Source organism: Myotis lucifugus, unplaced genomic scaffold, assembly GCF_000147115.1.
Source record: "Myotis lucifugus unplaced genomic scaffold, Myoluc2.0 scaffold_1116, whole genome shotgun sequence".
Classification (NCBI taxonomy): domain Eukaryota; kingdom Metazoa; phylum Chordata; class Mammalia; order Chiroptera; family Vespertilionidae; genus Myotis; species Myotis lucifugus.
The window spans coordinates 29,763-92,590 of NW_005872164.1; the positions used below are offsets into that span (position 1 = coordinate 29,763).

At 50.0% G+C, this 62,828-nt stretch overlaps 2 protein-coding genes and 4 pseudogenes across 2 annotated transcripts; 3 read left to right on the forward strand and 3 right to left on the reverse strand.

Moving 5' to 3' along the window:
- The first annotated feature begins 5,713 nt into the window (after window positions 1-5,713).
- On the forward strand, window positions 5,714-8,715 carry LOC102443183 (annotated as a pseudogene).
- Window positions 8,716-9,338: 623 nt separating this feature from the next.
- Window positions 9,339-10,753, forward strand: LOC102416957 (annotated as a pseudogene).
- A 6,603-nt stretch (window positions 10,754-17,356) lies between these two features.
- Window positions 17,357-21,265, reverse strand: LOC102442545 (annotated as a pseudogene).
- Window positions 21,266-39,172: 17,907 nt separating this feature from the next.
- Window positions 39,173-50,240, reverse strand: LOC102417586 (snRNA-activating protein complex subunit 2-like). The gene is made up of 4 exons (XM_014449317.1): window positions 49,486-50,240; window positions 40,683-40,815; window positions 39,471-39,529; window positions 39,173-39,251 (listed from the first exon to the last, which is right to left on the reverse strand). The coding sequence occupies exons 1-4, from the start codon at window positions 50,238-50,240 to the stop codon at window positions 39,173-39,175; spliced, it is 1,026 nt and encodes a 341-aa protein (XP_014304803.1).
- A 1,498-nt stretch (window positions 50,241-51,738) lies between these two features.
- Window positions 51,739-53,901, reverse strand: LOC102442858 (annotated as a pseudogene).
- Window positions 53,902-56,597: 2,696 nt separating this feature from the next.
- On the forward strand, window positions 56,598-60,369 carry LOC102417902 (THO complex subunit 2-like; the record flags this gene model as incomplete). Its single annotated transcript, XM_014449318.2, is given in 3 exon segments — window positions 56,598-57,629; window positions 57,631-59,460; window positions 59,462-60,369. Coding segments are annotated over 3 exon segments (3,691 nt in total), but the record flags the coding sequence as incomplete, so codon positions are not given.
- Window positions 60,370-62,828: the final 2,459 nt, after the last annotated feature.

Here is a 62,828-nt window from a genome sequence, read left to right on the forward strand (position 1 = left end):
GGTGACCGTGCCCTGGGCGCCTTCCGCAGGCTCGCAGCAGGCCTGGCTGTGGCTGGAGGCGCTGGGATCTGCTGCTCGGAAGACTTGCAAGGGTCTGTGCGGAGGGAGGTTGCCGAAACCAAGGCCCCAGTGGTGTACGGGGGCTGCAGGGAGCGCAGGGCTAGTGGGGAGCACAGGGCCAGCGAAGACCCCAAAGCCAGCCGGGAGCACAGGACCCGCCGCCAGCACAGGACCGGCCGAGAACACAGGGCCAGCGGAGAGCCCAAGGCCTGCGGGGAGCACAGAGCCGGCTGGGAACACAGGACCCACTGGGAGCACAGGACTGGCCGGCAACACAGGGCCAGCGGGGAGCCCAGGGTCAGCGGGGAGCCCAGGGCCTGCGGGGAGCACAGAGCCGGCTGGGAACACAGGACCTGCCCGCAGCACAGGACCAGGGCCTATTGGGAGCACAGAGCCGGCTGGGAACACAGGACCCACTGGGAGCACAGGACTGGCCGGGAACACAGGGCCAGCGGGGAGCCCAGGGCCTGCAGGGAACACTGGCTCCTCGGGGCGCACAGGAATGGTTGGCAGCACAGGGCTGGCAGGGAGCAAAGGGTCCTCCTGGGACGCAGGGCCTGCAGGCGAGGGCACAGGCGCAGGCTGAGGGGCGCAGACTGCCAGTTCCTGGGGCGCAGCCTGGGCTCCCTGGCCTTGCTGCTTGCGCAGTCGCTGCAACCTTTGCTCTTTGGCCCTGCGGTTCTTGAGCCACACCCTCACTTGGTCCTCCTGCAGGTTCAGCCTGGCCGCCAGGGTCTCGCGTTCCTCAAAGGTCCCATAGGGTTTCCCCTCAAAGAATTCCTCCAGGACCCGCAGCTGTTGTGCACTGAACACCGGGCAAGGCCGCAGCCGCCGCCACAGCCGCGTCCTCTTCCTTGGGGGGCTTGGGGACAACAGGGAGCCAGTGTGAAACCCGGGGTCTTGCATCCTGGATGCTCCTGGGCCCTCTATGCTTGAGGCTCTGGCCAACAGCGCTGCGAGTGCCGCCTTAAATACCTGGTAGGCACTCGCCACCCAGCGGTCCCAACCAAAGGGGCTCGAGGCAGCGCTGCCCTCAGGCCCCGCCCCTTGTGCAGGTGTGTGTGTGTGCGCGCGCGCGCGTGCCTGGGCGCCTGCGTGCTTTTTCTCGCGCTTGTGCGTAGGGGTGGGGTGGGGGGGGGCGGGCGGGGCCCTCGGGGAGGCACAATCATTGATTAGTCCTTTGACCGAGAAGCTGCCCGTGCCTGTCCTAGGGCCTGGAAGACATAGTTGGCCAGACAGCCGTGGCCCTGCCCTCAAGAGGACTCAGGAGTGTGCTGTTCCCGAGGGGGCTTTTATTAGAATCCACCTGAGAGACGATGACCTGCATGATGGAATGCCAAGGGATACCACACTGTGAGATCTCCTTGCTAGATTGAGCTCGCCATCTGAACTGCCTCTTCCCGTGTCACGGTGTCTTCTCCCCTAACTGGACATGATTTCTGCTTCCTGGGAGCACGTTGGTCTCCACGACAGTTGACGGCCCTGACGTCCACAATGGATAAGCCAACCAATTCCTTGGTTTGTAAATTGGGACTGGAAGCCCCCTGCTCCATGATGTCTAAAAGAGAAACAGGGTGGGAGAATCGAACATGGTGGCATAGGTAAACACCAGAGACTGCTGCTGCAAACAACCACTTCAAAAATACAACTAAAAGACGGAACGGACATCAACCAGAACCACAGGAAGGCTGGCTGAGGAGAGACTCTTCAACTAGAAGGAAAAACAACAGCATTACAAGGCTCAGAGGAGGCGCAGTGTGGAAAATTTAAAGGTACGGTGTCGCAAAGCGGGCTGGTGGCTGAGGGCGTGGTTGTTGTTTTCAATCAGGAGGGAGTCTCAGACTCTGGGGCTACAGATCCGGGCTAGTCTCTAGGGACCCAGACTCAAAGGGGAGAAGCGGGACTGTCTGGCTACGGTCCCTCCGAGGTTTGCAGCGGTTGCTGGGACAGAGAGGGGGAGCCCCTGGGGACGGACTGAGAGCAGCCATAGCTGCTCCCTCCACCCGCCCTGTTGATCCCGCCCCGCCCAAGCCCTGCGCAGAGCCATTTGCCGGATCGCCTCAGGCAAAGGCTAGATTAGCACCTCCCCAGAGACAGAAGTTTTCCACAGAGCTGATTCTCACAGCCAGTCGACCTGGTGGTCAAATCCCTCTAGTATTAACTACAACAATTAAGGTTTAACTAGAACAAGACTGTGCACAAAGACCACAAGGGGGTGCACCAAGAAAGCATAAAAGATGCGGAGACAAAAAAACATGACAGAAATGGAGGATATGGAGCTAAAAATCGCAATTTTGAGGGCTTGTAATAAACTTGAGCAGAGCCTCACGAAAACTAATGAGACCCTCGATGCTATGATAAAGAAACTAGAAAGTAAGCATACATGGTCTAAAATAAAGAATATTATACCCAATAGCAGACCAGAGGAGCACAAGAATCAAACCAAAGATTTGAAATGCGAAGAAGCAAAAACACCCAACTGGAAAAGCAAAATGAAAAAAGAATCCGAAAGTGTGAAGATAGTGTAAGGAGCCTCTGGGACAGCTACAAGCATACCAACATCAGAATAATAGGAGTGCCAGAAGATGAGAGACAGCAAGATATTGAAAACCTATTTGAAGAAATAATGGCAGAGAACTTCCCCCACCTGGTGAAAGAAATGGACTTACAGGTCCAAGAAGCGCAGAGAACCCCAAACAAAAGGAATCCAAAGAGGACCACACCAAGACACATCATAATTAAAATGCCAAGAGCAAAAGACAAAGAGAGAATCTTAAAAGCAGCAAGAGAAAAAGACTCAATTACCTACAAGGGAATACCCATACGACTGTCAGCTGATTTCTCAACAGAAACTTTGCAGGCCAGAAGGGAATGGCAAGAAATATTCAAAGTGCTGAATACCAAGAACCTACAACCAAGATTACTTTATCCAGCAAAGCTATCATTCAGAATTGAAGGTCAGATAAAGAGCTTCACAGATAAGGAAAAGCTAAAGGAGTTCATCACCACTAAACCAGTATTATACGAAATGCTGAACGGTATCCTTTAAGAAGAGGAAGAAGAAAAAGGTAAAGATACAAATTGTGAACAACACACATGCATCTATCAACAAGTGAATCTAAGAATCAAGTGAATAAATAATCTGATGTACAGAATGAACTGGTGATTATAATGAATCAGGGACATAGAAAGGGAATGGACTGACTATTCTTGGGGGGGAAAGGGGAATGGGAGATGCGGGAAGAGACTGGACAAAAATCGTGCACCTATGGATGAGGACAGTGGGTGGGGAGTGAGGGCGGAGGGTGGGGCAGGAACTGGAAGGAGGGGAGTTATGGGGGGGGAGAGGAAAAAATGTAATCTGAACAATAAAGATTTAATTTAAAAAAAAAGAGAGAGAGAAACAGGGTGTGTAACGAACCAAAAAAAAAAGTGTCTAGAACTGTGTCTCCTGGCCCCACTTAGCAGAGCCATAGAATGATGTCCCACCAAGATTTTTCTGTGAGAGCCCTTCATATGCCCAAATGAACTTGCCTGAGCAGGGTCGCGTCATGCAGAGGCTTCTAGCACCTGAGGCAGAAGATCTTGGCTGTGTCTTTAGCAGATCGTGTTGAAGAAAACATAGACGGAGGGAACAGCCATGTTTCCAAGCAGCCATTGGGGAAAGGGCTGTGTGAACCTGAATGTATGTGTTCAAAACCACATAAGGAAAACTAACACACCAACACTTTGCTTCTTTCACAACAGATTTTCTTGTTCAAATATGGGCAAGCACTGCTGTCCTGAAAGATGAATTTCTTGCAAAATTCTACATTCAAAGTTACCAGATCATCCTAGCTCCCCACAATTGTTGTCACAGTTCTATAAACAACTTTCATTTCCACAGACATTTCATTACTTGCTGAGCTGTGTGTTGAAGGGCACTTTACAAGTGTTTGCACAGACAGATTCCCGCGCGGGCGTGAACACACACACATACATATACACACACCCACAGCACACATGCCCTCATATTTTCTAACACACATGCCCTCATATTTTCTAATATAGAAACAACTAAGTATGTGGGTTTCCATTTGGGATTGCTTTATCCTTGGTGTGGGATATTTTAGGTTGAGTAAGAAATAAGTGATCAGCAAATGCCTCGCCTTTGAGACACAGTGGTTTGTACACTGAATGGTTTCACCTGATTTTACCCTGAATTATTTCACTCGTGTGAATAATGTGTAAAACAGCGTTGGTCTTCCATGATTCCCTCTCCTTTGTTGAGTCCTTCATGTTTTCTAAGGGAAGGACCATGACTGGAGGATTTTCCACATAGCTGACATGCCTAGGGCTCTTCTCCTGTGTAGGAACTCTGGTGTCTGATGAGATTCGCATGTTGACTGAAGGCGTTCCCACACTGAACGTATTCACATGGATTCTCTGTGGTGTGTGTTATGTGGTAACGTGTCGTCAGCTCAGACTTTTGACGGAAAGCCTTCCCACACATGGGACATACATGTGGTTTCTGCCCCTTGTGCATTCTCTGGTGCTGGTTCAGGCCAGAGCTTTGACTATTGACATTCATAGCAATCCTTGCCCGGATGGACTCAATCCTGCTTTTCTGTGGTAAGATCTTTGATTGAGAGCTTTGTCAATGAGGGGACATTCATATGGTTACTCACCAGTGTGGATGGCCTCATGCTGTCTAAGGAAAGAACTCTGACTGCAGGCTTTCCCACACTCACCGCCCTCATAAGGATTCTCTCCGTTGTGCATGGCATTGTGGTTTTTAAGCCAAGGTCCTTGTAGAAAGCCTTTCCCTCTTCCATGACATTCACATGGTTTCTCTCTAGGGTGCATCATGCTCTACCCTCTGAGGTTGAAAACACTCCTGAACGGCATCCCATGGTCACACTGTGGTGTGCATGTCATTGTGTCTACTAAGGCATTCTTCCAGTCCAGGTTACTTTCTGCACTGTTGGATGATATCTGGTTTCTTTCTTACGAGAACTGAGGAATGCGGAGACACGGCTGATCTATGAGTAAATTCATCACTTCTTTCAGCCCTGGCACCCTTCTTCCAGAAGCTGCGGAGAGCTCCCATTTTCATGGCATGGTTGGGGCAGAGGTAGGATTCTGGACATGTTCTGAAGTCAGCAGGTCAGGGCGGGCTCCTCGGATGGGATTGGGGTGGGCATGGACAGAGGAATTCTAAGAATGGCACTGAGGCTGCCGAAGGAACACAATGGAGGTGCACCTTTGGAGGGTGAATTACTAAGGGCTTTCAGTGCCCCTGAGGGTGGGGATGACCTTGATTGTGAGAGAGGATTAGGCAGGGACCTAGAGGTGGAGCCCAAACTACTGTAATTTCAAGGAACATCAGACTCCACTCTCCTTTCAGGGACCTGAGCTTTGTGGCACAACCATGATGCCAAACATGATCTGACATGATCAGAAATGAAACCCAATCACAAGCACGACATATTGTGCAGACTTTTATTAGTACGAGATAAAAAGTAGATACAACGGAACTTAATAAATCATTTCATACAGCATAATACATACAATAAAATAAGTAAATTACCCCCCACAACATGATGTGATGCGTCTTCCTGGAGTTCAATGTTGCCATGAGAAGGGGTTGAATCCTCCGAGTACAGGGAATGTGATGGGGAAAGCCCCAGGAAGCCGCGAGTTGCAGATGTGCACACTCCGAAAGTTCACCCAGTCCTGCGTGCGCCAGAGCACGCTGCCAGGAGGAGCATGGAGGTTAGGCTGGGTCCTTGGGAAGGTTGTGGGCAGCAGCTCTCCAGTGGGTCCCGCACCAGCAGCAGCTATTGTGCTCCCAGAGCTTCGAATCGGCAATTCACGTTCCCCCCAATGGGCTCAGCCTGAAGCACCAACAAAGCAGCCCAGGCCGGCCATCATGCGCATGCACAGTGGCCACCAAAGGGTGTTGGCACTGATGTCTCAGCTGTGCCCTGGCACTCCTGAGGACGCCGACATCCCCGCGAAGAGCCCAAGCCGCAGAGGCAAGCGCCCTCCTCCATGCCTCCTCCTGTAACAGCCACCACAGTCCACCAATATCATATGTAAAAAAGTTGCTCTCACCTCTCCCACTGTGGAGTCGCTGGCTGTCTGACCAACAAGTCACTGGGCTGCAGGGAGGGAGACATATACAAGGAGGCGGGAGGGCTGAGCCAATCAGAACCCACGCTAGAGTGGCCCCGCCATTGCGGAGGTGTGATTGGTGGATTCCCGGTGGAAGAGCCTGTCCGTGGCTCCGCCCCCGCCTGCCAGCGCCCAACCAGCTCTAACCTTTGGAATAGAAACCGACAGGATTCAAATCACCTGGTATAAATACAGACGTCTCAAGGCAAGGAGACACGGAACCTGGCTGGGGAACCTAACCAGAACTTGGCTGGAGATCCAAACCAGAACTTGGCTGGAGATCTGAGACAGAACTTGGCTGGAGATCCTGGCCAGAACTTGGCTATTGCAATTAGGAAGCAACTTTAGAGTGAAGGAGAACTTGCTTCCGCTTACAGGGCGGCTGATTTAAGGGGTTTGTTTTCTCCACCCGTGGCACCTGAGAAGAGCGGCTGCAGCACGGGCCATGCATCCAAGGGCTGCCACCGCCGCCGCCACCAGGAGACCCTGCAGGCGCTGCGCAGCTCCAGCAAAGGTCGCCTCTGCTACCGCCACGACTGGCTCCTGCGGGGCGAGGATGTTTTAGAAGAATGTGCGTCCACTCCCCAACTATCTTCTTACGCCTGAGGGGTGGTAGATCATGTCCTACCCCACACACAAGAGAACCTGTCTGCCTCAGAGACGTCGACATCTTCTAGCTCCACTTCAGGCCTGGACCAACTTTCATTTGTTCCCAGGTCTCCCATAAGAAGCCTTGCCTTCTCACCAGCATCCCCAAGAACACCAGCAACACCAGGTAGGACCAAGGGCACACGTGAGTCCCAGCACACGGAACCCATGTTACTTCGGTCCTCCAGGGACATCGCGGTGGAAGGATGCATCCGAATGTATGAGATAGTGCAGAGAATGCAAGGAACAGAGGTCCTGAGGCTGTGGCAGGAGGAGCAGGAGAGGAAGGTGCGAGCACTCTCTGAGATGGCATCTGAACAGCTGAAGCGTTTGGATGAACGCAAGGAACGGGAGCATCGCAAAGAATTCCAGGACTTGAGGGAAGTGCTGGACAAGAGCTCCAGAGAAGCCCTGGGGCAGCAAGAAAAGCTGAAAGCGGAGCATCGCCACAGAGCAGAGATTCTCAACCTGAAGCTGTGAGAGGCAGAACAGGAGCGGCTGCGGAGGGAGGAAGGACAGCTTCGCCTGCGGAGCCTCTATGCCCTGCAGGAGAAGCTGCTGCACCTCAACCAGCAGCTGGACTCCGTGGGCCAGCACAGAGAACCGAAGGTTGACCTGCTGGCCTTGCGGAGCCGAGGCAACCAGCTGCGCGACCTCATGGCGGGGATCATTAGGACCACCTCGGAGAACGGCGTTCCCACGGCAGAGGACCTAGCCCTGGACTAGAGCGCGCTGCAAGAAATGCGGGACCTCCTGACGGAAGCCAGGGCGTGTGAAGACAAGAGGAGGAGGCAGGATGAAGAGGAGGCCCGGGTGAAGCGGCAAGACGCACAGGTGCAGCAGAGGCCAGAGGTCCACAACGAGTGCCCCGCTCCCAGCCAGGGCCCGGGAGAGACACAGAGTGAAGGCCTCCAGGAGAAGGTCCAAGACAGTACAATGCAGTGTCACCAGCAGCTGCAGGAGGCCTCCCGTCAGTGTGTGCTGGCCTTTGAGGGACTGACCGGCAGCAAAGACAGCCAGGTCAAAAAGATAAAGATGGACCTCCAGAAGGCAGCCACTATCCCAGTGAGCCAGATCTCCAGCATCGCAGGCTCCAAGCTGAAGGAGATCTTTGACAAGATACCCAGCCTGCTCTCTGGGAAACCTGTTCAATCTGGTGGGCGTTCTGTGTCCATCACACTGAATCCACAGGGCCTAGACTTTGTCCAGTACAAACTGGCAGAGAAGTTTGTGAAATGAGGAGAGGAAGAGGTGGCCTCTCATCATGAAACTGGGTTCCCCATCGCTGCCATAGCGTCCGGGATCTGGGAGCTGCACCTGAGGGTGGGGGACCTCATCTTGGCTCATCTGCACAAGAATTGTCCGGCTTTCAGGGAGGGAATGGCTTTGGAAGACTATCAAAGAATGCTTGGCTATCAAGTGAAGGATTCCAAGGTGGAGCAGCAGTACAACTTTCTGAAACGCATGTCCGGGATGATGTGTCTCTATGCTTCCATCATCCAGCTCTGGTGGCCATATGGAACTCGACAAAAGGTTCACCCTCATGGCTTAAACCATGGCTGGCACTGGTTGGCACAGATACTAAACACGGAGCCCTTGCCGGACGTGACGGCCACCCTCCTCTTGGACTTCTTAGAGGTGTGTGGGAATGCCCTCATGAAGCAGTATCAGGCCCAGTTCTGGAAGATGATGCTTCACATCAAAGAGGACTACGTCGGCAGGATTGAAACCATTACAAGCTCGGGACAGATGGGATCCTTCAGACGCCTCAAGCGGTTCTTGGAGGAATGTTAGCGCAAGGAGGCTCCTGTTTCCAAGGGCTTTCTGACTTCCTCCTTCTGGCGTTCCTGACGTCACTCGTCACCCACTGGCGGCACCGTTTTGTTGCAGAGGCGCAATAATAAAGCAACTGAACAGAGCTGTGTTTGAGAGAGCACTGTCAGATTTTAAAAGCTACCAATATGTATTGTTATATATTTACTAGAGGCCCGGTGCACAAAAATTTGTGCACTGGGCAGGGTTGGGGGGGGGCGGGACTCAGCCTGGCCTGTGCCCTCTCAAAGTCTGGGACCCGTCGGGAAATAATGACCTGCTGGCTTACGCCTGATCCCAGGTGGCAGAGGGCAGGCCCAATCCCTAGGTGCAGCCCCTGGTCAGGCTCAGAGCAGGGCCGATTGGGGAGTTGGGGCGATGCCCCATCATGCACAGAGCAGGGTGGATCAGGGGGCTGCGATGCCACCCTCAGTCACGCTCAGGGTAGGGCCGAGTAAGGAGTTGGGGCACCGCCCCATGTCACACTCAAGGCAGGGTCGATGGGGAGGTTGGGGTGCTGCCCCCTGTCACTCACAGAGCAGGGCCAATCAGGGGGTTGGAGCGTCACTCACAGAGCAGGGCCCATCAGGGGGGTTGGGACTCCGTACCCTGCCCTGTCACAAACAAAGCAGGGTCTAGAAGCACAGGTTTGGGAACCTGTCATGCACAGAGCGCAGATTCTCAACCTGAAGCACAGGTTTGGGAAGCTCCCCCCTGTCATGCACAGAGCGCAGATTCGCTGCGGAGGGAGGAAGGCCAGGTCCGCCTGCGGAGCCTCTATGCCGTGCAGGAGGAGCTGCTGCACCTCAACCAGCAGCTGGACTCCATGGGCCAGCACAGAGACCCGAAGGTGGACCCGCTGGCCTTGCAGGGCCGAGGCAACCAGCTGCGCGGCCTCATCTCGGGGATCATATGGACCACTTCAGAGAACGGCTTTCTCAGGGCAGAGGGCCAAGCCTTGGCCGAGAGCGCGCTGCAACAAGTGCGGGACCTCCTGATGGACGCCAGGGCGTGTGAAGACAAGAGGAGGCAGGATGAAGAGGAGGCCCGGGTGAAGCGGCAAGACGCACAGGTGCAGCAGAGGCCAGAGGTCCACAACGAGTACCCCGCTCCCAGCCAGGGCCCGGGAGGGACACAGAGTGAAGGCCCCCAGGTGAAGGTCCAAGAAAGAACAATGCAGTGACACCAGCAGCTGCAGGAGGCCTCCCATCAGTGTGTGCTGGCCTTTGAGGGACTGACAGGCAGCAAAGACAGCCAGGTCAAAAAGATAAAGATGGACCTCCAGAAGGCAGCCACTATCCCAGTGAGCCAGATCTCCACCATCGCAGGCTCCAAGCTGAAGGAGATCTACGACAAGATCCACAACCTGCTCTCTGGGAAACGAGTTCAATCTGGTGGGCGCTCTGTGTCCGTCACACTGAATCCACAGGGCCTGGACTTTGTCCAGTACAAACTGGCAGAGAAGTTTGTGAAACAAGGAGAGGAAGAGGTGGCCTCTCATCATGAAACTGGGTTCCCCATCGCCGCCATAGCGTCCGGGATCTGGGAGCTGCACCCAAGGGTGGGGGACCTCATCTTGGCTCATCTGCACAAGAATTGTCCGTACTCTGTCCCATCCTACCCGGCTTTCAGGGAGGGAATGGCTTTGGAAGACTATCAAAGAATGCTTGGCTACCAAGTGAAGGATTCCAAGGTGGAGCAGCAGGACAACTTTCTGAAACGCATGTCCGGGATGATGTGTCTCTATGCTGCCATCATCCAGCTCTGGTGGCCATATGGAACTCGACAAAAGGTTCACCCTCATGGCTTAAACCATGGCTGGCACTGGTTGGCACAGATACTAAACACGGAGCCCCTGTCGGATATGACGGCCACCCTCTTCTTAGAGCTGTGTGGGAATGCCCTCATGAAGCAGTATCAGGCCCAGTTCTGGAAGATGATGCTTCTCATCAAAGAGGACTACTTCCCCAGGATTGAAGCCATTAAAAGCTCGGGACAGATTGGATCCTTCACACCCCTCAAGTGGTTCTTGGAGGAATGTTTGCAGCCCAAGGAGGTTCCTGTCCCCAAGGGCTGACTTCCTCCTTCTGGCATTCCTGAAGTCACTAGTCACCCACCGGTGGCACCATTTTGTTGCAGAGGCACCGTAATAAAGCAACTGAACAGAGCTCTGTTTGAGAGAGCACTGTCAGATTTAGAAACCTGCCAATATGTATTTTTATATATTTATGCCTTGGGACTAGGAAAGGTCTTCATGGGCCACTGATGACTCCTCAAGGGATCCACAGGACAGAAGAAATGGATTCAGCCTTCTCACTTTTGCAATCATTTTGAGGTGGTTAGCACTTGATGCCACTGTTTTATTACCTTTCTGTCTCGAATCTTTCAGAAAGTCAGTAATACCTAAGCATTTTGCTCTGAGCTGAAGTGAGCCCACCACTTCCAAGAGTCCTGTAGTAGGTGAGGCCCGAATCCTTACATAGGAGTCTGAGTTGTGGTTTCTTTGCCTTTCTCGGCTTGTGAAGTAATTAGAGGAAATTCAGAGGAAATGCCTAATGGAGAGATGGATTTTGTCCTAAATGGCATTGCGGACAGCCTAGTGTCTAGGATTAGGCCCTGCCATGTGTTGTATTGAACCAAGAAGCACTGTTTGCCCTCTCTATTGGAAGCCAGGGCAGGTGCCTTCTGTGTGTGTCTGGTTTTCAGTTTGAATGAAGATGGACCGAGATGAAGCTGGCCACAGTATGCATGAGCTGAGGCTCCACAAGGAATGACGGGGGTTAGACAGAGATGTTAGGAATTGAGAACTGCTTTATTATTATTATTATTATTATTATTATTGCTTGTTCTGACTAATGAATGATGATAAATTTGCCTGATTAAACCAACTCCAAAAATCCAAAGCCACCCTCAGTCACGCTCAAGGTAGGGCCGAGTAAGGAGTTGGGGCACCGCCCCCTGTCACACTCAAGGCAGTTTCGATGGGGAGGTTGAGGTGCCACACACTGTCATGCACAGAGCAGGGCCTATCAGGAGGTTGGGGTGCTGCCCCCTGTCATGCACAGAGCAGGGCCAATCAGGAGGTTGAGGAGCTCCCCCGTCACTCTTGGAGTAGTGCCGATAGGGGAGTTGGGGCACCGCCCCCTGTCACACACAGAGCAGGGCCAATCTGTGGGTTGGGGAGCTCCCCCCTATCAGGCACAGAGCAGGGCTGATCAAGGTGTTGGTGCGCCTTCGCCTGTCACGAACAGAGCAGGGCAGATAGGGATTTTGTGGCCCCACACCCTGTCACACACAGAGCCGCAGGGTGATCAGGGGGTTTGGGCACTGTTCCTTGTCACGCTGATCCTGGTGCCAGGAGCCTCCCTACTGTGCTGATCCCAGTCCTGGGAGGCATATTACCCTTTCACTATATAGAATAGAGGCCTGGTGCACGGGTGGGGGCCAGCTGGTTTGCCCTGAAGAATGTCCTGGATCAGGGTGGGGGTCCCCACTGGGGTTCCTGGCCAGTCTGGGTGAGGGGCTGAGGGCCGTTTTCAGGCTGGCGGGTTACTGAAGCTCCCAACTGCTCCTTTTTTTCTTTTCTTTTTCTTTTTCTATTCTGGGCCAGCTTTAGCTCTGAGGCCTCACTGCCGAAAGCAGGTTTCTGGCCTTTACCTTCTGTATTTGATACAATGTTGTGGTCTGGCTGGCTGAAGCCCGGCTGACTGAAATCCAGTCTCTGGGGTTTGTTTAGCTTCTTTATTTGCAACATAGTTGCTTAGAGTTGCAGCTGAGAGGCTGGCAAGTCAGGCAGGGAACGTTGGAGTCTGCAGTCACTGGAGCAAGCAAGCCTCCCTGTTCGCTTCAGTGCATGGCTGCCAGCCGCCATCTTGGCTGACAGTTAATTTGTGTAAGGATATGCTGATTAGCCAATGGGAAGGGTAGCGGAGTGACACCAATTTGCATGTTTCTCTTTTATTAGTGTAGAGGAGTGCCTCTTGGTGTTTTGATGATGACACCAAGGTTGAGGGAAGTTATATAACTCCCCTAATGTTTCAATTATCAATGATGGAGCTGGTGTGTGTGTACCTGAGTGTATGTATTCATTGCACACAACTAAGGGTTTGTGGTTGAGTATTCACATAAATGTGTGTGAGTGCATGTGTGTGCCTTTTGGAGAGTAGATTTGCTTATGTGTGTGCCCATGTGGGTCTGCTTATGTGTTGAGCTGCTATGTGTGTCTGTGTGTGCGTGTGCGTGTTCATGCACATGTGTGGCATCTGATCACATCCAGGCTCTTCTGCGATCCCTGAATGGACCATCCTCTCTCCTCTCGCTGACCCCCTCCTTCCTTACTCACCTCCCTCCTATGTCTCTAGGCAGAACCACCAAATTGGTTTCTTTTGAAATGAAAACAAAGCCTTTTCCTTCCAAATTCCAAGAGCATCCACCTGCTGAGAAATCCATGACAATTAACGAGATCTGCCAGAGGGGAAGGGCCCAGACCCAAGAGAGGGCCCTGCCAGGGAGGTGGTCTCCTGGTATGGTTAAACATTCAGAAGGAGCATTGGAATGTGATAGGAGCAAAGTCTTTTACTAGAGGATTTAACGGCCCACAATTCAATTTGAACTGAAGGAATCCCCCCAATGACTCCTTATAAAGTCTTCCCGAGCCCCCGATCAATATCTACAGTCTGGTGAGAGCAGCTTTTGATTATCTGTCTCTGCCAATGGCCATGGCAAGCCAAGGAGAGTGGATGGAGTCCTGTGCTCAGTTACACGGGCAGCGCTTCATGAAATGGGCATGCATTGACCGACTGCAGTGCTGTCCAGGCAGGGCAAAGGAGGGCTCATGCAGGGCCCGAGAGCTCATCAAATTGCCTGGATCCCACTGGGAGGAATGAATCCCGGTCTTTGCTCCGACCAGGCGGTACTGAACAGGGGGTTGGAAGCCACGTTTCTAACCATTTGAAGCCAGAAGATCCCCGGGTGCAAGGTAAGACCGGAGCTCCCAGCTGCTCAGGTTTCGGTGTTCTAACCAGTGTGTTCCCAAAAGAAAGGAGAGAAGTGACCATGACACCACTTATCCTTTGGCCCAATTGGCAGCCTCCGCCATGGAGGATCCTCAAACAAGGATTCCAGAGTAAGAGAAAGGGCCATTTCAGAGCCTCATAACAGAGTCTCTGCATGGGAATCCCAGCCCTGTCCAGGGAGGAGCTGGGAGGCTGTGCCCTGTCAAGGGAGAAGCTGGACAAAGACACCATATCACTTTATATAGTTTATATTCTGCTACTTTCTATAAACCAGATGACAGAAAATGAAATTAAGTCATTTTTTCTACACAAATCAATACTTTATCAAAGTTCCTGCATTTTACAAGTCACATGCAAAAAACACACACAAGTTAACAATTTGTACACAAATGTTTTATTTCTCAAACATTCCCTTTAAACACAAGGAATGAATTCCAAATCTTCATAAAGATGCATTAAAAATGAAATCCCTGCCAAAACCGGTTTGGCTCAGTGGATAGAGCATTGGCCTGTGGACTGAAAGGTCCTGGGTTCGATTCCGGTCAAGGGCATGTACCTGGGTTGCGGGCACATCCCCAGGAGGAGATGTGCAGGAGGCAGCTGATCGATGTTTCTCTCTCATAGATGTTTCTAACTCTCTATCTCTCTCCCTTCCTCTCTGTAAAAAATCAATAAAGTATTTTTTTAAGAAAAGAATTCCTTCCAGTATAGTGTGTGTAGTCCCTGTGTTCTTGGTCACTACTGGCATTTACTGTTTAACATCGAGAGCATTTTGCTAAGTGAAATAAGCCAGTCAATGAAGGGAAAATACCGCATGATCTCACTCATTCATGGATAATAGAGACCATTATAAATTTATGAACAATAACAGATACAGAGGCAGAGCTGCCTCAAACAGATTGTCAAACTGCAGCGAGAAGGCCGGGGAGGGTTGGGGGGCAGGAGGGAGAGTAAGAGATCAACCGAAGGACTTGTATGCATGCATATAAGCATAACCAATGGACTGGGGGGTAGGGGAGGCCAGGGGATTGTCAAGGTTGGGGAAAGAAAAGGGACACATATGTAATACCCTTTGCCCTTTGTGATACTTTAAGCAATAAAAAAAGAAAGAAAGAAAGAAAGAAAAATAAAAATCATGCTACTGGATTTCTAGCTCTTCCTCTATGACCAGTTTTATGTTCATCTGCAATGTTTAAAAGTGTACATCACTGACCAGAAATTGCTGCCTCGCACAACCACTTCAAAAATACAACTAAAAGACAAAACGGACATCATCCAGAACCACAGGAAGGTTGGCTGAGTGGAAATTCTACGACTAGAAGGAAAGAGAAAAGCACTGAGACTCAGAGGAGTTGTGGAAGTAAAGTGCAGAGGTACAGAGGCACATGCCGAAATGGCTGGCAACTGAGGACGTGGCACACATGGAGAGGGCTGGCAGCTGAGGATGCGGTTGTCTTTTTCCATTGGGAGGGAGTCTCAAGCTCCCGACTGCTCTGAACTCCAGTTCCGGGTAAGTCTATGGGGACACAGAATCATATGGGGAGAAACTGGACTGTCTGGCATCGGGCAGAACTCAGGGGTGGCTTTCTCTCAGAGGTGCTTGCAGTGATTACCGGGACACTGAGATGTGGGGCCTCTTAGGGTAGGACTGGGGAGCAGCCATAGCTGCTTGCTCCGCCCTGTTGATCCCCTGAGACCCCTCCCCACCGAAGCTGTGCACAGAGACTTTTACATATGAAAGACCTGGCCCTTTGCAACCTGAAAATTACCTAACAAACTGCAGCTGAATCAGAGAGACCCAGAACTTCCAAAAGAAAGTCCAAGGCCCCACAGCAGCTTGCATTGCTTCACAGCTGGGCCTCATCTGGGCACCTCCAAACCCCAAACAAAGAAGAGGAATCTCTCCATAGCTCCTGCTGGGTAGCCTCAGGCAGAGGCTAAATTAGCACCTCCTTAGGGACCCAAGAGCCAGTGTACCCAGTGGTCAGAGTGGGACCATCCCAATTACTACTCCTCAGATCCATAAGGGACATACTCAGGGGGGCAGATTCAGTGAGCACCAAAGCCCCACTGAAGCAAGTCTTGCCCCAGAAGAGTGTCTCCAGCTCAGAAGTTCTCCCACTGCAGACACAGCTGATTCTCACAGCCAATTGGCCTGGAGGTCAATTCCTCCCAGTGATACCTACAACAATCAAGGCTTGACTACAACAAGACTGTGCACAAAGCCCACAAAGGGGTGCACCAAGAGTGTCCACCTCAGGTAATTGGGGAGGCTGAGCCACTGGGCCCTATAGGACACCTAATGCAGAAAGCCACTCTATCAACACAGGGAAGCATAAAAAATGTGGAGACAAAGAAACAAGTCACAAATGACAGAAATGGAGGAAAGCAAACTACTGGATATAGAGTTCAAAACCACACTTTTTAAGGCTTTTCAAAAATTTTCTAGGAACAGCTGATAAATTTAGTGAGACCCTCAAGAAATACAGTGAGACCACCAATACATTTAGTGAGATCCTCAAGAAATCTAGTGAGACCCTCGAGGTTATGAAAAAGGACCAACGAGAAATTAAGCATATACTGACTGAAATAAAGGATATTATGCAGAGTTCCAACAGCAGACTAGAGGATCGCAAGAATCAAGTGAAAGATTTGAAATACGAAGAAGTAAAAATCACCCAACCAGAAAAACAAAAAGAAAAAAGAATCCAAAAATATGAAGATAGTGTAAGGAGCCTCTGGGACAACTTCAAGCATACCAACATCCAAATTATGGGGGTGCCAGAAGAAGAGAGAGAGCAAGATATTGAAAACCTATTTGAAGAAATAATGACAGAAAACTTCCCCTACCTGGTGAAAGAAATAGACTTACAAGTCCAGGAAATGCAGAGAACCCCAAACAAAAGGAATCCAAAGAGGACCACACCAAGACACATCATAATTAAAATGCCAAATCAAAAGACAAAGAGAAAATCTTAAAAACAGCAAGAGAAAGAAAATCAGTTACCTACAAGGGAATACCCATACAACACTCAGCTGATTTCTCAACAGAAACTATGCAGGCAAGAAGGTAGTGGCAAGAAATATTCAAAGTGATGAATAGCAAGAACCTACAACCTAGATTACTTTACCCATTCAGAATTGAAGGTCAGATATAGAGCTTCACAGATAAGGAAAAGCAAAAGGATTTCATCACCACTAAACCAGTATTATATGAAATTCTGAAAGATATCCTTTAAGAAGAGGAAGAAGAAGAAAAAGGTAAAGATACAAATTATGAACAACAAATACCCATCGATCAACAAGTGAATCTAAAAATCAAGTGAATAAATAACCTGATTAACATAATAAACCGGTGACTATAATAGAATCAGGGGCATAGAAAGGGAATGGACTGATTATTCTCAGGGTGGAAAGGGGTGTGGGGGGGTGGGAAGAGACTGGACAAAAATCGTACACCCATGGATGAGGACAGTGGGTGGCGGAGGTAAGGGCAGAGGGTGGGGCGGGAACCAGGTGGAGCGGAGCTATGGGGGGTGGGAAGAGGAACAACAGTAATAATCTGAACAAGATTTAATTTATTTTTAAAAAAGTGTACATCACCAAGTCAAAGCAAGTATAAGGTGTAAAGTAGCTGTGCACTAAACACAAAATAAACAACATAATTATAAGATATAATCAAGTTCATAACGAATATAGGTGTTCTTATCATCATTATAGATTCTTGGGTAATGTGCTATGAGAGCATCCTGTGAACCAATGTAGATGGAGTTGTAAATTTTCCAATACACATCTCTGACCTTCCGGGCTGGGTGAAACAAGCCCTGTAAACAATACTGCAACATTCTACGTGGCCCAATAGCAACTCTCAAGCCCTCCAGGGCTCCCATCACTGCCTGAATTACATGGGGAGATGTCTCAAACACATTGGGCCATACATAGTTCAACAAGTGATTCATCGAATCTTCACAACCAAATCCATAAACCTCCAGTGCCATGTGTTGCACCACCGCACAAGCCGTCTGTCTGTGTAAAAGGTCCCTATCCATTAGGGCATCTTCAAGTAATGGTGTGAAAGCACAAATGTAGTCCTTGCCCATTTTGCCGATGTATTCGAACAAGAAGGAAAGGGACTTTAACACTCCGTTGTGAACATTGAGTTCAGGAACTCTGTATTCGTTCATTAAGGCAGGGAGCACTGTGAAGGGTGAACACGTTTCAGCGACGATAGCTATTGCTACAGTGGTACACACTCTGTTCTGCCTTTCCTGGACTTTGAGGTTGTTTAAAAGTGTAGCCAACACATCATGAGGGCCGATGGCCTTTGCAATATAACCAAATGTGTTGACTGTGGCTCTACGAATAGCCTTTTTGTGAGCTTTTAAGAGCTCCAAAAGCTCAAAGCAAATCCTCATCCACTCCCTTGCTGACACGTATTCAGCTCCCCTGTCAGCAATACGCCCAACAAGATCAGTACAATTCTCTTGCACTTTTTCATGCCTGTTCTTTAAGATGGGAGTGAGTCTAGGCAGCAGATCTTTAATTGGTGGAGTCATCTTATGCATACCTATTACATTCACAATGGCCTTCAGTGCTCCAAGAATGCTGCCCAGTACTTCAGGGTACTCTTCACCCAAATACTCATACAAAATAACACCCAAGTGCCCCATCAATTTTTCCTCTTGGCAAGTCTTCATAACAACAGCAGTTCTAGAGATCAAGTCAGCCGCCTGTTGCCTTACTTTTGCGGACTTGTTATTTAAACACCACAAAACTGTACCACAGATCTGAGGCAAGCAAGGTTTCACCCGTGTGCCAAGTGCATTGACCACTGTGCCAAATCCGTTCAACATAACTGAGTCCTCTGTAGTCTGTTCTTGAAAAGCATAAAGAATGCCATCAATCAGCTGTTCTTCAAGTTTGTGATCAATACCTGCTGCTCCCAAGTTGCCCATAATCTTCTCAATTGTTTCCATCACCATTTTTCTGTACTGTTCAGCTTCATCTCTCAGATCATCCATGATCCTGGATATAATTTCTGCTGCTCCTACTTTGTTAGCCAACTCCACCGTAGTACCAACTAGCTGTCGATAATTTCTATCTAAAGCCATTCTGTGTTGCCATAAATGTTTTAAAAAGGGAAGAAGAATCTCTATTTTAATGTAGTTTGCTTCTACACCATCCGTTCCACAGCACTGATTTACCACCTTCAGCACACTGTCTTCATTTCTTCATCAGGAGATTGGAATTCTCGAATAAGGATTAGCATCACTTCTCTAGTATAGTAGTTGGCATATTCTGCATCCATGAGAGGAGTCAGATACCCAATAGCCTTTAAGAAGGCAGCCAGACCCCTTCCTCTGTATTGGCGGATACCCTTCCATAGAGGCTTCAACACAGAATCAAAAGATTCAATACCATAAGGAGTTGCTGCTTCAGCCAAGGTCGCGATGGCCAATGCACTAATGATCCGAACTTTCTGCTGCTCATCCACAAGACTGTGTTCAATGATTTCAACTAAACTTCTCAGATGTGGCAAGATGGTACAGCCCACCAGAATAGCTATCTGCTGTACAATCTTAATACCAGTGTGTCTCGCTTGCCAGGACTTCTTGCTTTTGCACACAGCTTTTAAGAAGGGCAATAGTGAAGAAATGCCCAGGGCAGAACTACAACAGCAAAAGCTCTAGCTATTGTGTTACGAACATATTCATCCATATTGTCTATATCGGGTCTCATGGTGGAGATCATAGTAGCCAGACCAGCAGCCTTTGCCAAATTAGAAATAAGCTCTCGGCCTTCCACTCTAGCATAGTAATCTTCATCAATCAGCAATGGTTCAATGACCACAAGGATCTTATGCACATAGGGTCAAAGTAAGTCATCAAGTTGTATAATATTCTATCAATAACTTTGACAAGCAAATGACGTTCTTGATCCTCAAGTGTAGGTGACATCAGCAGAGGGAGGATCTGATTAAGCAAACGACCAGCTACAAATTCACGAGTTTTATCGGTAATCTGATGCAAGGCAGCCTTTCTCATTGGGGGTGTACCATTCTTAATTTTTAAAAGCAACTTCATAATTTTTCTCTCTTTTTGCTCTTCTGGACTAAGTGTTGATTCATCAACATCAACCAAAAGTTTATCAAAGTACTGAATGTCGTCAGGTTTTAAAAAGGGAAGATTTCCAGGTGGTTGGTTGTTGACACTTTGCATAGTTCTGTCTTCAGTTTGCATGTGGAAACCAGTCATACCACCCAGAGGTGTTGGAGTGGCTGTGAGCTTTCGAGCTGGAGTTCGAATAGGGGCATAACCAGCTGGAGGAGGAAGTACCTTATATCCTTCTGGAAACATGGCATCTAAGTCGTCATCAGAAAGTGAGCGATTTCTCTCAGCAATTTCTCTCTCCCAACGCCAAGCCTGAAGCTGTTCAGGAGTCATACTCATTATGTGACCTGGAGTAGGGGTAGCCATGTTCATGGCTGGTGTGACAAGTGGTGTTTTACCAGGGGTCAGAACAGGAGTGCTTCCACCCATCTGACTGGCTGGTGTTTCGTCCCAACGTGATTTCCTTTTACTGGCTCCAGGAGTGGGTGTTTCACCAATGGAATCTCCACCTCGATCTGTTTGAGGCGTCTCAGCCCATCCACTTCCATGCCCAGGAGTATCTCTTTCTGTCTTGGGGGTCTCATCCCATCGGTTTTTATGAGCACTGGAAGTTGCGCCTCCATGGCCTGGTGTTGCATGGCCTGGTGTATCCCCGCGTCCAGGAGTAGCAGCTTCCGCAGGTGTGTGACTTGGTGTAGGATCCCATATTTTTGAGCGTGGGGTTGCTCTAGGAGTCTCACTTCCCTTTGCACTGCCTGGTGTCTCATCCCATCTTAAGGAACAGGTATGTCCAGGGGTCTCTGCTTGATCCCAACATGGCAGCTTTCTGGGAGTGGCACCAGGAGTCTGATCAGCTGTTTGATCCCAACGGCGTTTTCGTTTTGAGGGAGGCTGGGACGCTGCTGCTCCATTGACGACTTTCAGTTCTCCAGCTTTAGCTTTTTCTGCTAGTTGTTGCCTAATGTCTCTCTCTTCTTTAGTCAAATGCTGCTCTCGCATTACATCCATATAAGTTCTAGCATTCATTTTAGGGTCAGGGGTCTTCTCTCCATCTGCAAAAGGATCAAGACGCTCTGGGGAAATTATCTTGGCCCGCCTGTGCTTTTTGTATTTATCTTCCCGGTCAGCAATCTTTGGACGTCAGTGCTCAGCAAATGGATCATACTGTTCCATTGACTGTGGTATATCATTAAGCAATGCCACAGGGGCATGATATCCTGGTTTCTTCTGACCAAGCAAACTTGTAGATGATGAGTAGTCATCCTCATCATCTTCAAGTTCAGTTGCAGCAATTGATGTCACATACCCAGCAAATCTGCTGTCACTTCCACCATATATTTCCTGGTCATAATAACCTGTAGAATCAAGGCCCACTCCTTGAGCTTCATCAAGAGCTACTTTCTTCCCTTGAATTTCTCGAATCTGTGCTTCGATATCTTCGTGAGTCTTGGCAATCTTCACCATTTTGTCCACTCAGACACACAGGCGGAACTGGAGCTCCCAAGCCCTTCCTCTCACTGCCGCTGCCACGGAGGAAAATAGCTGGGGGCTGGCCTCTGGGCATGTGCCCCACGGGAGTGGGTGCCAATTGTTGGGGTCCAGCCCCAGCAGGTCCAGCGGTCCCCAAATTTGTGGACAGAGTCAGCAAAGAAGGAATGACACGGAGGCAGCGTTCAGTTGATCAGCAGCCTAGCCAGGTTCTCTAGCCAGGTTCTCGCCAGGACCTCCAGCCAGGTTCTGTGTCTTATTGTCTTGTTACATCTGTATTTATACCAGTTGATTTTAATCTTATCAATTTCTATTCCAAAGGTTAGAGCATTTCTTATCTCCATTCCAGGGAGTTAAGATTATGAAGCTTAAGGGTGATTGATCTTAGTTAAAGAGATTAACTACCCACTTGGCACTTAGTTAAGGAATTTTATTATCTCCCTAACTTCAGGGAAAAATCCCTATGTGGGGAAACAACCTTTCTCAGAGAGGTGACCTTGGTTAAAACACATAGCACCAAGAATGGGAGCAAACATATTAATAAAAGTATGCCACATACACCAGGTCCCTTGAAACATATGCTGTGCAGACATTTCTTCCATGCAGCAACTGTATCAAGAAGCAAGGATCGACTGGCTTCCGGCACATTCAGTCACCTTGGAAATCCTGCTCCGAGCCCCCTTGCCAGTTGGCTGATTATATATGGGCTAGTGGTCTGGTGCATGGATATGTACACACTGAAAGGAAGTTAAATTTGCAGCAATTCCTGTAGACGCTGTGGATAAAACAGTACCACCATGACCTCTAATATAATGTATTAAAATGTTATAAAGGTATCTTTTTCCACTTCTGCCTCGGCTATCTAAGAAAAAGTATTTGGGTGCCAGACAGAAGGACACAGGAGAAAGATCTTGGAGGGGCTCTACAGACACACACAGCACCTCTATTCAGGCCCTGCCGGCCGGAGCAACCAGGGGCTGCAGACACAAACCAGGAGCCTGGTACCAGCTCTCCCAACAACTCTGCCTGAGCCCCTGAGTTCAACGTTGGGTCCCAGTTTCCCCATCTGCAGATCCTTAATGGCCCCCAGTCTTGCTGGCTGAGGCTGGGGCTACGCAGGCTGGGTGCTGCTTTGCCTGCAGAGATGGGCCTCAGTGGGGCAACATTTCTGGAAGCAGCTGGGCATTGAGGGGGCACAGGGCTCAGGTGCGACCTCTGCAGTGGTAAATGCAGAGACTCTGGAGCCAGCAGGCCTGGGTTCAAGTCTTTTTTTTGTAACACATTTTTATTGATTTCAGAGAAGGGAGAGCGATCAAGAGAGAGAGAAAGATCAATGATGAGAGATAATCATTGATCGGCTGCCTCCTGCATGCCCCACCATGAAAGATGGAGCCTGCAACCTGGGCATGAGCCCCACCCAGGAATTGAATGAGGGCCTCCTGGTTCATAGGTCAATGCTCAGCCACTGAGCCACGCCAGCCAGGCTCAAATTTTCACTGTGCCATTTATTACCTGTGTGGCCTAAGTTACTTAGCCTCTCTGTGCCTCAAACCTCCTCATCTGTGAATTGGGGATGATAACAGAACAGTCCCCTTGTAGAGTGGTTGTAAGGATTAAGTGAATAAACATGTGGAAGTCACTTAGAACAGCGCCAGACAATTAGTAAATTCTCAGTAAGTGTTTGATGAAAAAAAGGTAATGCTCGGGGGTGAGGCAGGTGGGTTACTGTGGACTCTTCTCTCTCCCTCAGCCTCCACATCTAACCATCATTACCACCAGAAGGTTCCGTTTTCCCACCTCCTCCCCAATCCCTTTGGCACAACCTGACTCAATTTTCCAATTCTCCCAGGACTAAGCCTCTCCCTGCTTCCCAGGCTCGGGCTGCACTGGCAGAATGAACGGCCCAGGACACAGGCCTGACCCCCTGGAAGCCCTGCACTGGCTCCAGAGCCCAGGACAAGACTCCAGCCCCGAGAAGGCCCTGTGTGTGCCCAGCCCCCTCTACCTCCAGCCTCCGCTCCTGCCCACGTTCTCCTCCAGTAACTGAACTGTTTGTCTTTCCCCGAAGCACTGCTCCTCCCCTCCACGCCTCTGCTCACACCCCGCCTTTCTCTCAGGTCACTCTTCCCTCTCCACTGGCCAAGCCGCACCTGGGAACTCTTGGCTACTGTCTCCTTCCCCGCCTTCAGGTCGGGCTAAATGTCCCTCTTTGGTGCCTCCATACTACCCATTGCATATCTGTCATTCACCACATGGCAGGCCAATTAATGGCTTATGACCATGTGAATTTGGGCTTCTTGGTCCTTGTTGTTGCCTCAGGGCTGGCACGGTGCCCAGGACTGTTGACTGAGTGAGTGAGTAGATGAATGGACTTGTTTTCACATGATGACCTTGTGGCCAATGGGGGCGGGTGCTGTGACTCCTAAAACTCCCCAGGGATCTCTGGACCGCTGAGAAGCCTTAAGTTCCAGAGCAGTGACTCTAATGGTGGGATTCCAGGCATCTAGTCAGAATGGAAACAAGTGGGCTCTGCAGCAGAGATTGCTTGAAGCAGGGTCTTGTCTCGGTCGTCAATGGTTGACAGACCCCTGCTGTGCCAGCCCTGTGCCCGGCAGCAGGGATGCGTCCGTGCCCCACCTGAAGGAGCTTACAGTCTAGTCTGCGGTCCAGCAGGCCATCCCTGTGCCCTGGTTCTTGTCCCCAGCACTCTGCCCCTTCACCACTCCCCACCTCCCACTGCTGCCAGAGTTTGGGAGGACTGCAGGGACCAGTGATTTGAGACAAAAAGTCCCAGAGAGGGAAAGTGATTCACCCAAAGTCACGCCGCCGGGCTGTCCCAGCCCAGTGCTCCCATCCATGCCCCCGGCAGCGGCTACGGAGAACCGTGTGAGCATGGGGAGTGGGTGTGGACACACAGCCCCCTCTCCTTAGAGCCGCCCAGCTCTTGTGCTGTATGGCTGCCTGCCTCCCACAGCTGGATGGGCCCCCGGAGGGTGGAGCAGGAGATGCGGCCAGGCAATGGTTTCCAGGAGAAGCCAAAACGAAGTTTAATGGGATCCAGGCCTCCCTCCTCAACCCTTTGGTCAGATGCCTTTTTAGTCCCTCTTTCCACCCACTCGGAGCTGGTGCCCCCAGCAGGGGACACAGGACCTCAGAGGCCCCCTCACCTAAGTGCTGTCTGCCTGCTGTCACACTGATGTCCCCAGTGGAGAACTCTGCCTTTGAGAGGGGACATGCTTTGGGCCACTGGGGCTCTTGGTGAGCGTCACTCCACACTGGACATGTGCGGTCCTCAGAGCAGCTCCGGCAGCCCTGGGAGGTAGGCAGGGGCCTCGCTGCCAAGTTTCACTTGGGATATTAATATTAATCCATAAGAACACTGTCCCAAACCTGACCTCATTTCCTGTTCCCAACACCCTATGGGAATTCAGAAAGACTAGGAAATTGATCCGAAGTCACCTTGGGGTGCTCCGTGTTTCCAGGACCTGGTGAAGGCAAAGGGATTTTCACTGTCGATGCTTTTCCTGTTGCCACTGGAGCCCGGTTACATTCGTGTGTCAGCATTTGAGCCATAAGATAGCAAATTAATTGTCGGGCTGTTTTAGCAGGGATGCTTGCTGCTGATGCCAGTGCCCCGCCACACATACCAATTGGAATTATCCGGGGTGAGTGTTGGTATCACATCCTCAGGAGCTTATCTTGGAAGCAATGGGTTCTGCTGATTTAATCACCAAACCCTGGGGAAATGTTTAGTCTGATGAAGAGGATGGGTAAGCCCAGCATCACTGTCTCCAGGCCAGGGCAGAGCTCATTTAAGAGAGCGAGTTAAAGGTGCAAAAGGCACATTTGCTTGTTTCATTGGCCATAGACTTTCCTGGCAATCATTTGTACAGGATAAGGAGCCACTTCAAGGTCACGTGTCTGGGCCAATAAAGATGGACCTCCGGAAGGCAGCCACTATCCCAGTAAGCCAGATCTCCACCAGCGCAGGCTCCCAGCTGAAGGAGATCTTTGACAAGATCCACAACCTGCTCTCTGGAAAACCCGTTCCATCTGGTGGGCGCTCTGTGTCCGTCACACTGAATCCACGGGGCCTGGACTTTGTCCAGTACAAACTGGCAGAGAAATTTGTGAAACAAGGAGAGGAGGAGGTGGCCTCTCACCATGAAGCTGCGTTCCCCATTGCCGCCATAGCGTCTGGGTTCTGGGAGCTGCACCCGAGGGTGGGGGACCTCATCTTGGCTCATCTGCACAAGAATTGTCCGTACTCTGTCCCTCTCTACCCGGCTTTCAGGGAGGGAATGGCTTTGGAAGACTATCAAAGAATGCTTGGCTACCAAGTGAAGGATTCCAAGGTGGAGCAGCAGGACTGCTTTCTGAAACGCATGTCCGGGATGATGCGTCTCTATGCTGCCATCATCCAGCTCCGGTGGCCATATGGAACTCAACAAGAGGTTCACCCTCATGGCTTAAACCATGGCTGGCGCTGGTTGGCACAGATACTAAACACGGAGCCCCTGCCGGACGTGACGGCCACCCTCCTCTTGGACTTCTTAGAGGTGTGTGGGAATGCCCTCATGAAGCAGTATCAGGCCCAGTTCTGAAAGATGATGCTTCTCATCAAAGAGGACTACTGCCCCAGGATTGAAGCCATTACAAGCCCGGGACAGATGGGGTCCTTCATACGCCTCAAGAGGTTCTTGGAGGAATGTTTGCAGCGCAAGGAGGTTCCTGTCCCCAAGGGCTTTCTGATTTCCTCCTTCTGGGGATCCTGAGGTCACTCGTCACCCACCGGCGGCACCGTTTTGTTGCAGAGGCGCAATAATAAAGCCACTGAGCAGAGCTGTGTTTGAGAGAGCACTGTCAGATTTAGAAACCTACCAATGTGTGTTTTTATATATTTATGCCTTGTGGCTAGGAAAGGTCTTCATGGGCCACTGATGACTCCTCAAGGGATCCACATGACAGAAGGAACTGGTTTGGCCTTCTCACTTTTGCAAACATTTTGAGGTGGTTAGCACTGGATGCCACTGTTTTATTACCTTTCTGTCTCGAATCTTTCAGAAAGCCGGTAATACCTAAGCATTTCGCTCTGAGCTGAAGTGAGCCCACCACTTCCAAGAGTCCTGTAGTAGTTGAGGCCCGAATCCTTACATAGGAGTTGAGAACTGCTTTATTATTATTATTATTATTATTATTATTACTGCTTGTTCTGACTAATGTTCTGACTAATGAATGATGATAAATTTGCCTGATTAAACCCACTCCAAAAATCCAAAGCCTGGCTTTTCAGATTTGAAAGATTTACTGCCTTTTGTACTGCTTCCTCCTTAAATGTCACTGAGATAGAAATCGTAGGGTGGGGGGCTCAACCAGGGTGGACAGGTATTGAACATAGCTTGTAACTTGAATCAGACATAGGGGCAGACCAGACTTGAAAAACATGTCCAAATCACAGGAGGCATCTGGGGAAAGAAGGAAGCTGAGCAAAGCCTGTCAGGGAGAAGAATAGCTTTAGCAAAATCCCAGGAATTCCGCCTGGCCCTCGCTCGGGGGACAGTCAAGGTCGGGAGGGGTGATAAAAGGAGGGACTGCCCCTTCGCCCTTTGCCCGGCGATTGCCTGCTGCGGTGTCAGTTACACCAGATCCGGATCTGTAATTCAATAAACGCTTGCTTGCTCAAACCATCTATGAGTCGGTGGTCTGTCTCTGGGGGACTCGCTCTGTAACAGTCATGTGTGGGGAATGGGGTGTTTGAGGAGGTTCCCGGGTACTGTTGAAGTGACCCGCTCTAGGAATTATTTACTATGGTGACAAAAAAATAATAAAACTTGAATTTTAAAAATCCCCCCCCAAAAAAGCAACTTTAGTGCTTTGCGGGCCCCAGCGGGCTCCGTAACCCCGCCCCCAGGGGCGGGGCTGGCCCGCCAACTCCGCCTTCGCCAGCATGAAGCCTCCACCAAGGCTGCCCCCACCCACCCCCCCTCGGGGCGCGTTATGGGGGCGACGTGGCCCGCGGCGCTGTCTGGAGCGCCCTCCAGAAGCCGCAGCTGCTCCGACTACTGCAGACGCGGCGTGGCCACCGGAGCCGGACGTCGCTGAGCTGGCCGGGGAGCTGCCCGGGGCCGGCGCGAGGCCGAGATTCGGGATTTCCTCCAGCAGCTCAAGAACCCTGTGGCCCGGGAAGCCATTCAGAAGGTGCATCCAGGTGGCCTAAAGGGTCCAAGGCGTCGGGAAACACAGCCCCCAGCTCCCATCGAGGTGTGGATGGATCTGGCTAAGAAGGTCACAGGCCCACCGGAGGAAGCTCTGACTGTGGCTTTCTCACAGGCGCTCACCATCATGGCCGTGGAGCCCGTCAGCCTCCTGTACTCCAAGGTGTCCAAGCCAACGCAGGCACATGGAAAACTACTGCCCTTTAACACCCATGTGCTAGGGTGAGGGACTGCGCCATGGAAGGGTTACAGAATGTTACATAATGTGCTGGGAGGGGGGACTGACGTATGGAGAAGGATTGTGTTGCCAGGATATGAGGATTGTGTATGTGCTGGGAGGAGGGACTGACGTATGGAGGGGGGTTGCAGGGTTAGGAACCATGGAAGAAAAATTGCTAGATTGTCTTAGACCAGTCAGGTGTGACTCTGTTCACCCCCCCCCCTTTGTGCTTATGAACTTTCTGTGAGCTTCTAAGGTAACACTGTTTTGCTATAAAAATCATAATGCACACTTGCTCTTTGCCACATGCCGCGAGGCTTCCCAGAGGGGGAAGGTACGGGCTGTGGTCAGCTGGCCAGCTTAATAAACGGCTTTCAAATTTAAATTCTGAGTCGGTGGTCTATCTCGTTGAGCCAACCCATAACATTTGGAGGCCCGCAGCGAGATACCCGGCAGGGAGGAGAGGGACCCCTTATTTAGGGCTGGAGGCTCTCCCCCGGTAGGGAGGAGAGGGACCCCCTATTTAAGGCAGGAGGCTCTCCCTTGGAAGGGGTGAGAGGGACCCCTTGTTTAGGGCAGGAGGCTCTCCCCCAGCAGGGAGGAGAGGGACCCCCTATTCAAGGCAGGAGGCTCTCCCCCAGTTGTCGCTGGGCACTCAGCGAGATACCCACCTGTGGAGAACGATTACCAAGGAGGCATCCAGTCCACCCAAAACTTTCAATTCGGAAACCGAGCCACCTGGACTCTCGAGAGAGGTAAGGGACCGGTCGTTAAACAGGAATTGGGACGTCCCACGGAAGGACCTATACGGAGGGCTGGATGCAGCGGTACTCCTGGTCCTGACCCGCGGCCACGATGGTGGCCAGGGTCCCTGGTTCGTGCGGCTGTAGGCTGCACTGGGTTTGTCTGTCTGGTATTTGTTCTTGGTATTTGTTGTCAAAAAGTTGTCTGCTTCTGTGTACACCCTGCTGCAATGTTTTTTGAAAATTTTCAGGACTTCAAGGAGCAAGATTTATTTTGTCTTTGTTCTTTGTTGTCTTTGTCTTTGTCTTTGTCAGATGGGATAGGGTCAGTCATCTTTGTCGACCCCCTATCAGTCAGGCCCACTCCGGTGAGTGGAAGGGGAGCTTGATCACCTCCCGGGAAGCTATAGAGCTCCCTCAGGAATTGGGAATTTGTTAGGAACTGGGTGGATTGTTTAAACTCTGAGTGAATGTCTGGTGAAAGTGTGTGAATGTGGAGGGAGGGGGCCTGCCCTCTCCTCTCCTTTATGTGGCTCCACGACTTCGGTTACGGAGTCCGAGTGGGCCCCAACCTGTGGTTCCGTGATTCGTCATATGGCATAACGGTGACTCACCCCCATGTGGAGGTGACCAGGCCCGGGGTTTATACGGGTGCACCTTAGCTACAACGAACCTAAGCTCCCAAGGAACGCAGCCAGGCGGGCATCTGAGTGAGGATCTGTGAAAACAGGTCACCCCTTCCCTTGTCTGTCTCTCGTCACTGATCATCATGGGGCCGGGGCAAAGTTTGTTTGTGTGGGACTAGCCAATTTACTACAGAGAAGAGAGACTGGATACAGCTCCAGTCTGGGCTGGTCTATTAAGAAAGTGTAAATCATTACTGGTCTGTGTGAAGTAAAAGCTACTTTAGTTTATTCTGCTTTCTGTTGATGCGCTTGGCTGAACGTTTGGGCTGGCCCCTTGGCAGTCTGCAAAGTCTCTCGGCAGCTGCGAGAATTATTTTTCTCAGATTCTTTTGCTCACTGTTAAGGAGAATTAGCCCACTTAGTTAATAAAGATTTCTGTCTATCAGCTGCTCTTACCTAGGTTGTAATTTACTGTATTAAACTGAAGTTCTAGGGTAAATTTAAAGGTTGTAATGTTAATGCTTTTGATTTACAGTGATTCTGTGAATGGGAGTGGCCCACTTTCCAGGAAGGGTGGCCAGATGCAGGGTCTTTTGATCTGACCACTGCCTACCGGGTCCATTATGTCATACACGGCTGCCCAGGGCATCCTAATCAAATTCCTTATATTCAAGTTTAGGTTGACATATTGTCCAAGAAACCCTGGTAAATGAGGGCTTGCCTCCTGAGGGAAAATTGGGACAGAGACAGACAATTCTTTTGGCCGGGCCCCAGAAGGGAAAGGCTCCCCCAGTCCTTCAGGGAGAGAGGGGGAGAACCTGCAGGACCTTGCGACATCCACCAGTCCTGCAGTTCCTATGTTACCACTACGGCAGGCTGGCCCTCTAGATCTGGGGATAGACAGGCAGCCCTCTGGGGAAGCAAGGCAGACCAAGGCGCTATTCCCAGCTCCAGACCAGATTAGGGAGTGAATGATCAAAGAAGGGGGGCTGGATGCCTGAGCTACCTGCAGTGGCCCTGAAAAAAAGAAGCAGCCGCAGCAGCAAGAAAGTGGAGAACAGCAGAAATTTACCTGACACTAGAGCTACCTCGATGCTGCTGCCCAGTAGGAAATGAGTGTTTTACAACAAGCAGTACAAGACTTGGGCCTTTGGCTTGCAGGCTACAGCAGTTAATCCAGAAGCCAGTGACTGGTACTAGCCTTCCTACAGCCCCAGGAATAGAGCAGCAAGCCTGGGATCTATGAAAGCTGCAGATAGAGCTAGTAAAAGCTCCCTGCTTGCAAATGTACTGAAAGGGTTTAGTACCTGTTGCTGCTGGAAGAGGAGGGGCTGATATCCCCTTCCAGTACACTCCCTTCAAAGAGGCCTGGTCGCTGCTCTACCATAAAGGGGACTGGTGGGAAGACAAGGAAAGCAGGGCCCTGTAACTAATAAACAGAGAAGGGCACTCTCCCTAGACCTGGGAGCCATCAGGACTTTGAAATTCTCCAAGAGAGGAGAAGTCTGACTCAGAGACTAGCTGAAACCTCGTTGGGTTAGAAGGACCGGAGGCTGCATATTGAACTGCAATTTGCTAGGCAGAGGTCCAAGCCCAGTTGTATAGGGATCAAGCTACCTATGTACAGCAAAACAACTTTCTCCTGTGCCAGAATACATTTTAAGGAAATTGGACAAACTGTATTTGTGGCTAGAAAGAAGAACTGGCCTATGTGTAAACTGTCCTGGAAAAAGGCTATGTGGAATGAACCCAAAAAGTAAAGGGTGTCTAGCTGCCGAGAGGGCAGTTGTCCAGGTGAGCAAAGAAGAATACCCATTAAATTTTGGTCTCTATTGAGAGACAGTTGACAGTTAGCAACCTGTATACTGTCTTACAGGCCTGTGTGACCATGCCCATGTCAGGGGTGGCACAAAACCTCAACTGTAGGAAACTGGGGAAGGCCTGTCTAGAACAGAGGGGGTTAATAAAGTGGTGAATACTAGCCCTCTGTTACAGGAATTACAGACCCTGTGAGGTCCTGTGACATATAAGACCCTATAAGAAAATAAAGCTCCTTTAGTCTGTTCTGAAAGAACAAATAAAACACAGATTAAAGGCTGTGTTTCCCTCCAGGCAACCCAACTGGAACCCCTATAGTGACAGGGGAAAGGAGGCTCTCGATCGGTATCGCCAGACTCTATTAGGGGGCATCCGAGCTGCTGCTTGGAGACCCACAAACCTCTCTAAGGTGACAGAGACAGTCCAGGGGCCTAACCCTGATGCCCTGGAAAGTCGGAGGGCTGTCAATGTTGCATTTGTTTCCAAGTCGGCCCCAAATATTAGGAAAAAAATGACAAAAGTTAGAAGGCTTTGAGGGGAAATCAATCTCTAAGTTGGTTGAGGTGGCCCAGAAGGTTTTTGACAATCTGGAGGACCCGATGGCAGGTTTAAACACCCGGATGGCAAAGGTCCTCCTGGCCCTGAGCGAGGAGGGAGGCCCAAGGGGCCAGAGAGACAACAAGGGCAAAGAAAAGCCTCGCGGAAGAAAAGGAGTCCAACCCAGGCTTGGGAAAAATCAATGTGCATTTTACAGAAAGGAAGGACATTGGAAAAGGGAGTGCCCTGAACGTGCGAGGGAACCGACTCCCTCCCATGCTGGTGGAGGAGATGGATTGGGGTTATCGGGGCTCCAGCCCAGAATAACCCTGACAGTGGGGGGCCAAAAGGTGGACTTCCTTGTGGAACTCATAGCACTCACTCAGGCCCACTGGTAGGGAAAGGGAAAAAGAGTAAACATTTCAGCTTCCTGAAAACAGCTGCCTTGAACCCTGCCACACTCCTCCCTGACAAGAAGGCAGAGGCCTCTTTGCCTGACTGCGAGGAGACACTGACTACCCTCACTTCCCTCCGTGAGGACCTTGTGGACCAGCCCTGCAGAATCCGGATGAGACCCTCTACACGGACGACGGGAGCAGCTTCATAGAGGAAGGTACCCGGTAGCGGGGGGCACATAAGGAGGAGCCAGGGGAGATCTAAGAAGCCCTGGTAAGCGCCCCGGCACTGGCCCTGCCAGACCTACCCAGGGACTACAGAGATATATCTCCTCACACTGCACTTACAGGAGGACACAGGAGCTACCTTAAAGAAGTCTCCTGACCTCAGGAGGAAAGGAAAAAGCTCCTGAGATACTTAACCACCTGGCAGCCATATAGGGGCCAAGGAATTGACTAAAAGACCAGTAGGGCCACTAGAAGTTCTCATAGCCCTGCCAGCACGAAGGCTCCCAGAGAAGCCTACTCACCTGCCAGAGGAGCAGAGGCTAGCTGAGAAACTAAGGGCCCGGGAAGGAGAGGCTGGATGGCTAATTCTGCCAAATGGGAGGCCTATAATGCCAGAAGCCCTGGGGCGGACCATCGCTTCCCAGACCCACCAGAGCACCCACCTGGGGGAATGAAGCTATCAGAACTACTGGGAAGAGAATTTTACATCCCAGGGCTCCAGAAAATATCTCAAGAGTTGGCTAGAAGGTGCCAAGTGTGTGCCCGGGTGAATCAAGGGCCCCCTGTTGTGGCCGCACCGGGACAGCGATTCTGAGGTCAGAACCGCGGAGAACACTGGGAAGTGGACTTCACCGAGATACCAGGAGGACAAGGAGGGTATAAGTACCTGCTGGTTTTCATTGATACCTTCTCTGGCTGGCCTGAGGCATACCCAACCAAGGCAGAGACAGCACAGGTAGTAGTTAGAAAACTCCTCACTGAAATTGTCCCCCGGTTTAGCCTGCCACTATACATGGGGTCCGACGATGGCCTGGCATTTATCGCCAAAGTTACAATCCATAGTTAAGGCCCTAAGAGTTACTTGAAAATTGCATTGTGTTTATAGACCACAGAGTTCTGGACAGGTAGAGAGGATAAATTGGATCTTAAAGGAAACATTAACTAAGTTAAAATTAGAGACTGGTGAAAACTGGGTAAGTCTCCTTCCTTTTGCTCTCCTCAGAGCTAGGTGCACCCCATACATCTAAGGGCTAACTCCTTTTTGAGATAATGTTTGGGCAACCGCTGCCATTGGTGTCCAGGTTGGGGGAGGAAGAAATTGCCCAGCCGTCTACTGGAAGTTTGCTTAAGTCCTTACAGGCTTTGCAGAGCAGCGCCACATCGGCACAACAGGTGGTGAGAGCCGTAAGGGAGGAGGACGCACCGAGAACCAGTCCGGAATCTAACCTGGGACCCTTGAGTCCACAGTCCGATGCTCTATCCACTGAGCCAAACCGGTTAGGGCCTCCTCATTGATGTTTCTATCCTCTCTCTCCCCCTTCATCCCTGAAATCAATAAAAAAATATTTTTTTAAAAAAGAATACACTTGACATAAAGCATAAGTGGACAACTCAGCTAGTCTGAGTGTGTGCCCAGTGAGGGTTCAAGAGGTTTTATACCCTTCCCCCTGTAGGTTTCAAAGTCCCCTTCTCCATTGTTGTGGCTTATTCTGGAATGTTTGTACAGACATCTGGTCATCTTGTTTGGCAAGTACTAAGGTGGCTGACTTCTTTGTTTAGTGGATGAGATAAACTCCCTTTTCTCTCCCTTTCCCCTCATGCCCTAGAGCTATCTTTCCTGCCTAATATCCCTCAAGTGATATCTCTCCTTGGGTCTAGCTGCCCCCTACTTCACACACCAATTGCAAGTCCGGGTCGTTACCTGTGTTTCTGACCAGCCAGCTGTAAGTGAGAGGTTCCCACAACACCCTACGTGGGTTCGATTAATTTATTAGAGTGAATTACAGAACTCAGGAAAAACAGTTTACTTACTAGATTCCAGGTTTACTAGGATTATATGATTCAGGAAGAGCCAGAAGAAAAAGATGCAAAGGCAAGGTGTGTGGAAAGGGGTACAGGGTTGCCATGCTCTGAGTGCCACTCTCTCTGAATCCCCAGGTGTTCACCAATCCGGAAGCTCTGGAACCCAGTCCTTTTGGATTTTTCTGGCGGCTTTATTTCATTCCCATGATCGATTAAATCATTGGCCACTGGCAATAGAGCTCAATCTCCAGCCCCTCCGTGAGGCTGGGATGGGGGTGGGGCCAAATTACAACTCTGTAATGACTAGGTGGTTCCCCAGGCAGCTAGACCAGATCCTCACAGCTTTCCAAAAGTCATCGCCTTGACTAAAATGAGCTCTGGAGTATCTGAGAGGGGCTTGTTAGAGACTTCAAAAGACACCCTTATTTCTCTTATCACTGAGGACATTCCAAGGGTTTTAGGACCTCTGTACCAGAACCTGGGTAAAAAACTATATATAAACTAGAGGCCCAATGCACGAAATTCATGCAAGAGTAGGCCCTCGCACCCCACCCCCCATGCCTCTCGGCCCAGGTTGCCTCATGGCCCTGCCCCCCCGCCCACTGGTCTCTCTGGAAGGTCATTCCGCTATCCGTTCTAATTAGCATATTAGCTCTTTATTATATAGGATGTATAATAAATCTCAATGTCACACCTGTCTGTTTTCCCAGACCCAGAGCCCATCATTTCTCCAAGGAGCCTTGTTCTTTTACTGGAAAAGGCTAAAAAACAACAAGTTATGGTGCCAGATGTGTGTGCTCATTGGTCCTGGATGTTACTGTTCCTAAGTCCTCAAAGCAGAGCCAGGAACAATACCATGCTCATACACACACCCCTCCGCCCCATCACACACGTGTTCCGTCCACCTGCACACTGTGAAAACCATGAGTTCAGAGGCATTCTTTCGCTCTCTCCTTGCCCCTCTCTGTATTTTGTGTTTGTTTTCTTTCTCTGAGAAACCTGCTGCTCAGCAGACTTCACGACATTTATTTGCTCAGCCCCGTGTTGAGCAATTCTTGTCACAATTCATTCTTGCCAAGATTCTCTTTAAGCCCTAGCCAGTTTGGCTCAGTGGATAGAGCGTTGGCCTGTGGACTGAAAGGTCCCGGGTTCGATTCCGGTCAAGGGCATATGCCTGGGTTTGGGCTTGATCCCCAGTAGGGGGTGTGCAGGAGGCAGCCGATCAATGATTCTCTTTCATCATTGATGTTTCTTCCTCTCTGTTGCTCTTTGAAATAAATAAAAATATATTTTAAAAAAGATTCTCTTTAAAGTTCAAATCGTCCCGCCATGGCCAGCGGTGCCTCTTCACCTCGCTCCTGTGTTCCTGGCTGTGTCCCATCAGTTTTTGAGCACGTTTACACTTGAAGGCACAAAATGGTCAAGATCTGCCTTGTGCTTTGTTGGGAGCCATTATAAATCAGCCATTTCCCAAGTTCATGTTAGTGGGAATTGACATTTAAAACTGGGATATGAGCCCTAGATGAATTCATTGAGTTAAAAGATAACATACCCTCACCCTAAGCACAAAGCAAGCTACATCTCCGCTGATAAGCTGCGACATTCCTCCCTTCTCCTCCCTCCCCCCTTTCCTCCCCCTTTGCGCAGTGAGCACTGTGGCTCCTGTCAACATCAATATGTTCTCAATCCTCTTGATCAGAACTTAGTCTTGCCTCCATTTCTTCGCGTCTCCTATCCTCTCATTCCTTTGCAGGATTTGGTGTGGTGTACCCACGAAGCGTGCCCTGCAGGTCGGGGCAGTGCTTTCTCAGTCCCAGCCCGGAAATCAGCCATTTCCCAAGTTCATGTTAGTGGGAATTGACATTTAAAACTGGGATATGAGCCCTAGATGAATTCATTCCTTATCAACTAGAAAATAAATACGCCGTATACAAATATGTAAGTTAATGGATATCTTTAATGCAATCATATGTCTCCCTTCTCCCCCCTCCCCCCTTTCCTCCCCCATTGTGCAGTGAGCACAGTGGCTCCTGGCAACATTAATATGTTCTCAATCCTATGATACACACAGACAAGCTTGGGAATTGCCTATTTTTTAAAAGAAGAAAATTATAAACACACAGACACATCTACGCAGGCCAAGTCCCTGTCTGTTTCCCTTCCGCTGTGCTGTGCTGTCTGTCTGTCTGTCGCCTTTGCTGGCATTTTGGCGGCTAGTCCTCCACCCCGGCGAGCGCGCGCCTCACCAAGGGTACATGAGGGGCGCCGAGGGCTCCTAAGGCTGTGCCCAGGTGTCACCGTCCTCCTCTTCAGGGACGGGTGTTCCTCGAAGGGGCAACGGGCAGATGGTGAGCGGATCGGGGCGTGTGCTGCCGTCGGGGCTCTGGGCCTGAAGTACGCACAGAGCGCCCCGAGAAGGTGTCGGTGAAGGTGAAGATGTGGGAGCCGTCGGACACGTTGAAAAAGGCCAGCTTCCCGGCCTCGCAGTCCATGAAGATGCCAACTCGCTGGGGCAGCACGTGCAGGGACAGCGCCCGGCGAGCGGTTCCAGCACGAAGTACTCGCAGCCGTTCCACAGCACCATCACCCAGTAGCCCGCGGCCGGGCTCAGGCGCGCCGGCCCGGCGCGCGCCACCGCCTCCAGGCAGGCGCCCAGGAACCAGCGGCTGCGCTGGCACATGTCCACCTCCCAGTAGTGGAGGCCGGTCCGGAAGCACTGGTGGCTCAGCACGCACATCTGCTCGGTGAACCGCTGTGGGTCTCCCGGCACCGCCGGGAACAAGGCCGCCCAGCGGGAGGACACGCTCCTGTCGTCCTGGGAGACCTCCAGGCTGGGGTGTGCTGAGGCCGAATCCAGGGTCACGTTCACTGCGCAGAGGCTCTGCGTCAGGGCCCCGCAGGGTGCCAGGCCCTACCTGTCTCCTCCCAACTGGCCAACCTCTATTTTTGGAGCAATTGGTAGAATATTCACCCCCACCGTCACCCCAAACACTCGGAGACTGAAGTGGCCTGCAGGCACCCGGGGCATTTGAATGTGATAAGAGGAACCCTATTTCTTTCCTGACCTGGAAGGTTCCTGAATTCTATACAGGTGCCTGGTGCCGGTGCCTTGGAGAGGAGAGACAGGAACAAGGCAGGCTCCTGGGGATGGGGAGCTCACTGCCCTCAAGTCCTGGTCCAGGGGAGGGAGCCTAGGGCTGGGCTAGTCCCACTGTTTCACCATCAGTGTGGCCGAGAGAGAGCATCACTGAGCTCTGAGCTTGTTGTGTGTGTGTGTGTGTGTGTGTGTGTGTGTGTGTGTGTGTTTGCCTCAGTTTTACAGCAATTTTAGGATTTTATTTTTTTAAAATATATATTTTACTGATTTTTTTACAGAGAGGAAGGGAGAGGGATAGAGAGTTAGAAACATCAATGAGAGAGAAACATCACCAGCTGCATCCTGCACACTCCCTACTGGGGATGTGCCCCGCAACCAAGGTACATGCCCTTGACCAGAATCGAACCTGGGACCTTTCAGTCCCCAGGCCGACGCTCTATCCACTGAGCCAAACCAGTTAGGGCACAAGTCTAGGATTTTAAAGCTGCAGGGGACCTCTGAGATGATCTAGTCCAGTGCCCTGCCATCACCATAGCTGCCGGAACACACCCATTTGATGGATGGGAACCCAAAGGATCCCTCTGTCAGACCATCTGAAAGGTTCCTTACAGCTCTGCATTGGCTCCTGCAAACAGCCTCCTGCAGATGGAAAGACCCAGTAAAACCAAGAAAGATCCCTAGCTGGTTTGCTCAGTGGTTAGAGTGTGGGCCCCACACACTGAAGGGTTGGTTGTGGGTTGGATTCCGGTCAAGGGCACACACCTCAGTTGCAGGCTTGATCCCCGGCCCAGGTCAGGGCAGAAGCGGGAGGCAACCAATTAGCAATCGAGGTGTCTCTCTCACATCATGTTTCTCTCTGTCTCTCCCTCTCCCTTCCACTCTCAATGAAAACCAATGGGAAAAAATATCCTCTGGTGAGGATTAATAAGACGAAGAAAGATATATGCTTGTGGGGGTATGTATGTGTACACCAATGTATACCTGTGTGAGCTAATCACATCTATGCATGCAAGCATGCATGTGTGCATATGTGCATACGCAGGCGTGTGGGTGGTGTTATGTCTGTGCAAGTGGACTTGTGTGTCTGTGTGTGCAGGCTCATACTTGGCTTCTGGACAGACTCCTCCTCTAATCTCAGATCGCTCCACCTCCCTCTGTTTAAAGGTCCAGCCAACCTAAGTCACATCATTCCTTGGCCCCACCTCCAGTTACCTGCATATTGCTGGGCTGCTCTCCACTCTGAAACCAAACAGAGAGGAAAATGAGGCTCAGGGGGCTGAGTCGGTGTCCCTGGGACTGTGAGGGATGCAGGAGGGACACTGTAACACTGAAGAGCCCTTTCCCACCATGACAGCTGGTTTCGGCCCATTTTCCAGAGGATTCAGGATGGAGTAAGGGGCTGGCGTCGGTGCTAGGTTATACCCAAGCTGCATGCAAGCCGAAGTGTGCTCAGGAGGGCGGGACCAGAGCACAGAGCCCAGGACAAGCAGCGCGGGTGTCTGCAGGATGGAGAGAAAGCCTCCGCCTGGGACTGGCCAGCTCGGTCCCCAGGAGGCCCCGCTGAGGCTGGCTCCTGTCCTAACGCGCCCTCTGGAAACCTGTCTTGCCTCCTTTCTTAGCGGGAGCCATTCACCTCAGAAGAGGAACCCCCACCAGCCAACTAGCACATGAGGTGCCCAAACTCCTTAGTGCTCAGAGGCGTGCACACTGAGAAAATGGCGAGAATCACTGCTCTCTACTGCCTGGCAAGCTTAGCAAGCTGGCTCACAGGGAACGGGGCACGTGGGGCTCCAGGCACTGCCAATGGCGGGACCCCTCTCTCCTACTTAGCGACATCCTCCCTGGGCCAGCAATCCCCTTCCTGGGCATCCATCCCGGAGAAGCCTCCACACAGCCAGAAGGTGGCATGCTTGTGTTGCGTGTGGTGGAGTGGGTTAGAGCAGGCTGGCTGCTGCTTCAGGTGCTGTGGCGTCACCTGCTTCCAAAGTCCTGGCCTGGAACTCCGTCCCACAGGGGCCAAGGCTCAGGAACGCCCCCACAGTGCTGAGACTGGGGGGGGGGCTCCTCCTCCAGCCAGCGGACCCCTGCATACTGGCTGCCACAGTTTACATCCGGCCAAGGAGCTTCTACTGTCTCTGTCTTTCCCAGCAGCAGTTTGGAGATTTTGTAGATAAAGGTCCAGAAACAGGTCATTGTCTCTGTCACTGCCGCTGCCTCCCTGGGGGAGTCTCCAAACTTCCCCGGAGGGTGATCTCGCAGAAGCGCTGGTCAGCGAGAGACCTGGGAGACCCTGGGACTGGGAAACAGAGAAGCAGTAGGTGAGCTGGGCAGCTTGCGGGGAGGGGTGGAGGAGGGGGAGAGAGTAAGGGGGTGACTGGAGTCCTCATGGGGCCTGAAGCTAGTTTCAGAAGGGTGAACGCAAGTAAGTGGGGGCCCAGCTCTCATCTGCCTTCTAAACTGGGAGCTCAAGCCTCATTGTAAGGCCAGGTACTTACTTACCTGCTTTGTAAACTTTTCAAGTTGTCACCGTCTTGCTGAACAGGGTGCTCACAGTAGGTCTAAGAGGCAAGAGAAAGAACCAGGATCATTAACACCAAGCAAGGCCAATGCAAGGAAGTGGGATGTTTATGTGGAATTAGGTCCTTCTGTGGCATTTCTAGGAGGGACCCCGAGATGCAGTAAAAAAGGAGCCGACACTTCAGGCTTCTGCTCTGCGATGCAGAGAGCTGGGAGCATCACTCTCATCCTTACGACAAGGAAAGAACTTGATAAACTAAAAGCGATGACTCTCCTTAGGTCCATCAGAGATTTGGGGTCACAAGGTAAACGGTTGCCTTGAAAACCAGAGACAGGCCCTGGCTGGTTTGGCTCTGTGGATAGAGTATCAGCCTGCGGACTAAAGGGTCCGAAGTTCGATTCCAGTCAAGGGCACGTGCTGGGGTTGCAGGATCCCCAGTAGGGGGCATGCAGGAGGCAGCTGATCAATGATTCTTTCTCATCATTGATGTTTCTATCTCCCTCTCCCTTCCTTTCTGAAATCAATAAAAATAAAAACAATGATTAATATGCTAAGGATTGTTGTGGAAAAAGTGGATAACATTGCAAGAAAAATGGATAAATGTAAGCAGAGAGATTGAAACTCTGAGAAGGAAAGAGCCTCTAAGCTTGAGACTATGGGGATAGAAACTTCCCAAACTGAAATACAAATAGAAAAAAGTGAAGGAAAACAAAAATAGAACAGAATATTCAAGAACTGCAGGACAAATACAAAAGGTATAACATATGCATATAAGAATACCAGGAGAACCAAGATGGCGGCATAAGGTATAGACCTGTGCGTGCTGCCTCCCACAACAACATCGAAACTACCAACTATAGGACAAACAGCTATCATACGGAACCATGGGAAAGCTGGCCCAGTGGAAGCTCTACAATTGGAAGGAAAGAAAGAAGAGCAATGAGACTGAGTAGGATGTGCAGAGACACCAAGTACAGAGCCCAACCCAGCAGGCTGCAGATTTTGGCTCCTCACATAGAAAGAAGAGCATTGAGACTGATTAGGATGTGCAGAGGCACCAAGTACAGAGCCCAACCCAGCAGGCTGCAGATTTTGGCTCCTCGGATCCAGGAGGGACGCGCTCGGGGGGCGGAGTCGGGTTCGGGGGAGGCCCGGGCCGGCCGGGCTGGGCCGGCAATGTGGAACCGCTGTACCAGCAGGCACACAAGCACGTTGACCAGTTCCAGTCTCACGTGGGACGCTGGGGGTCGGCAGACGGACAGTCTGTGCACTTGGTGGAGGGCGAAGTCTGAGCAGGCGTGCCGGATGTTCAGCCACCAGGAATGCCTGGAGATTTTGTCTGGTGGGGAGCCACCCGGCAGGGGACAGAGTGCCAAACTTCATGTTACCCCAGTGAGGTCGGGACAGCTCTCGTGAGGCCGATATGGCCCAAGTGAGGCCGGGACACCTCCAGTGAAGTTGGGACGGCCCCAGTGAGTTTGAAACGGCCCCAGGAGGTTGAAACGGATAATGGGGACCAGTATAGACTGATGAACAGGGGGAGATGCGGAGGCAGAGCAGCATTGAACAGACTGTCAAACTACAGTGGGAAGCCTGGGGAGGGTTTGGGGGGGTGTTAAGAGATCAACCAAAGGACTTATATGCATGCATATAAGAATAACCAATAGCTGAACCGGTTTGGCTCAGTGGATAGAGCGTTGGCCTGCGGACTCAAGGGTCCCAGGTTCCATTCCGGCCAAGGGCATGTACCTTGGTTGCGGGCACGTCCCCACTGGAGGGCGTGCAGGAGGCAGCTGGTCGATCTCTCTCATCAATTTTTCTAACTCTCTATCCCTCTCCCTTCTTCTCTGTAAAAAATCAATAAAATATATATATTTTTTAAAAAGAATAACCAATGAACACAAGACACTAGGGGGTAGGGGGGGCCAGGGGAATGTCAAGGGGGGGGGGAGGAGACATATGTAATACTCTTTGTAATACTTCAAGAAATAAAACTTATTAATAAAAAAAAGAATACCAAAAGGAGAATTATGCTCAGTGAAATAAGTCAGACAGAGAAAGACATGCCATGTGGTTTCACCTGCATGTGGATTCTAAAGAAAAAATAAATGAACAAACAAACCCTCATAGATGCTGAGAACATTTTGATGGTTGCCAGAGGGGAGAGGGAGTGGGGGCAGAGGTAAAAAGGTGAAGGGTGAAGGGATTAAAATGTGCAAATAAAAACTGTGTCAGGGATGTATGAGAATACAGTGAAAAATATTATAACAACTATGTATGGTCATAGGTGGATACTAGACTGATTGGGGGATCACTTCATAAGTTACATAAGTGTCTAAATCACTATGTTATCCACCTGAAACTAATATAACATTGTATGTCAATTGTAATTGAAAAATAAAAAAGTTATTTTAAAAAAATACCAAAAGGAGGAGAAAAAGAGAAGGGAACAAAATAAATATTTGAAGTAATAATGGCTAAAATTTTATGCACATTAATAACAGCAAACTACAAATCCAGGAAGCTCAGAGAACACCACATAAGATAAAAGACTAAAAATCTATACCTAGGGCCCGGCCCGCATGGCTCCGTGGTTGAGCACCGACCTATGAAACAGGAGGCCATGGTTCGATTCCCAATCGGGGCACATGCCCAGGTTGTGGGCTCGATCTCCAGTTGGGGAGGTGGGGGGCAGAAGGCAGCCCATCAATGATTCTCTCTTGTCCTTGATATTCCTATCTCTCCCTCTCCCTTCCTCTCTGAAATCCTATATAATAAAAGGTTAATATGCAAATCAACTGAATGGCAGAATGACTGGTCCTTATGATGTACACTGACCACCAGGGCGCAGATGCTCAATACAGGAGCTGCTCCCTGGTGGTCAGTGAACTCCCACAGGGGGAGCACCACTCAGCCAAAAGCCCTGAGCTGAACTCACCGCTGTGAGCACAGAGGCAGAGGAAGGAGCCTCTCCTGCCTCCGCAGCGTTAAGGATGTCCAATGGCTCCCAGACTGCAAGAGGGTGCAGGCTGGCCTGAGGGACACCACCCCCCCCCCCCCGAGTGTGCAAATTTTGTGCACTGGGCCTCTAGTCAATAATAAAAATATATCTTTAAAAAATAAAATAGCCCTAACTGGTTTGGCTCAGTGGATAGAGCATTGACCTGTGGACTGAAGGGTCCCAGGTTTGATTCTGGTCAAGGGCATGTACCTTGGTTGTGGGCACACCCAGTAGGGGGTGTGCAGGAGGCAGCTGATTGATGTTTCTCTCTCATAGATGTCTCTAGCTCTCTATCCTTCTCTCTTTCTCTCTGTAAAAAATCAATAAAATATATATTTTTAAAAATAAAATAAAGTAAAAATCTACACCTAATCCTATCATATTCAAATTGCAGAAAACCAAAGACAAAAAGGAAAATCTTGAAAGAAGTCAGAGGGAAAGCATCTTACCTATGGAGAAATAAAGATAAGAATTACATCAGAGTTCCTGTCATAAACCATGCAAGCAAGAATTGAGTGAGGCGAAATATTTAGTGTGGAAAGACAAAACCACCAACCAAGAATTCTTTATCCACAACAAATAATCTTAAAATTTATGTGGAACCACAAAAGACCCAGAATATCCAAAGCAATCTTGAGAAAGAACAAATTTATAGGTGTCACACTCTCTGGTTTTAAACTACATTGCAAAGCTATAGTAATTATAGCAGTATGGCACAGGCACAAATCAGACACACAGATCAATGGAACACAATAGAGAGCCCAGAAATAAACTCTCACTTACATGGTCAATTAATCTATGACAAAGGAGACAAGAATGTACAATGGAGAAATGAGAGTCTCTTCAACAAGAGGTACTGGAAAAACTGGACAGATAAATGAAAAAAGTGAAAATGAACCATTCTCTTACAACATATACAAAAATAAATTTAAAATGGATTAAATACTTAAATGTAAGACATGGAACCATAAAAGTCCTAAATCAAACATAGAAAGTAAACTCTTTGACATCACTTTTAACAACACTTTTTTTTATATCTCCTTGGGCAAAAGCAACAAAAGCAAAAATAAATAAATGGAAATATATCAAACTAAAAAGCCTCTGCACAGTAAACCATTAACAAAATGAAAAGACAATTTACTGAACAGAAGGAGATTCTTGCAAATAGCCCATAAGGTATTAATATCCAACATATATAAGGAACTCCTACAACTCAGTAACAAAAATATAAATAAACAATGCGATAAAAAGAAGGGCACAGGAATTAAGAGACATTCCTCTAAAGAGTACACACAGATGGCCAACACATCTAAAAAGATGCTCAAGCCCTAGCCGGTTTGGCTCAGTGGATAGAGTGTTGGCATGCGAACTAAAAGGTCCCAGGTTTGATTCTGGTCAAGGGCATATGTCTGGCTTGTGGGCTCAATAAAAAAATAAAAAAGATGCTTAAGCCCTAACTGGTGTGGCTCAGTGGATAGAGCATCGGCCACAGATTGAAGAGTCCTGGGTTCAATACCAGTCAAGGACACATGTCCAGGTTTCGGGCTCGATCCCCAGTAGGGGGTGTGCAGGAAGCAGCCAATCAATGATTCTCATCATTGATGTTACTATCTCTCCTTTCATCTCTGAAATCAATAAAAATATATTTTATTTTTTTTAAATATATTTTATTGATTTTTCACAGAGAGGAAGTGATAGAGATAGAGAGTTTGAAACATCGATGAGAGAGAAACATCGATCAGCTGCCTCCTGCACACTCCCCACTGGGGATGTGCTCGCAACCCAGGTACATGCCCTTGACCGGAATTGAACCTGGACCTTTCAGTCTGCAAGCCGACGCTCTATCTATCCATTGAGCCAAACCGGTTTCGGCAAAAATATATTTCAAAAGCACAATGAGATATCACCTCATGCCTATCAGAATGGCTACTATCAAAAAGTCAACAAATAACATGAATTGACAAGAATGTGGAAAAAAGGAAACCCCTGTGTACTGTTGGTGGAACTGCAACTTGGTGCAGCCACTACGGAAAACAGTGTGAAGAATAGAACAACCCGATGACCCAGCAATTCCGTTTCTGGGGGACTGTGTGAAGGGAGCAGTGTTACCCAAGGGGCAACAGGAAACCATGGAAAATTAGCCACACCCACAATTCAAATTAGGTCTTCACTGCTAAGTATTCATTCAGGATGCAGAATTAAGAACATGAACTGTCTGGATATAAAGAGTGTGTAGGGAGACAGGTCATTCTCAGGTCTCAGCAAAAGGGATGGTGTCTTGGAGGGCGGCAAGAGCCCATATCCCCTCTCCCACAGCAGCCTACTCCCACCATCACAGGGAATGGTGACTCCATTCTTCCTGTCCCTCAAAACACAGCCTCGGTGTCATCCCTGATTCCTCCTTCTCACATCCCAACCTAGTCTGTCAGCAAATTCTGTCAGTTTTACCTTCCAAATAAACCCAGAATTGGACCACTGAGATATCAGGATCAGCTGTGGAGGGCAGCAGCAGCTCCCCCTGGCCTCCCTGCCTCAGGCCAAATCCACTTTGACAAGCTCCCCCTCAGGGCTGCCCACCCGCCCTGCAGCCTCTAGCATAGAGTAGGCTCACCATCACTTCATTCCCAGACAATTCAGGACGTGCCCTGGTCAGCAAGGCCAGGTTGACATTGGGGACTGGGTGGCTCAGTCTGAGGAAAGCAGAGCATGTCACTCAGCTTAAGTCGAGTTTGCAGCCAGTCTCACCCTGGCTAGTATTTGGTCATCACCCACCTTCCTGGTGATGCTCCTGTAGTTCTAGAGCAGTGGTTCTCAACCTGTGGGTTGCGACCCCTTTGGCGGTCTGTTGGGGTCCAACCCCAGCAGGTCCGGGGTTCCCAAAGGTGTGGACAGAGTCGGCGAAGAAGGAATGACACAGAGGCTGCGTTCAGTTGATCAGCAACCTAGCCAGGTTCTGTCATATATTGTCTTTTTTTAAAAAAATATATTTTATTGATTTTTTTTACAGAGAGGAAGGGAGAGGAATAGAGAGTTAGAAACATCGATCAGCTGCCTCCTGCACACACCCTACTGGGATGTGCCTGCAACCAAGGTACCTGCCCTTGACAGGAATCGAACCTGAGACCCTTCAGTCCCCAGGCTGATGCTCTATCCACTGAGCCAAACCTGTTAGGGCACGTCGTTTATTGTCTTGTTACATCTGTATTTGTACCAGTTGACTTTAATCCTATCAATTTCTATTTCAAAGGTTAGGGCATTTCTTATCTCCATCCCAGGGAGTAAAGATTAAGTAGTTTAAGCGTGATTGTTCGTAGTTACAGTGATTAACTACCCGTCTGGCACTTAGGGAGGGGATAAAATCCCTTAACTAACTTCAGGGAAAAAGGAAACAACCTTTATCAGAGAGGTGACCCTGGTTAAAACACATAGCACCAAGAAGGGGAGCAAACATATTAAGAACAGTATGCCATATACGCCATGTCCCTTGAAACATACGCTGTGCAGATAATTCTTCCCTGCAGCGACTGTGTCAAGCAGCAAGGATGGACTGGCGTCCAGCAGCGGTCGAACGACCCTTTCACAGGGGTCACCTAAGACCATCCTGCATATCAGATATTTACATGACGATTCATAACAGTAGCAACATGACAGTTATGAAGTAGCAACGAAAATAATTTTATGGTTGGGTCACAACATGAGGAACTGTATTTAAAGGGCCAGAAGGTTGAGAACGGCTGTTCTAGGGACATGTGGGCCCTCAGACGGAATCCCATCACATTCATCTCCAACTGGAGCCACTTTCACAGGGAATTCCGTTTCTGCTCACTCGCATGTCCCATTTGTGGGCTCAGCGTCTCCTCCAGACTCTGGAATTGGATGAGGCTCCTGGGGTGCTCTCGGCAGAGGAGTCTTGAATCGCTGTGTCAACCAACCAGTCACAAAGACAACAGCTGCTTTCCTGACAGCCTCCGGGCACCCCCTCCACAAGCCTCCACCAAGACTTTGTCGGGCATCTGCGGTTAGTGGGCTGAAGGGGGAGACCTGATCGGAACACGCTACCTGCCAGGCACTGGGATGAAAGACAAATGCTGCTTCCAAGGAGTGTCCCGCCTGAGGGACAGCTGCAGACCATCACAGCCACCTCTGAGAACGGACAGGTGAAGCCGGGACCAGTGGTGCGGGGTGCGGAGCTGGGAAGCCCCCACAGGAGGCAGCCCTGGAACCTGGTCCCCACCCTTCAGGGCAGTGCTTCAGGCGCCCCCCGGCTTGTCAGAAAGGCGTTCTGATGCAGGTGGGCCGAAGTGAGCCCTGGTACTGAATCAGGTGGGCCTGTTTGGGAGCCTGGAGAGTCGCTGTGGTGGGTGGGGTAGGGGAGCGACCAGCTGATCGTCACTACCGCTCCCTGGATGGTCTGTAGCCCCAGGGCAACTCCCAGCATTGGCGGGCCCGGGCGACGGAGGTGGGGTGTGCGAGGCGTATAGATGGGTACAACCCAGTGAGACCAAAGGGCAGCCCGCGTGACAGGGGTCCCCAGGCGAGTGTAAAAGGAGACCCTGTCCTAGATGTTCTCGGGGGTGAAGGGGCTGTGCAGAGGGACCTGAGTGACACCTGTCCCCTGACCCCTTCTCTAGAGCAGTTTCACTCCTTCTCCACGCGTCCCTCCCCAGGGCCTGACAGCCTGGGTGCGGCTCTCACCAGCCCTCATCCCCACGCCTGCTCTGACTCCCTGATTCATCCCACCTTAGCTGAGAGCCCCCCCAGCTGCCGCTCTCTGAGCCACAGAGACAAGCAGGAGACGCCATCGGTGTTAGAGCTGAGGGCTTGATTGTTTTTTACTAACCTGCATGGAGAGTTTCAGAACAAGGAGCAGAAACATCTCAGGGAGCCACCCCATGGCCAGATGAGGGCAGGAACTGCCGGCATCAAATTCCAGGATGGACTGACTCCCCCTCCATTGATAATTTTTCTGAGAAAAATAGTTAGGAAGATGCTCAGCAGGTGGAAGGCGAGAGAAAGGCCAAAGACCCAAGGTCAGCGGGGACAGGGACTGCGGGAGGAGGCCTGTGCTGCTGCAGGAAGACGGCAGTTCCCTGGGGGCAGGAGAGGGGAGAGCATCACGGGGCAGTGGTGGGAGGTAGTCACCCAGTGCAGGAGCTGCCCGGGCTGGAGGCTGTGCGCCAGAAGCTGTGGGGCAGGCTAGGGGGAGGTCGGAGGATGGCAGAATTTGGTTTTGTACCTTCTTAGCCTTTACTGAAATTAGAGGGCCGTGAATGGGGCTTTTCCCTCAGGAGTTGGTACCTCTCCTTTCTCCACGGGCCTCACCCCTCCACCCCAAGGCGGCAGAAAGCTGTTGGAGGCAACTGCTGCCATCATTGGGCTCACCTCTCCGCTGTCCTCCCAGAGGCTTCTGGGAAAGTGGCTTCCTGAGCCCACGCCTGATGCACTACATCAGAACCTCTGGAGGCAAATCCCCGAATGCACTCCAGCAAAAAGCAACCCGGGCCCTAGCCAGTGTGGCTCAGTGGATAGAGCGTCGGCCTGAGGACTGAAGGCTCCCAGGTTCGATTCCAGTCAGGGCACATGCCCCAGTTGTGGGCTCATCCCCAGTAGGGGGCGTGCAGGAGGCAGCTGATTGATGATTCTCTCTCATCATTGATGGGTGGCTTTTAAGTGTGGTCAATCTGAAGATACCCATGGTCAAGGCCCTGAGCATCCATCTGGGCCTTTCTGGGCCTTTCTCCAGCTTCTTGACAATGGGCTGGGGAGAGCGCTATACAGCACTCTGCTGCTTTCCCAGGCAAACCAGCCATCTCAGCTTCCTCTCCCGCCTCTAGGATTTGAGCGGTGGGTAGAGGTCATCGCAAGCAATAGTTCAATATGTTGGCTGCTTTTCAGAATCATGTGGTGTCTTTCTAAGAGTTGCCGTGGTCCATAGACCAATGGAAGTGCCAGCCTTCAGCTGGGACACAGATCCACACATGAAAGGCGTGAGGTGACGAGGGGGCAGTCAGGAGGAGGCTTGGCCCCAGCCCACCTTACCACAGACTCCTCAGAATAATTGGTAAAAACACAAATACCTAGAAAATAAAAGTAAAAGCCATTATATTCACATAGAGTAATAAAAAATTAACAGTTTATTAGGTGAGCCAGTTTTCCATGTCACTAACAGTAATTTCAACCAGATACTATACTGTACTTATTGTACAGTAAATAAGGTATAGCAGTGGGTCTAATGAGTGATATCATTTCAAAAGAGTGATAAACAATATTTCAAGATGTCTTCAGCAGCCGCAATGTAATCTCAATGTAATGTGACAGCTGGCGTTTCTTTTGGTGACAAGTCATAGCGCTACAGTGATTGGTTGCTTCCATTCATAACTTCCAGGGAGCATCGCCACCTGCTGGCCATTGTTATGAATGCAAGCCCTCAGGCCCCACCCCAGATGGTTGTATCTCCCTCTTCCATAGGAAGAGCCAGCTCCACCCCCTTTCCATCTAAAGTAGAATGGTTTTCAATATGTGAGAATTTGGTAAGTGGAAGGTTATCTCATGTTAAAAAGGAAATTAAAAGCCCGGCTGGTGTGGCTCAGTGGAACAGAGCAGCGAACCCAGAAATGGGCCCAAGCCATTATGCTCAATTAGTATTTGACAAAGGAGGCAAGAACATACAACGGAGAAGAGACATTCTCTTCAATAATGGTGTTGGGATAATTGGACAGATACATGCAAAAAAATGAAACTAGACTTACATCATACACAAGAATAAATTCAAAATGGATAAAAGACTTAAATGTAAGTCATGAAACCATAAAAACCTTAAAAGAAGAAAACATAGGCAGCAAAAATATCAGACATTTCATGTAGCAGAATTTTCGCTGATACAACACCAAGGGCAAGGGAAACATAGGAGAGAATAAACAAATTGGACGACATCAAACTAAAATTGTCCTGCACAGCAAAAGAAACCATCCTCAAAATGAAAAGGGTTGGGAGACCATATTTCCCTAGAGCAAGTCCCACAAACCTCACCTCCTGGTCCCAGGTTCCCACCGCTGGGGGCAGACTGGGGGGCCATCAGATGTAGGTATGTATCCATCATATGCTCAACCAGGGCTGCACAGGGCAGGTGAGACAGCTCCTCAGGATGTGACATGAGCAGGTGGAGGACCACAGCTGACTCAGCGGGGGAAAGCGCAGGGGCATGGCAGCTGTGGGAGATGGTTGACAGGTACTTGTAGATCTTTTCAAAATCCACTTCGAGGTCTCCCTCAGCAGAGCGGCCAGCAGCTGCTTCAGGGGTGGGGCCAGCAGCCTCAGGGCTCGGTTTCTCTTGTCTGCTAGGGGTGTTAAAGGGCAGTAGTTTTCCATGTGCCTGCGTTGGCTTGGACACCTTGGAGTACAGGAGGCTGACGGGCTCCACGGCCATGATGGTGAGCGCCTGTGAGAAAGCCACAGTCAGAGCTTCCTCCGGTGGGCCTGTGACCTTCTTAGCCAGATCCATCCACACCTCGATGGGAGCTGGGGGCTGTGTTTCCCGACGCCTTGGACCCTTTAGTCCACCTGGATGCACCTTCTGAATGGCTTCCCGGGCCACAGGGTTCTTGAGCTGCTGGAGGAAATCCCGAATCTGCAGTAGTCGGAGCAGCTGCCGCTTCTCGAGGGCGCTCCAGACGGCGCCATGGGCCACGTCGCCCCCATAGCGCGGCCCGGGGAGGGGGGCGGGGGCGGGCAGCCTTGGTGGAGGCTTCATGCTGCCGAAGGCAGAGTTGGCGGACCAGCCCCGCCCCTGGGGGCGGGGTTACGGAGCCCGCTGGGGCCCGCAAAGCACTAAAGTTGCTTTTTGGTTTTTTTTGGATTTTTAAAATTCAAGTTTTATTATTTTTTTGGGGCCCGCAAAGCACTAAAGTTGCTTTTTGGTTTTTTTTGGATTTTTAAAATTCAAGTTTTATTATTTTTTTGGCACCATAGTAAATAATTCCTAGAGCGGGTCACTTCAACAGTACCAGGGAACCTCCTCAAACACCCCATTCCCCACACATGACTGTTACAGAGCCAGTCCCCCAGAGACAGACCACAGACTCATAGATGGTTTGAGCAAGCAAGCGTTTATTGAATTACAGATCCGGATCTGGGCCCCTGCTGTAACTGACACCGCAGCAGGCAATCGCCGGGCGGAGGGGCAGTCCCTCCTTTTATCACCCCTCCCGACCTTGGCTGCCCCCCGAGCGAGGGCCAGGCGGAATTCCTGGGATTTTGCTAAAGCTATTCTTCTCCCTGACAGGCTTTGCTCAGCTTTCTTCCTTCCCCAGATGCCTCCTGTGACTTGGACATGTTTTTTCAAGTCTGGTCTGCCCCTATGTCTGATTCAAGTTACAAGCTATGTTCAATACTTGTCCACCCTGGTTGGGCCCCCCACCCTGCGATTTCTATCTCAATGACATTTAAGGAGGAAGAGACCGTGGCCGCTGCCTCTGCAGTACAAAAGGCAGTAAATCTTTCAAATCTGAAAAGCCAGGCTTTGGATTTTTGGAGTGGGTTTAATCAGGCAAATTTACCATCATTCATTAGTCAGAACAAGCAATAATAATAATAATAATAATAATAATAATAATAAAGCAGTTCTCAATTCCTAACATCTCTGTCTAACCCCCGTCATTGCTTGTGGAGGCTCAGCTCATGCATACTGTGGCCAGCTCCATCTCGGTCCATCCTCATTCAAACTGAAAACCAGACACACACAGAAGGCACCTGCCCTGGCTTCCAATCGAGAGGGCAAACAGTGCTTCTTGGTTCAATACAACACATGGCAGGGCCTAATCCTAGACACTAGGCTGTCCGAAATGCCATTTAGGACAAAGTCCATCCCTAAATCAGGCATTGCCTCTGAATTTCCTCTAATTACTTCACAAGCCGAGAAAGGCAAAGCAACCAAAACTCAGACTCCTATGTAAGGATTCGGGCCTCAACTACTGCAGGACTCTTGGAAGTGGTGGGCTCACTTCAGCTCAGAGCGAAACGGTTAGGTATTACCGACTTTCTGAGAGATTCGAGACAGAAAGGTAATAAAACAGTGGCATCCAGTGCTAACCACCTCAAAATGTTTGAAAAAGTGAGAAGGCCAAATCCATTCCTTCTGTCCTGTGGATCCCTTGAGGAGTCATCAGTGGCCCATGAAGACCTTTCCTAGTCACAAGGCATAAATATATAAAAATACATATTGGTAGGTTTCTAAATCTGACAGTGCTCTCTCAAACACAGCTCTGCTCAGTGGCTTTATTACTGCACCTCTGCAACAAAACGGTGCCACCGGTGGGTGACGAGTGACGTCAGGAACGCCAGAAGGAGGAAGTCAGAAAGCCATTGGGGACAGGAACCTCCTTGCGCTGCAAACATTCCTCCAAGAACCGCTTGAGGCGTATGAAGGACCCCATCTGTCCTGAGCTTGTAATGGCTTCAATCCTGGGGCAGTAGTCCTCTTTGATGAGAAGCATCATCTTCCAGAACTGGGCCTGATACTGCTTCATGAGGGCATTCCCACACAGCTCTAAGAAGTCCAAGAGGAGGGTGGCCGTCACGTCCGGCAGGGGCTCCATGTTTAGTATCTGTGCCAACCAGCGCCAGCCATGGTTTAAGCCATGAGGGTGAACCTCTCGTCGAGTTCCATATGGCCACCGGAGCTGGATGATGGCAGCATAGAGACGCATCATCCCGGACATGCATTTCAGAAAGCGGTCCTGCTGCTCCACCTTGGAATCCTTCACTTGGTAGCCAAGCATTCTTTGATAGTCTTCCAAAGCCATTCCCTCCCTGAAAGCCGGGTAGAGAGGGACAGAGTACGGACAATTCTTGTGCAGATGAGCCAATATGAGGTCCCCCACCCTTGGGTGCAGCTCCCAGATCCCGGACGCTAAGGCAGCGATGGGGAACGCAGCTTCATGATGAGAGGCCACCTCCTCCTCTCCTTGTTTCACAAACTTCTCTGCCAGTTTGTACTGGACAAAGTCCAGGCCCTGTGGATTCAGTGTGACAGACACAGAGCGCCCACCAGATGGAACAGGTTTCCCAGAGAGCAGGTTGTGGATCTTGTCAAAGATCTCCTTCAGCTTGGAGCCTGCGATGGTGGAGATCTGGCTCACTGGGATAGTGGCTGCCTTCTGGAGGTCCATCTTTATCTTTTTGACCTGGCTGTCTTTGCTGCCTGTCAGTCCCTCAAAGGCCAGCACACACTGACGGGAGGCCTCCTGCAGCTGCTGGTGCCACTGCATTGTACTGTCTTGGACCTTCACCTGGAGGCCTTCACTCCGTGTCCCTCCCGGGCCCTGGCTGGGAGCGGGGCACTCGTTGTGGACCTCTGGCCTCTGCTGAACCTGTGTGTCTTGCCGCTTCACCCGGGCCTCCTCTTCATCCTGCCTCCTCCTCTTGTCTTCACACGCCCTAGCTTCTGTCAGGAGGTCCCGCATTTCTTGCAGCGCGCTCTCGGCCACGGCTTGGTCCTCTGCCGTGGGAACGCCGTTCTCCGTGGTGGTCCGAATGATCCCCGAGATGAGGCCGCGCAGCTGCTTGCCTCGGCTCCGCAAGGCCAGCAGGTCCACCTTCGGGTCTCTGTGCTGGCCCACAGAGTCCAGCTGCTGGTTGAGGTGCAGCAGCTCCTCCTGAAGGGCATAGAGGCTCCGCAGGCGGAGCTGGCCTTCCTCCCTCCGCAGCCGCTGCTGCTCTGCCTCCCACAGCTTCAGGTGGAGAATCTCCGCTCTGTGGCGATGCTCCGCTTTCAGCTTTTCTTGCTGCGCCAGGGCTTCTCTGGAGCTCTTGTCCAGCACTTCCCTCAAGTCCTGGAATTCTTTGCGATGCTCCCGTTCCTTGCGTTCATCAAAACGCTTCAGCTGTTCAGATGCCATCTCAGAGAGCGCTCGCACCTTCCTCTCCTGCTCCTCCTGCCACAGCCTCAGGCCCTCTGTTCCTTGCATTCTGTGCACTAGCTCATACATTCGGATGCAGCCTTCCACCTCGATGCCCCTGGAGGACCGAAGTAACATGGGTTCCGTGTGCTGGGACTCACGTGTGCCCTTGGTCCCACCTGGTGTTGCTGGTGTTCTTGGGGATGCTGGTGAGAAGGCAAGGCTTCTTATGGGAGACCTGGGAACAAATGAAGGTTGGTCCAGGCCTGAAGTGGAGCTAGAGGATGTCGAAGTCTCTGAGGCAGACAGGTTCTCTTGTGTGTGGGGTAGGACATGATCTACCACCCACCCGGCGTAAGACGATAGCTGGGGAGTGGACGCACGTTCTTCTAAAACACCCTCGCCCCGCAGGAGCCAGTCGCGGTGGTAGCAGAGGCGACCTTTGCCGGAGCTGCGCAGTGCCTGCAGGGACTCCCTGCGGCAGCGGCTGAGGCGGCGGCGGCTCTCGGACGGCATGGCCCGTGCTGCAGCCACTCTTCCGAGGTGCCGCGGGGGGAAAAAACAAACCCTCGAATCAGCCGCCCTGGAAGCGGAAGCGAGCGCTCCCTCACTCTAAGGTTGCTTCCTAATTGCTCTAGCCAAGTTCTGGTCAGGATCTCCAGCCAAGTTCTGTCTCGGATCTCCAGCCAAGTTCTGGTTTGGATCTCCTGCCAAGTTCTGGTTAGGTTCCCCAGCCAGGTTCTGTGTCTCCTTGCCTTGGGACGTCTGTATTTATACCAGCTGATTTGAATCCTGTCGGTTTCTATTCCAAAGGTTAGAGCTGGTTGGGCGCTGGCAGGCGGGGGCGGAGCCACGGACAGGCCCTTCCACCGGGAACCCACCAATCACACCGCCCCTCAGCCCGCGCCTGTGCCCTCCTCTGCAGGCCCTGCGTCCCAGGAGGGCCCTTTGCTCCCTGCCAGCCCTGTGCTGCCCGCCATTATTGTCCGCCCTGAGGAGCCAGTGTTCCCCTCTTGCCCTGTGTTCCCAGCCGGCTCAGTGCTCCCCGCAGGCCCTGGGCTCCCCGCTGCCCCTGTGTTCATGGCCTGTGCTGTGCTTTGGCGGGTCCTGTGCTCCCTACAGGATTTGTGCTCCTCGCTGGCCCTATGCTCCCCACCAGTCCTGTCCTCAGTGAAGCCCCTTACACCACGGGGGCCTTGTTTTCGTCATCCTCCCTCAGCACAGACCCTTGCAAGTCTTCCCAGCAGCAGATCCCAATACCTCCACCTACAGCCAGGCCTTCTGCCACCCCTTTCCATCTGAGGGCTCTGGGGAGCACCTCGCCTGCCTCCACCAGCTGCTGGTGGCCTCTGGCATCCTGCTCTCAGAGCTAATATAAGAAAGCATACACATTTTATTCACCTCAACTTCAACCTCTGCCTCCCATGCCCTCCAAGGCCCGCTTAGTTTGGTGTTTTTGCATCTCCGGTCTCCCCCTTCCTGCACCCCTCCCCCGCGCTCTCCTTTGAGGGAATAAACACCAGGCATCGCAGCCATGTTCAGCAGAAGGAGAAAGAGAGGGAGAGAGAGAGAGAGAGAGAGAGAGAGAGAGAGAGAGAGAGATACAGCGAGAGAAACATTGATGTGAGAGAAACATGGGTTGCTTGCCTCCCACAAAAGCACCCTGCCTAGAGCCAGGATAGAACCTGGTAAGTGCAACCATGTGTGTGCCCTTGACCAGGATTCCCTTGTGACCCCGAATGGAACCTTCAGCTTTCCATTGCATGATAGGACCTCTCACCTACTGAGCCACACCTGCAGGGCTCCGTTTTGTCTTTCAATTGGATCTTATCATCTGTTTTTACTGGAAGAGCTTATAGCCAGTTAAGGGTGCTTGCGATGTTATGGTTTACTGAGTGTTTTGGAATCCTCTGTTTCTATTTTGCTTTCCTGCTCTCTCGTCCTGTATGTTGAGGACTTTCTGTAGTGCTATGTTTGAATTCCTTTCTCTCATTTCTCGCATGCCTCCCATAGACTTTCGTTGTGTGGTTACCTGTACTCTTGACTTAGGACAAATTACATTGGAGGTTGAAAAACCGAGAGAAACACACACACACACACACACACACACACACACACCCCAAACCACCCCCAAGGTAAAGCCCTACCTCACACCACACTCCATCACTGCTAGATGTATTCAAGGACAGTTGACAACTTGGATAGCAGAGACAATGAACAGGGCTTCTATAGAGTTATATGTCAATTTTCAAATGAAGCACGTGGTTAAGGTCATTTTTAAGTTTTGTGTTTTTTTAGTAAATTCATTAGGTTTAAGGGCATCCATTTGCCAAGGATGGAAAGGACAGACAGATATGTGACAGGCAATGATAAGCACTGAAATAGTCCTTAAAATCCAGAAATTCTACTGATTAAAAAAATACAAATGGGACCGATGTTTGTAACCATTCATTGCCCAGAAATAGAATCAATTGCAATGAATGAAGAGAAATGAGGAAAGAAATAATAAAATAACATAAAATAAAATAACCCCCCCCCAACACTCTTCACAGGTCCTGGGTCCGAGGAGTCCGCACAAGAGGCGACACCAGGCATCGCAGCCAGGTTCAGGAGTACCTTTCCTTGAGATGCTTTTGGTGAATGCCACCTGAAGGGCGGCTGTGCGGGGGGCCTAGCCTGGGGCATGAGCGTCCCCACCCTAAACTTGACCTCCAATGGGTGATGACGGCGATTCAGTCCTGGGGCCGTCCGATTGGTGGGTCTCTGGCTCCTCCCACCAAGCTCTTGGGCTATAAAATGGAGCAAGGTGAGCGGCCCAGGGCCTTCTGTTTGCAGAGCTTCTCAGCCCTGGGAGCTTTGTCGCCTTCGCTTTCAGAGGAGCGATCTCGCAAAGACCCTGTCTCTGGTCATAGAGGCCACTGAAGCGCCTGGCTAGAACATGGCTAGGCTGCAGAACAACTGAAGGCTGTTTCCGTGTCATTCCTTCTTCGCTGACTCCGTGCAAACCTTTGGGAACCCCTGGACCTCTGGTGAGTATAGAATTTAAATGTCTATGTTTTTATTTTTTTGAGTAAATATCTCAAAAAAATGCCTACTTTGGAGCAATTTAATAGAGTGATCTTTGGTATAATATGCTCTTTCATTATTTATTTTATTTTACTTTAGAAATTGTTGGGGCCTGAAACTCGAAAAGCGAAGGCGCAGTTCCCGGCATTCCTGGTGGGTGGTACTTCCCGTTGACCCCAAGCTGAGGTGAGGCACTTCTGGGCCTCTGTCTCTAAGGCGGGGAAGATGGAGGCAGCGTCGGTGTTGGTCCGGGTTGAGTGGATAAAGAACTGGGCGAAATCAGGGAGAGGCGACCTGTTGGACTTATGTTGGCTTCTCAGCGAAAACAAGAGCCACGGCAGTTCCACTTACAGAGATTTCCAGCAAGCTCTCTATGAGTTATCACACCATGTCATTCAAGGAAATCTGAAGCCCGAACAAGCAGCTGATGTTTTCAATGACATCAGCGAATTTCATGAGGATGTGCCTTCCATTCTTGTTGATGTCTTTTGCATGTTAGATGTTGAGACAACCGTTTTAGAAGGGAAGAGCAAGAGAGACTGTTTTACACAATTGGTATCAGCGTCTTCGTATTTCATTTCAGACACGATTCTAAAGGAACTCCTGAATCCAGAAACATTGGAATCATTAGGACTTATCAAACAATCATGGCAATTCCATCAAACATCAGTGAAAATCAAGACAAAACTCTTTTATATGCAGCAAAAGTTCAACTTGTTAAGAGAAGAGAATGAAGGCTATGCTAAGCTGATTGTTGAATTGAGGCAAGATTTATCGGGAAATATGACTTGTGATTTAATCTTACAAAATATCAAATCCTTAATAGGATGCTTTCATCTAGATCCCAATAGAGTTTTGGGTGTCATTTTAGAAGTGTTTGAATGCAGACCAGAATGTGATAACTTCTTTATATGTTTATTAGAATCTTGTGTGAATATGTGTGAGCCGCAAACACTTTGTCATATACTTGGGTTCAAATTCAAGTGTTACCAGGAGCTGAATGGAAAGACTCCTTCATCTTTCTGAAGAGTTGCAGAAGTGCTCCTACAAGGTAATCTTATTGATTTAAATGATCTCTATGTGCATCTTCTTCCAACTGATAATTGCATGATGGATGAATATAAACGAGAAATGGTGGAAGCTAAGGCCATTCTTCGAAAACTTACGGTGGCTGTATTGTTCTGAAAAAATGGATAAGCAAGATAAGGCAAAGGAAGAGGAGGAGGAGACAGTAGAAAAGCCACCTGACAACCAAAAACTTGGTTCGTTAGAAGCCTTATTAAAGATTGGCGATTGGCAGCATGCGCAGAACATGATGGATGGGATGCCTCCATACTATGCTGCTTCCCACAAGATGATAGCTCTTGCTATTTGCAAGCTTATTCACATAACTATTGAGCCTCTCTACCAAAGAGTTGGCATTCCTAAAGGTGCTGAAGGCTCACCTGTTCGTGCTTTGCAAAATAAGAAAGCGCTAAAACAAGCAGGGAGCTTTGAGGATTTGAGGACAGATGCCTTCAATATGTTCTGTTACCTCGGTCCCCACCTTTCTTGGGATCCCATTTTATTTGCAAAAGTGGTGCGCATAGGCCAATCCTTTATGAAGGAGCTTCAGTCTGATGGAAGGAAACAAGAGGTTCAAGAGAAAGTGGACGTTATTCTTAGCTGTTTACTTGGCATTACTGACCAGGCCCTACTTCCATCTCTTTCTCTAATGGACTGCAATGCTTGTATGACTGAGGAACTATGGGGAATGTTAAAAACATTTCCATATCAGCATAGATATCATCTGTATGGCCAGTGGAAGAATGAAACTTACAACAGGTCCCTACTTTTAGTAAAAGTTAAAGCTCTAACAATAGACCAAGCTAGAGATATCATGAACCATCTCACCAAGGAAAATGTGAGGCCTTCTGGAAGACAAATTGGGAAATTGAGCCACAGCAATCCAACTATTCTGTTTGATTATATCTTGGCAAAAATACAGATGTTGGCACCTGTAGTAGATTCACTGGAATGCCTCACCTCATTGAATTACGATGTCTTGGCCTATTGTATCATTGAGGCTTCAGCAAATCCAGAAAAGGGAAGGATGACACATGACGATACAACCAGTTCAAGCTGGCTTCGGCCTCTTGTTAGTTTCTGTGCTGCAGTCTTTCCTAAATATCCAATGGATCTGGCTGGTCTTCTGCAATATGTGGCTCATCAGCTCAAGGCAGGCAGAAGTATTGGCCTGCTCATATTGCAAGAAGTGGTACATAAAATGGCAGGAATAGAAATCACTGGGGAAGAGACGATGACAACGGAGCAACTAGAGGCCATGACTGGTGGAGAGCAACTGAGAGCTGAGGGAGGTTCTTGTGGCCAGACCAGAAACACTAAAAAATCCTCCCAGAGATTAAAGGATGCCCTATTGGACTATGACCTTGCTCTTCCCCTTGTTTTGATGATAGCTCAGCAGGGGGATAGGGTGATCTTACAGGAAGGTAGAGAGAAAGATGTGGAACTAGAGGGAAAGCTCTATGACCAGTGTCATGATACCTTGGTACAGTTTGGTGGATTTTTAGCATTGAATCTAAGCACAGAAGAGCACACAAAGAGAGTGCTTTCGATTGATGTGCTCTATCACGAATTTCATATACCCCATGATGCAGCATTTTTCTTGTCTAGGCCAACGTATGCACGCCATATCTCATCCAAATGTGATGAACTTAAAAGATCAGACAAGGGAAGTAAACAGCAACATAAAGTCCACAAGTACATAGCATCATGTGAAATGGTGATGGTGCCTGTCCGTGAAGCGGTAGTCTCATTGCCCGTTTCCAATGTCTGGGATGACATCAGCCCTCGATTCTATGCCACATTCTGGTCACTGACAACGTATGACCTTGCAGTTCCACACACCAGCTATGAACGGGAAGTCAGTAAACTTAAAGTCCAGATGAAAGCACTTGATGACAATTAAGAAATGGCTCCAAAGAAAAAGAAAAAAGAAAAGGAGCGCTGTGGCCAAGCTGCTTGAAGAAGAAAAGAAACAGATGGAACATGTACAGCGAGTTCTACAGAGACTGAAACTAGAAAAGGACAACTGGCTTTTTGCCAAATCTAGACCAAAGGAGACCATCACAAAATTTTTACAGCTGTGTATATTGCCTCGATGTATTTTTTCAGCAGTCAATGCTGTTTACTGTGCACGTTTTGTTGAATTGGTACATCAACAGAAAACTCCAAATTTTTCCACACTTCTTTGCTACGATGGAGTTTTCTCTGACATCATTTTCACATTGGCAAGCTGTACTGAAAATGAAGCGCGTCGATATGGGAGGTTTCTTTGCTGTATATTAGAGACTGTGACTAGGTGGCACAGTGATAGAGCCACATACGGAAAGGAATGTGGAAACCACCCAGGATTCCTGACTATACTGCGGGCAACTGGATTTGATTGGGGAAAACAAGCTGATCAACTAGACTATGAAAATTTCTGACATGTGGTACATAAATGGCACTACAAACTAACCAAGGCATCGGTATATTGCCTTGAAACAGGTGAATATATTCACATGAGGAATATCTTGATTGTGCTAACAAAAATACTTCCTTGCTACCCGAAAGTTTTAAATCTGGGTCAGGCTTTGGAAAAAAGAGTGCATAAAATCTGCCAAGAAGAAAAAGGGAAAAGGCGTCGTCTACATGCATTAGCTACCGGCTACTCTGGGCAGTTGAAATGTAGGAAGTCATACATGATACCTGAAAATGAGTTTCATCGCACGGACCCCACTCCGAAGAACGCAGTATACAATGGGCCTGTTGGCGGGTCTTCTTCATCTTCCAGAGGAAGTGCATCTAAATCTCATGAAAGCAGTGCTGATAAGGATGATAACTCAATGGAGATGACTCCTTCACCACTAATCAAGAGTAAGGAGAGAGAAACAGGCAGGAAAGGATTGGACACGTCAAGGGAAAGTAGATCCAGAGAAAGAGAGAGAAAAGATGAAAAGGACAGAAAAGGTTGGAAACGGCATCACTCAAACAATGACCGGAAAGTGCTACCAGACTTAACGAAGAGGCGAATGAAAGGAGAAAATGGAACGATGGCGGTTTAAAAACACAAAAGTGAAAATCCAAGTGATAATCCTTATCCAAATGAGAAAAACAAGGTGGGGGGAGTCAAAATTCTTCAGGCAATGAAAAAGGCAGCGAATCATTTAAATATGAAAAGATGGATAAAAATCTCCCCCAGTGGCAAAAAAGGGTATATACAGACCCCTAAGTTGAAGGTCCCCTGGAGGAGGATGTCAACGCTCCATGCATCACTCTCGGAACAGTATCTCCCATAATTAAGAGTGTCTGGTGTTGCCCATTTCAGGGGAATCTGCTTGAAATCAAAAGATGACTGCAACCCACCATCCTCTAGACAAGTCATTTCAAAGTCACCAGTTGTCAGGATATTCTTTTCACCTCTAGTCAGTTCCTTGCAGCATGGTTCCTGTGTATACAATTTTCATTTGAAATTCGACACCCGGAAGCAGCATCTGATGGTTCCTGTGTATACAATTTTCATTTGAAATTCGACACCCGGAAGCAGCATCTGATGAAAATTTCATCCCTTTTTTTTCTCAGAAAAGAGAGGAAACGGCCTCCGGGGACTCGTTCCTTAATGATGTGAATAGACTGCGGTGATGTGCAAACTCCTATACCTTTGGTGATATTGGGATGACTGATTGTATTACGTGAGGATTTTGGCTTCTTGAAAAAAATTTATCTTTAGTCCCTACCAGGAGCCGTTTTTCAAGGGACCTGGGGTGTAGGACATATGTCTGCTCCCCCTCTTAAGCGCTATGTGTTTTAACCAGGATCCCCTCCCCGAGAAACGGTCGTTTCCCCAGCTTAGGTGTTAACAGGACTATGGAAGGAAATCAATCAGTAAACCCCCCCTATTATTACAGAAATACCATGTACTACTTATGAAGAACTTGGACTAAGACCATTGGAAATAAATGTGGGACTTGTTTGGCCCACATCCCCAGGGAAAGCACCAGAACCTATACCCCTGGAGACCCACTGACACAGGGAAGTCCCAGCAAAGGCAAGCAGCAAGGCTGGGAGGACATGAACTTGACTGGGTAGGATAAACTCCTTCAGTCACTTCGTTGTAGCTTATCAGTAGAGCAGTAGAAGAGTGACCTTGGAATAGCCCTTATAATGGAACACAAGAGATTAACCTAGACAAGATCAAAATCAACAGCACTAGATAGAGACTAGAGACAGGATTATGGACATGAAACTAGGAACAGTAGAAGGTTTCCTGAAACATACCATGATGTAATCTACACTAATAAAAGAGAAACATGGTAATTAGCATACGACCACTACCCTTTCATTGGCTAATCAGTGAGTATATGCAAATTAACTGTCAGCCAAGATGGCGGCCGGCAGCCATGCACTGAACCTAGCAGGGAGGCTCGCTTGCTCCAGTGACTGAGGACTCCAATGTTCCCCGCCTAACTTGCCGGCCTCTCAGCTGCAACTCTAAGCAACTATGTACTATGTTGCAAATAAGAAGCTAAACAAAACCCCAGAAACCGGCTTTCATTCAGCCTGGATTCATCCAGCCAGACCGCAACATTGTATCGATGTTTTCAGCAGCGAGGCCTCAGAGCTAAAGCTGGCCTAGAATTAAAAAAACAAACAAACAGAAAACAAGGAGCGGTTGGGAGCTTCAGTTACTCGCTTCAGGAAAACAGCCCTCAGCCCCTCACCCAGATTGGCCAGGCACCCCAGTGGGGACCCCCACCCTGATCCAGGACACCCTTCAGGGCAAACCAGCCAGCCCCCACCCATGCACCAGGCCTCTATTCTTATAGTAAAAGGGTAATATGCCTCCTGGCACCTGGATCAGTGGAGCAGCAAGGCTCCCAGCACCGGGATCAGTGTGACAGGGGGCAGCGCCAAAATCCCCTGATCGGCCCTGCTATGTGTGTGACAGGGGACGGGGCCACAACCTCTCTATCCGCCCTGCTCTGTTCATGACAGGGAAAGGCACCCCAACCCCCTGATCAGCCCTGCTCTGTGCCTGATAGGGGGGAGCTCCCCAATCCCCTGATTGCCCTGTGGCTCTGTGTTTGACAGGGTGCAGGGCACCAACCCCCTGATCAGCCCTGCTCTGTGTGTGACAGGGTGTGGCACCTCAACCCCCCCTCCACTGGCCCTACTCTGTGTGTGACAGGGTAGAGCCATAACCTCTCCATCGGCCCTGCCCCGAGTGTGACAGTGGTGGTGCCCCAACCCCCTGATCGGCCCTGCTCTGTGGGTGATAGAGGGTGGCGCCCCCAACCCCCCTCCATGGCCTTGCTCTGTGTGTTACAGGGTAGAGC

Coding starts and splice junctions, on each gene's coding strand:
- LOC102417586 (XM_014449317.1), bottom strand. CDS start 50,240: ATGAAGCCTCCACCAAGGCTGCCCGCCCCCGCCCCCCTCCCCGGGCCG. Junction 39,530..40,682: donor ACGTGCTTGTGTGCCTGCTG/GTACAGCGGTTC, acceptor CTTGCCTCTTAG/ACCTACTGTGAGCACCCTGT. Junction 39,252..39,470: donor TTGAAAAGTTTACAAAGCAG/GTAAGTAAGTAC, acceptor AGGGTCTCCCAG/GTCTCTCGCTGACCAGCGCT.